General features: G+C 35.9%; 4 protein-coding genes and 1 pseudogene across 4 annotated transcripts in view; all 5 read right to left on the bottom strand.

Annotated features, from left to right (window-relative positions):
- The window catches only part of LOC142446468 (olfactory receptor 5W2-like), a 936-nt gene extending 737 nt beyond the window's left edge, over positions 1–199 (bottom strand). Inside the window, exon 1 of the mRNA XM_075548218.1 lies at positions 1–199. This exon is cut by the window's left edge and continues 737 nt beyond it. Within this exon, the coding sequence (XP_075404333.1) occupies positions 1–196 (196 nt within the window). The 5' untranslated portion in view covers positions 197–199.
- Positions 200–11,391: 11,192 nt separating this feature from the next.
- On the bottom strand, positions 11,392–12,336 carry OR5I1 (olfactory receptor family 5 subfamily I member 1). Its single transcript, XM_075548216.1, has one exon. The coding sequence runs from the start codon at positions 12,334–12,336 to the stop codon at positions 11,392–11,394; it is 945 nt and encodes a 314-aa protein (XP_075404331.1).
- An 8,821-nt stretch (positions 12,337–21,157) lies between these two features.
- Positions 21,158–22,123, bottom strand: LOC142446466 (olfactory receptor 10AG1-like). The gene has a single exon (XM_075548215.1). It carries the CDS (start codon positions 22,109–22,111, stop codon positions 21,158–21,160), a length of 954 nt encoding a protein of 317 aa, XP_075404330.1. The 5' UTR covers positions 22,112–22,123.
- A 22,232-nt stretch (positions 22,124–44,355) lies between these two features.
- LOC142446465 (olfactory receptor 10AG1-like) lies at positions 44,356–45,329 on the bottom strand. The gene has a single exon (XM_075548214.1). It carries the CDS (start codon positions 45,253–45,255, stop codon positions 44,356–44,358), a length of 900 nt encoding a protein of 299 aa, XP_075404329.1. The 5' UTR covers positions 45,256–45,329.
- A 14,491-nt stretch (positions 45,330–59,820) lies between these two features.
- LOC142446464 (olfactory receptor 10AG1-like) lies at positions 59,821–60,761 on the bottom strand (annotated as a pseudogene).
- Between the last annotated feature and the right edge of the window lie 11,328 nt (positions 60,762–72,089).

The following is a 72,089-nucleotide window of genomic DNA, read 5'->3' as shown; positions in this document are numbered from 1 at the left end:
GGTGGCTGAGGAAAAAGTACATGGGTGTCTGAAGCTGGGCATCCATTCTAATCAAAGTGATCATTCCAAGATTTGCCACAAGAATAATCAGATACACACCCAGAAACACGATGAATATGGCCACCTTGACCTTGGGGTTGTTAGTAATTCCCAAGAGCTGGAATTCAGTTAAGGAGGAGCAATTCTCTCCATCCATTCTTCTTTGATATGTCCTAAACTGTGAAAAAAATCAATTAAATATCAATATATAACATAATAGATGAAGATTTAACTCTGTTGTAAGTCTACAAAATATGATCTGTATGGTTGAGCACTTTCTGTCTGTGAATAGTGTTCTTTGTGCTCAGAAACAAGCCCAGATAAATGTCAGTTAGTGCAGCATGTTGCATTTTGGGGGAAAATAAAAGATGAGAAACATTGATTCCAAATTTATGTGCTATTTTTGATATATGTCAATTGCATTGATCTCCGTAGTCTTATCTCAGACAGCACAAGTTGATCAATTTAAAGTTTATTCTAGTTTAATTTTTTTTAATTACCAAGTTAGAGACAGAAGGTCAAGAAGATACAGACCAAAATTCGTGTTTAAAACTACCCTACTGGACAAGACAAGTAGCTAACTGGTTGGTCAGCTGTTCACTCTCACCAGCTTCTCTGAAAGGGAAAGAAAGGAATCACTGTCTGCTCTCATGATGATCTAGTCTTGGAAACCCTAGGAAGGATGTCTGCTTTGTTTTATGCGGTTATTCTGAGTCAGAATCATGTTGATGGAAGTGGGCACCTGGACCAAATTTTTTCACTCATTGTATTTTTCTAGTAAAAAAAAAAGTTTTTAAAGATTCAACAACCAGGATTCAATAACTGATTATAATTCAGTAAATGAAAAATATTCTGATATGCTATTGTTTAGGTTATTATGATATTAGGTTTAACTGGTATTAAACTTGCATGAATGTTTAATTCAATCCCTCAATCACATTTCAGTTTTCATTGTTAAAAATGTTAGGCCAATATTCAAAGTATAAGTCTATTGAGAAACTAAAACAAAGTGACACCCAGTAGGAAAAATCTAATTAGCACATCTGTTTACATCTCTCCACCACTGGCCTGTCAGTTTGACAAAGACTATTGAACATACCTGGAATCACCGAAAGAAGAACCCAATCTGTCTTGGATAAAGCACAGCCATAGTGTCCCATAGAGGCAAGGATGGTGAGACTTGTCTTACATACTTTGGACATGCTATCAGGAGAACCCAGTCGCTGGAAAGGGACATGATGGTTGGTAATTAGAGGGGCAGGGGGAAAGAGGAAGGCCCTCAATGAAATGGATTGACACATTGGCTGCTACAATGGGCTTCAGCACAAGAACTACTGGGAGGATGAAGCAGGACTGGGGAATGTTTCATTCTGTGGTGCGTCAGGTCCCTATGGTTTGGAACTGATTTGAAGCTACGTAACAACAACGTTTTCATCTCTGTGTAGTTCTAAACTTGATTTTCCTTTAAAAATTGAAAATTAGAAAAGTATAAGAAATCGTTCAGAATGTTCATTTTCTTGTGTGTATATACCTCTATATGCATGAAGCTCTGTTAGTAAATAAAAATTGAATTATAAGTTATAATCAGATTTTTCCCCTATATTTAGATAGCATAGATGTGGCCCTTATTAATTTAAATTTATTCATATTTGTACTTTCAATGTGATGTTTCTATGATAGTTGAAATAACACTAGTACAAATTTTAAATTTCCATATATAGTTCTAACACTTGAAAAATTCATTGTTTTATTTAGTTAAAAGATAAGTGAATGAAATATTTATTTGTACACATAAGATCCGTTAATATCAACCATAAAATATTATGTCTTGACTACTAAATTCCAGTTTATTGAACTCAACTAGTAGGTTAAAATGGTTCATTAAAAATTTCTTCAATATCTTATTCCTCTTTTTCCATAAATACCTATATATGTATTTTTTTTCTACTGATGTTCAGTTTGGCATTTGAGACTCTTACCTGAAATGAGCATGTCTTTCTGTTCTAAGTCTAGTAGGAGAACACTAGGTAAATCACATTATATTCTTACTTAGAGACATTTGGGATTAAATCTCTAAAGCCTCTGCCTTCAATTTTCTTTGTTACACAGACATGTGTGTAATTAGATGTCTGATTCTGTGTCTTCCCCCCTGTGAATGCTGAAACACCTTAGCAAAGCCTAATGTGTTCATTCAAAGTGATTCTCGTCCGTGAAGTTAGACAGCTGAGTTTAAAGCTATGCTTTCTGGCTAACTTAAATTCATAACCCTCTCCAGAAATTCAGATAAGCTCTCTACTTGAATATCATCTTCCCTTCATTGTTCATCCTGTTCCATCTCCTAAGCATATTTCCTAGCTTCCCTTTTTAGAAATAGGACCCCCAATTCCAATAATTTTTGTGACTGTATAAAATCTACCATATGTAACTCATTCTTTCTTTATTTCATTTCTTGCAAGTTTATTTATCTTGATATTTTATTCAGTATGTAGAGCAAGAATTTTAAACATTAATGCATCGTTAGGTATCTCTTGTTTTTTTCGAAGGATAATGAACAAGGAGTAGAAATAGATTTCATGGACTATTTCTACTAATACTATTTCTACTAATAGGTGCAACAGACTATTGCTAAGAAAGAATGTGTTAGGACAATGTCTTATTGTTTTTAGACTCAGCTCTATTTTTACAATTGAACAATAGTAAAATGAATGGTTTGATAATTAATTTCAGTTAGGATGTGTTAATAAAATATTTAATTATACGAAGATCAGTTAAAACCAACCATAATATTGCTCACATAGAAATGAGTTGTTCATGTGCATGTGTATATATATACATATGTACATTTATAGATCATCTAATACACATATATAATAATTTATTTCACAAGTATTGAAACCAGACTAGTCCCAAGGAGTTGGAGATTAAAGATGTCCCAAATATCCAATTCTCTCAACATGGTATTTTTCCCCATTTTCCCCAACTCTAACCTTGAGTATATTCCCTCACTGCCTTAGGTTCTGGGGTTCACTGCAACAGCCTATGGAACTCATGCAACTTTAAGGAAAGGTCTCATGTTGTGGGCGCTGTCCAGTCCCACATACAAAAGTCAGGCAGAGGTGAGCCAAGTGCAAGTTCCTGAGCCAGAAGCAAAATTTATGCAAAAGTTAAAACAGGGCTTGCCTCTATCAAAGCTCAGTCAAGAAACAGAAGTATGGTTTTGATGGAAGTATGGATTTTGACTTTTTGCAGAATAAGTTCCCAAGAGGGAAAAAGGCTGGTGTCTTGTATCACATCCTCTGGTATAGCAGCCTGAAAGATGCCCAAGGAACCTATAAATGTGCTTGGTTCACATCCCCTCTAAAGTCGGATCTTAATGCCACCCGAATCCTATCCATTAGTATAATAGAAGATGCTCCGTAAAATGGAATCATAGGCTCAGACTTGTTACACAATTATACCACATCACATAGGAATTTTCCCTCAGACTCAAAACCCAGAAGTCATCACATTGGTTCCAATTCATAGGGACCATTTTGACAGGGTAGAACCTCCCCTGTGGGTTTCTGAGGTTGTAACTCTTTATTGGAGTACAAATTCTCATTGTCAGACCCAAGAATTCCCGGTTATTGTTTATGCCCAATGAATAACCACTACTTTGGTTTTCCTGAATTATAGGTGGAAGAGCCATATTAATTGACTATAACTCATATAATAACTTGTTAATAATTTGTATATATACAATTCCATAAAATTTATTACAGTCTTCAAAATGTGCAACAATTATCACTAACCTTTCCCAAATAATTTTCCACTATTAACCTACACGCAGAGTCCTCTCACCAAACAGTTCTTTTTTTCCCTCTCCTCACACTCCTCATAAGTATTAATGATCTTTGGTTTCTATGTATTTCCTTATTTTATGTAAATAAAATCATAAAGTATTTGCTCTTTTGAGTCTGATTTATTTTTCTCAGTATATTTTTTCGCCTTTCATCCATGTTCTGACCTGCATCAGAACTTCCTTTCTCCAGCAGCTTCTATGGTTTTAAAGTCTTGTCTTTAACAATTGACTATCTCAGTGAGGTCACAAAGACAAAGCCCACAGGGGAAAAGCATACCAGCTCAGGTGATCCAAGGATTTTAAATGGGAATAGTCAAGATCAGAGGAACAAAAGGTATTAGAGTTTAAATTCTATTCCCCTGGTTTGTTAAATACCAAAAATCCATTTGCAGAGTCTCTATGTGAATTACAAGTCCATTAAATTACCTCAGACCATGTCACCACTCTTTTCCTAAGCAAGTATAAATTGAAAAATGGAGTACTGTAGGTTCAATTTGGTTTAAATTGAACATTTTACCACTTTCTACTTACATTTGGAATGAGATTTTTCTGTGTTCTATTTTGTTATTGCTGATGTGGTTTTCTGTAACTGTTGTTGTTTTTTTCTTTTATTTCCTTTCTTTGTGTATGATTTTCTTTGTATAAAATTCACGATGGGTAAAGTTATTGAGACAGCAACTAGATCAGCAATTCCTTGGGGTTATGACAGCAGAGGTACGAGATACAGGAGATGGTAATAAAAATGGATAAAAGAATGAACAAAATGTTCCAAAACTGATTGTTGTGATGGTTACACAGCTGTTTGGATGTATTTGAACCATTTATTTATATTATTTGTGAATTGCACGTCAATTAGTTTTACATCTGTTTAGGATTCCATTGGTTATGTAGAGCATATCTTGTTTAACATGACAATACTTCAGTTGTTTCCTTTTAACTCCTGTAGGAAATGCTGCAGGGAACATTGCACATTGAATGCTGTTTAGTTTTTCAAAATAACCTTGGGCAACAGTTAGGGGTGATTCGTGTACAACAGAAGTAAAGCAATAGGAGTCATTGAATTGTGTATGAAAAATTTAAGTGGAAAATGTTTTCATATATATATATATATATATATATATATATATATATATATATATATATATATATATATATAATTCAATCCATTGGGAGCTTTTACAGCTCTTATAAAAATCCACACATCCATGTGTCCAGCACATTGGGACATATGTTGCCATCATCTTTTGTAAAATATTTCCTTTCTAACTGAGCCTTTGGTATCAGCCCTCATCTTTTTCTCCCTCCCTCATGAACCCTTGATAATGTATATATTATTATCATTTTCTATCGTACAGTGACTGCTGTCTCCCTTCACCCGCATTATGTTGTTCATCCCCCTAGGAGGGGGGAGGGGTCGGTTATACCTTCACCATTGCCATTAGGTCCCCTTTCTTTTCTCTCCTTCCCCGTACCCTCCTGGTATGGCTACTCCCATTATTGTTGCTGAGGGGTTTATCTGTCCTGGATTCCCTGTGCCAAGAGCACTCATCTGCAGCAGTGTACATGCTCTAGTCTAGCCAGATTTGTATGGTAGAACTGGGGTCATGATTATGGGGGAAGGAGGACGCATTAAGGAGCTAGAGGAAAGGTAAGTGTTTTGTTGGTGCTACACTGCACCTGACTGGCTCAACGCTTCCTTGTGATCCCCCTGTGAAGGGATGTCCAATTGTCTACAGATGGGCTCTGGATCACCTCTCTACCTACCTGGCCTCCTTCATTCCCATCTTATTTATATTTTTTGCAAAGGCAATTGTTAAATAACCTATCAAAGTCACTTGTGTGCTATTATTTATGGTTGTTGTTGTTAGGTACCATCCAGCGTGTTCTAACTCACAGTGACACTATGTACAAAGAAAGAAATATTGCTCAGTGCCGCCCCATCAACCCAATAGTTGCTATGTTTCTGTGTGTTATGGTCTGTGGTTGCATACATGATGGCACTCTGAAAATTGTGAGATACTGGATACTTGATTTCTGTAGTCTTTTAATTCTCCAATTCACATAACCATGTCACTGCCCTTGAACTCTTCTCTGTCTGCTTGGCTTGCTGGGTTAGACTTCTTTATTAAGACCTGAAGCTAAATCATGTCTTCACTTTCTTCTCAATCATAAAAATCTATCTCCCTTCTTTCTTTTCTATGTTTGTCTTTTGAATACCTTTTTCATTCATCAATGGTCTCTTGGGGAAACAAATATAGATTATGAGAGTCTATTATTTCATTCTCAATCAATGGACAGGTGTTTTTAATAGATCAATTTGTTACCATATGTTATGCATTTGGCATGTTATCATTTTTACCCTGAACTTCCTCTAATAACCTCCATATATAGGTAAGTAAAGTGAGAACCAGAGTTGATAAATGCCCATTTGGGGTCTCATGGACATAAAGTTTATTTAACTAGAAAGTGCTTTCTCTCAATTGGTTCCTGACTGCAATAACAATCCCTGCCTTTAAAAATATTTTTCACTACTACTCTCAAGTTTGCCAAAATAGTAATATATGGATTCCTAGAGATCTGAGAGAACTTAGAGGTCATCTAACCCTCATGTTGAAATCAAGGCAGGATTCCAATCATGCTTTTAAAGGGAAGTGCATCAAGAGGGAAACAACATTGCTGCAGGAGTTTACAATCACCTGCGTTAGCTATCTTAGGTGAACACTGGGACATTATTAACTTCCGTGCACTATGGGCTGCTATATATCCCTATTTCAGTGAGATCATAGGAAATAAGGAAGAATGGCCGATAAAGAACGTGGCCAATAGAGTGTACAATCCACAGGACTTCCATTTTGCATATCTTTAGGGACAAGAGAGAAAATAAGGTAAAATGATATCAACTGAAGTCATATGAGAGGGCAGCTCTCTGGAAAGCTCAGGGCAGAGGCATACTCTGAATAATATTTTATTATTTTTAATTGTTACATGACATTGATAGGAACATGTTCCATGTTTATTAAATATCTACTATCAATTAATATTTTATGCCTAAGTATTATAATTATGCATAAACAAATCGTATTAATTCTGAATGTTGTTCATGAAATCCTTGCAAAGCTCACATGCACAGAGATGAAAATTTAAGAGGTTTAAACAAGTGTATCTATTCAAATAGTGAAGTAATTTTCTCTTCTGAAATCTCACTTGCAGTAGACAGAAGCAGTCTTTCTAACTGTATCTATAAACTATGTTCTAAAATTAGGTTAAACTCATTAAAATAAATTACTCATTAAAATAAACTATTCCTGATGTTTGGCAAAATGCTATTTAGTTGATATCCTTTAATGATTGTGAAGACTTCATTTTCATTTTTATGTGATGATTCCAATACTGAAATAGCAAATGTGTTCCCAGGGGAGACAATGTTCAGGGAACGCATTCACAAACTACCTGCTCTTAATTGCCCACCTGAGAGTCTCTAGACATTGATGTCTTTGTGTTCCTCAGGTGCTTCACTCCGACTATCTACTTCCCAGGAGTTCGTTTGAAGCAAGTGAAATTGTTTTTGGTCACCTTCTGATTTCATTCCTAACTAATTTCCACTCAAGTGCTCCCCTCTTTGGTGGGATATCAATTCATCTGGCAAGACCCAGGGTTTTCCTACCACAATATGACTCTCCTGCCAGAACATGGAGTCCAATGTCCTCTCCACCTTGTCCATGAAAACAGTAGCTTCTAGGAGTATGTTTTATTAGACATTAGACAGGCTAATTAACTTTCAAAGAGCTTATATTCAATTAAAGAAAGAATCCTTAAATCATTGGATAAAAATGACTCAAGTTGGAAAATAAGATCCCACGGGAGGATTACGTGGGGAAATGCGTCTAAAGAGCTGTCCGAATGTTACCGGTAGAGCTGACATAATGCTAGAAAGGAAGTCATCTACTTATATACCAGCTTCCTTCAGAAGATATCTCTCCTGTCTTTAGGTATAGGTTATTACGGAATAAATTCAGGTATCATTACACCTTAAGTCTCCTGGTCTGAATCGGTGTTGTTAACAAAAAATGATTATTTACTGAAATACTGATATCTGTTGCAGCTTTGATTTTGCAAGAGTATGTCTATAAAGCATGGTTAAAAACAAAATGTATTCTACTACCCTTATGAACTCCCTTATAAACATGTTGTGAATGGACTGGTTACACGAAAGTCTTTTGGTGTATAACGTACTTGAAGAGAATGTCCAATAATATATGGATAGCTCAGTGAATTTCACAAAATAAAAGCACCTTTGAAAGCTGTACCCAACAAAGAAACAGAATACTAGTAGAATCCCCAGACCCTCCGTCTCCACCGCAACCCCTGACTTTCACTTTAATTTTAAGCTTAATATACTGCCGAGTCATAAGTTTTTGCTTCTTAGGTGTCTTCCAGGATGTCCTTTTCTTCAGTGCAACCTCCTCTTCAGGTTTAGGAACAATTTGCTCTTTTTCATGAAGGATCATTGCAATGTTGCAGTGCGGCAGGGGAGCTCACTTGCGGGCTGACCATGGCTCTGTGACTGCCTTGTTCACCTGGATGTGCTCAATGACTAGAGACTCCACTTCTAAATCCTTCAGCTTACCAGGACTCTCTGCATTTTAAGCATGTGCAGCAAAAAATTCAGTACTCTTTGTAGGTCACTGATCCTGTGTCCAACCGCACTGTTCGGCCTGGGCACACTAAGCCACGTCACAATTGTAATGTCGGAAGGGCACACACTGCCTCTGCAAAGTGACATCTTTCAAGTACTTGGGGGCTTTCCTCGATATGTGACCCTGGACGATCTGGGCAGTGTCAGGGGTGTTGTTCAGATGGATCCAAGGACTCAAAGCTCTTTATTTGCATGGCTTTGTGGGTTTTCTGGGTCCAGTGAGTAGTGAGCCAATTAGACAGATCCCCACAGGGCACTGCAGGAGGAGCATTCCCCAGACCCTTTGTGAGCTCCCTCCTACCTCACAGGCCCATTACCACCAGGGCAAATATTTTCCTAACTTTCATTATGATTGCTTCTTTCTTTTTGTAAAAAATCCTCCAGCATAGATATTTAAAGTATGTAACGGTTTTCCTCAAGAACAATTTATTTTTTGTTTGATCACTGTTCCATGTACTTGGTTGATATTTATTTTCATTATTGCATGGTATTCCATGGAAAAAATATATGATGAATTATTTAGTGATTTTACTGTTGATAGCAGTTGCATTGTTTTACAAATTAACAAATGACTGTGAACATTTTTGAACTTGTCTTTTGGTGGATATATGCACTCCTTTCTGGTAGAAAACATTTCTTGGAATAGGATGTGTCACTCAGATTTAGGAAGGGCTGTCATAATGTTGCCAAAGTAGTAAAATCTCACTAATGTATGAGACATTTAACTGGTCCCCTCTCACCAATGCTTAATATTACCTGCCACTTTATTTTCAGCCATAAGATTGTTGTTCTTAGTTAACATCATGTTGGCTTCAGACTTTATTGACTCTATGCACAACTGAATGAAACTCTGTCTCGTTCGGCGTCATCTTCACAATTGTTCCTATATTTTCAACCCATTGTTGCAGCCACTGTGCCAAAATCAAGGTCCTTCCTTAATTTTGCTGCTCCCTACTTTACCAAGCATGCCGTCTTTCTACAGTGCATGATCTTTCCAGGTAACATACCCAAATTATGTGAGATGAAGTTTTTCTGTCCTTGTTTCTCAGGAGCCCTCTGGCAATCCTTCTTCCAAGACAGTTTTGTTGGCCCATTTGGCAGGCCATGGTTCTTTCAATATCATTCACCAGCACCACCAGTCAAGCTCATCTCACCTGTGCTACGGAGTCGCTATGAGTTGGAATCAATGTGACAGCAATGACTTGGAGCAAGAGAAATAGTTAAGGAAGTAGATAGGCGCATCTTTCTTCCATGGAGTGGCTGCTTGGTTTAAACCCCAACTTGCAGTGAGTTGTCCAAGACGTACTCAACAGTGCCACTTTACATCAATGTGGCACAGGGATCTTACACATTTGACAGATCAGCTTATATCATTTTAGCATTTCTTTATTGAACTTAAATGCTTTATTGAATGGACTTCAAATATGCACATTCGAATTAGAATTTTAATTGCATATTTTATAGTGGCCAATGGGATGATTGAATTTGACTCTGGACATAGAACATGTGCATGTACTGTCAATCTGGAAGTCAATGGAATCTCATGATCCTCCCCCCTGGCCTTTCCTAGTAATCTGAAATGCTTCGTATCAAGGGCATTTTGCAGTGAAAACAAGAAAGTCTTAGATATTGAATGTTTCCCCAAACCAAAGCTACTGATAGTGAGTCAGTTCTGACTCATCACAACCTTTATAGGACACAGTATAACAACACTTCCTTTGGACCTCCAAAACATTATGGGAGTATGGAAACTATTTCTCCTGCAAAACTGGTGGTGATTTCAAGTGGTTGACTTTGCAGTTAGCGGTCTAATGGGGTCACCCACCCCACCCTCAGATCTTCTCATGGAAGGAATTTATGTTTGTATATTTGTTGCAAACTTTAAGGGTGTCCTTGATTCTGATAAGATCTTCTTAGCACATATTCATGTCCCTTCTTATGAAACAAACCATATTGAAGGATTTTCCTACATAAAAATTCAGAGGAACCATATGAAGTTGTCATATAGCTTTCAAGTGCTCTTTCATTAAATTATTTTCAAAGTAATTATTTGTATGCCTTTGTACTGAAAGTCAGGATTAATCATAGTGTCATGTTTAAGCATTGGGCAGCTAAGCTAAAATCTGCTACTTCAATCCCATCAGTTACTCAGCAGGAGAAAAGTGAAGCAGTCTGCATCCATAAAGATTTTCAACCTTTTAAACATTCTCATTCACGTAATGATTTAGAAATGGTACTAGTTTTCAATGGCATTTTTTCTTTCTTTTATTTTATGTTGAGCTGCGTGATTCACACACTATGAAATTTAACTTTTTAAAGTGTATAACTCAGACCTTTAATGAAGGTCATATGGTGGAGTATTAACTCACTTCATCATTCAACAATCACTGATGTTGTATTTTCGCCATTTCACATATTAAGGAGAATCAACTTGCTTAAAGCGCTGTGACCTAGTCAGGGGAAGAGCTGGCATATGAACCAAAGCAACCTGGCTCCTCTTAAATATTGTGTATCCTCATATACACACAATGCTCCGAGGTATTTACCATATAGGTTTAGATAACCCGATGTAATGCATTTTAGTGACGCACCAAACTGAAAACATTTAAACACCATTCTATTATGGAGTGGCATTTCTGACCCTTTGGGATGTGGGCTTGCACATTGGTGAAATTTGACTGTAGATTAGAGAAAGTTCCCTGGCTGACCAGTAAAGCACCGGTGAGGAAAGTCATCTGAGTGCAGGAAAGCGATTGCAGACACCCCACTGCAGTTGGAAACTGGGGAGTGTGGTGAGTCCCTGAAGCTTACTCTCTTATGAGGCAGTTGTCTTTGATCTTAGAGCTTTCTTCGCTGCATCTTTCACATCTTTGTTTCTCAAACTGTAAATCAGAGGGTTCAGTACTGGGATGATAATGGTGTAGAACACTGAGATGATTTTGTCAGTGTTGGGAGAATACAGGGAGCTGGGACGTGAGTAAATAAACAGCAGCGTCCCCTGATAGATGGCCACTGAAGTCAAGTGAGAGGCACAGGTGGAGAAGGTTTTTTTCCGGCCACTGGAAGAGCGAATCCTTAAGACGGAGAGAAGAATGAAATAGTAGGAGATGATGATGATGATGAAACAGATGATTTCCACGGAGCTGCCGTATGTGGAGAGAAGCCACTCATTGACTGAGGTGTCTGTGCACGAGAGCTTAAGCAGTGGAGGGAGGTCACAGAAAAAGTGATTAATCACATTTTTGTCACAATATTTCAGAATGAAAGCAAAGGATGTGTGTACCAGGGAGCTCATGTTTCCACCAATGTAGGATAAGATAATCAACCATACACAGATGGCCCGTGACATCACCACTGTATAGAGCAAAGGGTTACAGATGGCCACATAGCGGTCATATGCCATGGCAGCCAAGATAAAGGATTCAGTGTCCGCAAAAGTACAGAAAAAATAGAACTGCAGGGCACAGCCATAGTAAGAAATCGATTTGTTCTCTGAGAGGAAATTGGTCAGCATTTTGGGAACAATGACCGAGGAATAGCAAAGGTCTACAAAGGACAGGTTGCTAAGAAAAAAATACATAGGGGTTTGGAGACGGGGATCTATTCTGATTAGCATCATCAAGCCAATGTTCCCCATGAGAATCATACCATACAATAGCAGAAACACAAGGAATAGGACAATCTGTAATTCAGGGCGAGTTGGAAAACCTAATAGTATAAACTCAGTCACCAACGTGTAGTTTCCTTCTATCAGTTCCATATTATAGGATTTTCCTCCTTTTCTGAGATTCCTAATTTCCTAAAATATTATAATAATGAAAATGAGATACAATTAGATATGATTACAAGGTTATTTTAATTGTTTCAATAAATAAACCGACAAACAATCCAATAAGAATATGAAAGTTCAAACTCCCCTTGAAATATAAAATTGAGAGATGCATTTCAGGACTCAGTCATTATTAAATTTCATGTTTGCTAGTTTTTTAAAATTTCTTTGAATAACAACATTTTCTCTCATTGGCTACTTGACTCCATGTATGTAAATATCTGAGTTTACTTATGTTGTTGCATCGTGAATGTAAATCCATAGCTGACTTAGAGGATTAAATGAAATCAGTGAAGATTGAAGATGGTATAAAGGAAAGTGGAAACATTAATATATATGTAACATAAACTGATCTGCATAATGCAACTGTCAATGAGAAGAATTGTGACTTAATTTATATTTTCCTGTCAAGAATTTCAAACACAAACACCAAACTTCCTGTTCCTGAGTCCATTCTGACTCTTAGCAACTCTGTAGGAGAGAGTAGAACTGCTCCCGGGGGTTTCCCCAAATTAACATTTTACCATTAAAACAAATGAAATAAATTCACTATCATTGAATCGATGCTGACTCACAGGAGCTTTAATGGCATCGTGGTTGTGAGTTCAGCTGCTAACCATAAAGTAAGCAGTTTGACACCACCAGATGGTCCTCAGGAGAGAGCTGAGGCTTTGTACTCTCTTACAATTTGTTGTTGGTAGCTGCCATCGAGTGGGTCTTACCCGTATCAACCCTATGCACAGCAGAACGGAACACTGCCTGGACCTATGCTGTCCTCACGATTGTTCTTATACCTGAGCCCATTGCTGCAGCCACTGTGCCAATCCATCCCATTGAGGGGCTTCCCCTTTTGTCTGCCCCTCTATTTTACCCAGCATGATGTTCTTCCCCAGTAACTGGTCTCTCCTGGTAATATGTCAAAAATACAGTGCATGAGTTGCAGTTTAGAAGCCCACACGAGTAGTCCTAACCTGTCAGGGCAACTTTCTAGGAGATGAAGCCTCATCTTTCTACCTCTGAACAGCTGATTGTTTCTGAGGGCAGACCTTGTGGTTACGCCAGCAGGGTTCCCTTGTCAAGAAGTTGGTGTTGTTGTCTTAAGTGCCATACAGTTGGTTCCTACTCACAGTGACACTATGTATCTGTGTCCAACAGAAGAATACACAACCCAGCCCTTTGCCTTCCCCATAATTGTTCCTATGCTTGAGCCCATTATTGGAGACACTATATCAATCCATCTCGTTGAAGGTCTTCACCTTTATCACATCTCCTTTATTTCCCCAAGCATCATGTCCTTTCCTAAGGACTTAGCTTTCCTGATAACATCTCCAAAGTAGGTGAGACAAGGATTGCCATTCTTGCCTCTAAGGTGCAGTCTGTCTGTACTTCTGCCAAGACAAATTTGCTTGTTCTTTTGGCAGTTCATGATACTGGACTAGATAATAACCAAAACAAACTCACTGCTATCAAATCCTTGCCAATTCATAGCAACCCCATAGGACAGGTTAGACATGCCCTTGTGAGTTTTACAAACTGTAACTCTTTATTGGACTAGAAAATCTCCACTTTCTCCCAAGGATCAGTTGGTGGTTTCTTACTCCGAAGGTTGAGATTAGCAGCCCAATACAGAACTACGGCATCACTAGGGCTCCCACTAACTAGACACAAGCATCAACTGTCTCATTATCAATTGAAGAGAGTAAGTAAATTAAACATAACCTAGTTTAGTTTTTTAATCTGAAATAAAAATTATGATACTGGAATAAAAGCTCATATTACTAAATGTTTTTGAGTATATTTCTGAAGAACTCACAATAAATCTATAAATCTTATTCGTATTTGTATATTTTGTATACAAATATAAATATTTGCATCACAATGCTTGTGTTTCAAGTGACCACTTAATGAATATTAGTTGATGAATTCAGAAAAGTTGATTTTTAAAAAAGTTGTGGGTTGACATCAAATGGAATAAAATCATTATGTATGAGCCCCTCACTGAACAATAGTTTGCTGATATTACTTTTTATGTTTATATGATTTATAGTGCTTTGATAACAGAATTATCTTTCTGTTTCTGATGTCTCAGAATATTTGGGTGAGTAGAAAGAAATTAAGGAATCTTGAAGTACAGGAATATTGAAAGTAACCTTCAAAGGTGGACATGCAAATTATGTATAAGGATAGAGCTAAGAAAAGACTTTGGTCTGGAACTTGGGCTTTCAATAATTCAATCAACATGCTATCATTCACTAATCTGTTTTCTCCCAAAGATATGAGAACATGATTTTAGAATAGAAACTAAAATGTAAATTAATTCAAACTATCAGGTAATCAGCCACAATACAGTTATCTTATCTGTCATAAAACTTTTAAAGCTTATTTAAAGAAATGATATTTTAGGTTAATGAAGCTACTAAAAGAAAGGATGATGTAGAGTGGATTACCTGGGGGTTTCTGACTAAGAAAGGTGCTTTCGCACTGACTTGGGTGTTAATCAATAATTGGTTTTCTTAGTAAATTTACTTCCTCTTATTTGCTACCTAAGAATGACAAATGAAAGAATCAATGTTTCTTTCCTTTGTGATACACAAAAGCCAACTTCTATACCATTAAAACATGTCTAATGTCCACAGAAGCTACTTACCAAGAACTGTTTCCCCAGTATCTAACTGTATAGATTCAAGGTTTTTATATAAATTCTCATGGAAATAAGGAACTCATAAATACAAGACTCCAAACAATCCCATTTGAAAGGGACAACTGGGGAATAATGAATAAGATAATTGGCATAATGTGCTGTTGTTTTAATGAGATGTGTAGCTAATTATAAGAGAGAAAATGTAAACATTGATAAAATGGTTACATTTATTTTTTTAAACTAATGTTAGGGGTTTTTGAATGATACTTAGAATTCTACAAATTCCTCCTTTAGGGAGTTATTTAAACATTGCTAAAATATTTAAAAAACATGATAGTTGTCTCAAGTATAACAAGTAAATATTTTAAGTAATTGTAATATTTTAATTAAATGATGAAATTTTGGATATAAACTATTAATTAAGTGGAATGAAAACTTTTGTATTGAATCTGAATTGGAAGTAATAGAAAGGAATCCTATTCAAATTCTAAAGTTTAAATATACAATATTTTAACACTGTAGTGAATTAATTATTTAAGAATAGATTAAATATTAAAGAACATGATAGTGAATAGAAAAGTGGTGTTAAAAGAGTCTATAATAAGCATTTAGGCTTGGTGTTTTCAACTTGGTGCTTTGTTGCTATTACTTAAATATTTAGAAAACCCATTTTGAACTTCAAAAATATCAAATTTCTCAGTCTCTACTGTTTTCATTTTGAAGCTGTTTAGTTTGGCATTTTTCATACACCATTTGGTCCCAGATTCAATTACCCAAACAACAAAATAGTAAGCAAGTCCCCAGAAATCTTGGGAAATGTTTTAATCTTTCAGCATTGTTGGAGCTAATCAGTATAACTCAGATCTCACTACAGTAGAAGATGTTCTGTTTCTCTTATAAATTTCTTCGTATGTATGTTTTTACTGAAATTCTATAAATGCATTTTATTTATTTATTTAAGTCATTTTATTGGGGGCTCTTACAACTCTTATCACAATCCACACATAGATCCATTGTGTCAAGCACTTTTGTATATTTGTTGCCATCATCATTCTCAAAACATTTGCTTTCTACTTGAGCCCTTGGTATCAGCTCCTGTTTTTTTCCCTCTCCCTCCTCACTCCTTCTGCCCTATTAACCCTTGAAAATTGACAAATTATTATTATCTTGCCATAGCTTACACTGTCTGTTTTGGTCTTTTACCCACTTCTTTGCTCTCCATCCTCCAGGGAGGAGGTAATATACAGATCCGTGTAATCTGTTCCCCCTATCTCCCTCACCTTCCCTCCACCCTCCTGGTATCGCGGCTCTCATCACTGGTCCCGAGGGATCCATCTACCCTGCCTTCCCTGTGTTTCCAGTTCCTATCTGTATCAGTGTACATGCTCTGGTCCAGTCAGATTTGTAAGTTAGAATTGGATTCATGATAGTATGGGAGGAAACAAGGAAGCATTCCAGAACTAGAGGAAAATTGCAGTTTAATCATTGCTACTCTGCACCCTGACTGGTTCCTCTCCTCCCGGCGGCCCTTCTGCAATGGGATATCCAATTGCCCACAGATGTTCTGGGTCCCCACTCCACACTCGCCCTCATTCACAATGCTATGTTTTTCTTTGGTCTCTGCTGCCTGATACCTGTTCCCTTAGACACCTTGTGATCTCACCAGCTGGGGTGTTTCTTCCATAAGCTTTCTTGTTTCTCATGAAGATGGTCACTTGTTTACCTTCCAGCCAATAGAACCCCAGATTCTATATCTCTTGATATCCAGACACCATAAACTTTCTTCACCACATTTGCTTATGCACCTCTTTTGTCATCAGTGATCAAGTCAGAACTGGCTTGTGTGCTTCTTCCATGTGGATTTTGTTGTTTCTCAGCTAGATGGCTGTTTGTTTATCTTCAGGATTTTAAGACCTCAGATGCTGTATCTTTTGATACCCAGGCACCATAAGCTTTCTTCACCACATTTTCTCGTGCACCCCTTCTTCAGTGACAGTGCCAGGAAGGTGAGAATCTCAGACTGCCGAATTATTAGAACAAATTGTTCTTGTGTTGAGGGAGTACTTGAGTAGGGGCCCATGGTCCATCTGTTTCCTTAATACTAAAACTATAAATATATGTATACAGATAGATTTCACACTCTTCATATATAAATATATTTGCATCCATATATGCCTGTATAACTGCCCTTTTTATTTTTATAGTTTTTTTAGTTTCTTTTTTATACTTCCTTATTTTCTTTTAAGCCACTGTTATTTTACTAGGTAAGCTAGCACTTCAGGTTTTTCCACACATATGATACTCTGATTTTCAGCTCAGAATATATCACTATTAAACAATAAGTCTTGATTTCTCCATTTTCCTAACTTGTATGTCACTATCCCAATGGGTCAAATTATTCGTTAAACTAAAAATGGGTTAAAATTATGCTTGTTTTCTGAACATAACCAAATTAGCAAGGCTAATGACAACTTACCACTAAATAGTTACCAAACTGTAAAATCATGAGAAAATTGTCTTTTATAGAAATTGGCAAAAACAATCCACAGGAGGGAGTGCTCTCCTGTGGGACATATAGCCATTCCACACATTTATGAGTGTGAGAGCAACCGCACCCTGACTAGTAACAAACAACATAATGTATTTCCTATTGCAAATGTGCTGAGAGGATGGAAAATTTGACAAGATACTTATTATTGCCAGGCCAAAGACAGAAGGCAATATTCTCACAAACTTTCAATATGTAAGTATTGAAATATTAGTAGTTCGCATGAATCTATTTAGAATTTCTTCATGCAGGAAAACAGTCAGAGGTAGATGGATGGCACCTTCAAGGAAAAATAGTTTCTACTTAACTCTCTGTTATTTATTGACCAGGAATGAAAGCATAAAGTGAAAAGGAAAATTATGAAGCAGAGTAGAGACAGGAAAATATGAAACATAGTCGAGAGAAAAACAATTATTATAATAAAACTACAGGTAGTTTAAATTTTATAATGATTGGACTGATATTCTGATAATCACTAAGTGCCATTTTGATGCAGATCATTGGGCATGTGATACCCAATATTGGAGAATGAGATTGTCAGCTGTTTTTTAGTCCCATATATACTCAGCCCAGTGGACTAGGACTCAATATCCTGCATTCTCATATAGGGATTTCACTTGAGGATAGAGTGAAGCAGTAGGGACTGTAAGTTAGCAGAACAATGAAAATCACAAGAAAGAATCAAATGAAAAAAATACCAATTCTTAGAAATAAAGCCCAATAATGTATTTAAATTAGGCAGGATATGTGGAAGAAAATATCTTTCTGCTATGTCTAAACTTATATTATATAGCATAAAAGTTATAAGAAAAATCAGAAGTTAACATACCGTATCCACTGTGAAGTAAAAAATAATGCATTCAGAAAATATTTCAGAGGCATGCTGTCAGGCAATCACTGGGTCAATGGCTGCTTGTTTGGAGACAAGACTTTAAGACAACAGATGCTATTTTATCTGATAACTTGACACCATCTAAATTCTTTCCCACATTTTGCTACAGGACCCATATATCTGTGTTCTGTTCTTAAGGCGAGTATCGAGCAGGGCCACAATGTAAGAACTAATTGTTCTTAAGTAGGAACTAGGATGTGGTGTGAGTCCAAAACCCCTTCCTGGATCTATGCCTTTTAAAAAAATAATTTACTTTGATGTACCTTGCAAGTAAAACATATGGCACATCATTCCATAGTTCATTCCCGTCCAAGAGAATTGTACAATTGCTTCCGTAATCAATTTCCAAATATGCCTTTCCTTCTTTGACTCCTGGACATCATCTCCCTCTTATAACCGCCACCACTCTATAATACTCCTTCCCCAGAAGCCCTTGTTATATTTGCTCTCCCTAGAGATGCAATGTCTCTTGGTTTCATTTACAGAAAAACAGAGAAACATCATAGTTTCAAGAGGGTGACCCCAATCTAGGGATGCACCTCTGAAACGCACCCTAATATGAACAATCATAAGTAAAATCTGAGGTTGGCCATCACAGGATTGCCGGATCATATGTATCTTCTATAGCCTGCAGAGTATTGATGTAGGAAGACCAACCAACAGTACACTGCCTTTGGTACAGCTGTCTTCTTCTTCTTCAGAAACGGTGTAGTTCTGATGTAAGTCCTCAGGCTACACGTGTGTTTGAAGTAGAGTCCAGTACACCCAGTGGAGTTCCTGCATGTCATCGCAGGGATGTAGCCTCTGGAACATGCAATACGTTCCAATGATCCAGTATTCAGTGTCCCGTGTTCCGTGGAACCAGGTCTCAGTTCCTGGGATACCCCCAGATGCCCTAGTGCCATTTTGCCAACTTGCTTCATGCCACTAAAAACACTCCCCATCTAATGTTCCCCAAAGCATGCTCAGTCTCTCCAGCCCCCACCTGGAGATAAGCCCTCACTCACCACCCCTCAACATATACGCACCTATGTTCCCACAAACTTGAGACCTTTCCCTCTCTCTTGTCTGTGTTGCCCCTCCCATCAGTAAGCCTCATCCCTCTGACAGGGCTGCTTCTTTCTCAAGGGGACCACATCCCAGATCCACCACTCAGTATTGCAACCTTTTTTTCCCTAGAACCATTCAAATTAGACTTGTTTCCCATATATATAAGTGTGTGTATGTACACACACACACACACACACACACACATATATCTTCCCAAGCACAGTAAAATTCAGGATAGGTTTGTCAGAATACATCCTAAAATAGAAGTGACTTATATGTCAAAATGTGAATGAACAGATTTGATATTTTTCTATAATAGCTATATTAGAACAGACACTCTGGCCTAAGACACCCATTCCTGACTATAATTTAATTTATACCAGTTGATAAACTTTCAGCTGAATTATGGAAAGGTCTATAAAGTGTAGCCATGACATTCTTGTTTTTTGGATCAATATTGGAATCAAAATGCAGAAGAAAAGAGAGAGAAGCTTCTCTGTTCCTGCAAAATGATTGAATTTGGGATTTAGACAGATGATGAAAGCAGATCCCAATTCCAGAAAGCTGGCTTCACTAGAGGTGCGATGGCCAAAAAGTGAACCCAGGTCACCTGCATAGAATGTAAATACTCTGACACTGAACCACACATGCTCTCTATCCTCATAGAGAATTATTCCACTGTTAGGGGAAGAATCACAGCAGGGATACATGCTCTTTGGGCACAATTAATCCTCAGAGTTAAAAAGAAAGAACAGCAAGGAAGGACTGAAGGAGATCGTAAACACTGGAGGGGGTGTGAAGGTGCTGTTATATTGTGGGGATTGCTATCCAAGGGTGAATGAATTGTTTAATGGGGGACGAATACACTCTATAAACTTTATCCAAATTTCAACATTTCAAAGAGATAGTGAAATAAACAGAGTAAAATATTCTCCAATTCAACAATTTCCACATGCATAGTGCAATGAAAATGAATACATTTTTAATGGTGTGAAGCCATTCCCATTAAAATGTTTTCTTATTCCTCATGCTTTTATTTTATGCAGTGGCTAGGGGGTTCTTAGGAAATCATTTTCAAGCCCCCTCGATCCCTTAACAGCAGTGCCAGGTGACTGGGGACAGACTGGTTACAGTCAGGTAAGTGTTCAGTGAAAGATGTCTGGCTGATTTTGTCCAAGAACACTAAGAGGAGGGAAGTAATAGCGGCACCTGATGGCCATGGCTGGACTCAGGAGCACCCACTCCCACAAGGTGGGGCCCATTTACTGGTTCAGTCTCATTATTTTCATGGTAGATTCCCTCTGCTGTGGTCCATGTGAAAAAACATGTAGTACCATGTTGCAATTTATTCCATTCACATTAATATAAATCCAATGTGTCCGGAGCAATAAGTATCATTTTCTCAACATCCTGCAAAATATTTTCTATATATGTGAATATTTAATAAAAGTGGGATCACATAGTGTTTGTTCTAGTGTGACACAACCATCTCAGTCAGCATTAAGTTCCAAGTTCCATCGAGGCTTTGGTGTGTAACAGGACTTTATGTCTTTTTGTCATTGGGTGGATTCCGTTGTATGTAAAAACAAGACTTTTTAATGGCTGGAGATTTTGGAGGTTTCTACCTTATATAACCTTTAAGAAATAGTTTTCTCAGTGCAGCAATAACATCCTTATTTCTTAGGCTGTATATCATGGGATTAAACATTGGAGTCACAATGGTGTAGAACAGAGAGAGAAGCCGCTCTGTTAATGCAGAGTGACTGGATTTGGGGTTTAGATAGGTGATGGAAGCAGAGCCAAAGAACAAAACCACCACCAGCAGGTGTGAGGAACATGTGGAGAAGGCTTTTGCTCTTCCTGAGGCTGTTGGCAACTTCAGGATGGTGGAGATGATTTTGCTGTAGGAGGCCAGGATCAGCATGAAAGGGATGGCAACAAACAACATCGCTACTATATACACAGACATCTCATGAACGGAAGTGTCTCCACAGGCCAGTTTGATAATGGGTGGGATATCACAGAAGAAGTGGTTAATTTCCTTAGAAGCACAAAAATCCAGAGAGAAAATCTGCGCTGTTTGTCCTATCTGGACTGGAATTCCAATGACCCAAGAGCCAACTGCTAGCTGGACACACGCCTTTTGGTTCATGACTAGAGGGTAGTGCAGAGGGTTACAGATGGCCACATAGCGGTCATAAGCCATCACAGCCAGGAGGAAGCACTCCGTGGCCCCCAGAATAAGAAAGAAACAGAGCTGGGTGGCGCATTCTATGAAAGAAGTGCTTCTATTTTGTGTCCAAAGATTCACAAGCATCCTGGGGAGAGTGACTGATACATAACAGATTTCCAATGAGGAAAAATTTGCCAGGAAAAAGTACATGGGCTTCTGTAAGGCAGGATCAAGTCTGGTTAATATGATGATGAGGCTATTCCCAACTATGATGATCATGTACATGGAGAAGAACGCTCCAAATAAAAAGCCTTGGAGATTTGAAAGGTCTGAGAATCCCAGCAGGACAAAGTGCATCCCTGTGGACACGTTACCCTCTGCTTTCTGTGCTTCTTGTTTCATCTATAGAAATGGTTTAGTCAGAGGTACCAGTTACTTCACATTTTTAGCTTTTGTAGCCTTACCTATAAATTGGTTATTGTATGCCTTATAGATTTCTTAATTCTCTATAAGAATAAATACTATAAACACAGTTTCTCCAGAATGATAGTCAAATACATTTTTAAATTATTACTGAAAAACTCCCAAGAAACACTTCTTTTGATTTTTGTTTGCAGGTACGTGTATCATTTTAGTTCTCTTTTTTCTGGTGATGTGATAGATGAATTAAATCTTGCTTTTCATATCAACTCTAAAAATCAGAAATTTTGAAAATTTGTTCAGTGATAGCAAGCATTCCATTCTTCAATTAGCATTCTTTCCCCTCCCTTCTCTCAATTCTGTTTGTCAATAACATAAATTAAAGCTTTAGTTAACTAAATAAATACTTATCCTAGAAGCCTTCGATCAAAGTTTCAAGCCATTGAGATCTAGTTAAAAGAAAAGACTGGATTTCCAATGAGATTTCAGAAGTCTCTTTGTGTTACTATTCCTGATACATTAAGGGCATTTAAAAAAATAAAACACAATAATTATCTGAGCACAGAATGTTATGGGCTGGCATTTAATCTTTAAATCTGTGTTTCTATATCAATATAAAGCATGTAATAAAGAAGTTCTGATTTTCATTCAGATTTTGAACTCAGGCATAATTTATAGAAAATCTCACCTAATATTTATGCTTAAGAAGATAATTTTAGACATGTTGTTCACCTCTTTTTGTCATAAAACCATTCTATAAGGAGAGTATGAACATCAACTATATAATATTTTAGGAAGCCTAGTGTTATAGTGGTTGTTTTTTGGATTGATATCCTTAACGTCAGGTGTACAACCACCATATACTACTCAGGAAATATCTTGGGTGTCTACTTCTACAAGGAGGTTCAAGCTTGGGAACGTTCAGAGGCAGTTCTACCCTGTCATATAGGGTTGCTATGAGTCAAAATTGAACTCAATGGCAGTCAACTTTGCTTTGTTTTGTTTTTATATGATATTTTCCCAACTCATTCATGTCCTTAATAAGTGCCCTTTCTGCCAATCTCATTAATGCTGGTACATTTGCTCTTTTCATCTGCAAATGTCTCACACCGAGCAAAGATGATTCTCAATTTATTATACACAATCTACTATGTGTCTTCTCTGCTACAAATACCAGATCTAAGGATGTAATCACCCTCGTTGTTTCTTCGTACTTGGTGTGTGTTACAGCATTATATTCATTTTATTTGCTATTATAGAAGAAGTACATTAACTCATTATGTTCAGTATTGCTAGATGGCATCTTATTTACATGTTAATTAATTCAAAAATCAATAAATCAAAGTAAAGTGATAAAAATTCTACTATCCAGGTTATATTCATCAAAGGAAAGGCAATAAATCAATAACTAAAACAAATCCACCGGAGCAAAAATACAATCTTGAGTATATACCGGTATAATTTAGTTACCATCTCAACCACTAAGCATCAACACACTAAGGATAGACATACTGAAACTGTCAAGTGTTCCATACATAAGCAAGATCATGCAAGCCGAAATCAAATCAATATTGCATTGGGCAAATTAATAATATGCTATACAAATGCTAGAAAGCAAGGATTCCATTACCATGTACCTGATACCAGCCCTGGCATTTCCCCTCACTTCTTATGGCAAACATGAACCATGAATGCAGAAAACAGTAGTATTGATGTATTTCTATTACGATGTCTGTCATGAATACTAAATATACCACTAGAAAGGACAGAAAAACCGGTGTTGGAAGAAGTACATCTAGAATATTCCTTAGTAGTAAGGGTGGTGATACTTTGTCTCTCTTTTTCTGGACATGTTATCATGTGGGACCATACCTTGGAGAACTGATGATGCTTGGTAAATGGAGGATCAGCAAAAGAGAGGAAGTCCCTCAACACAGAGGGGTAACCACAATGACTGCCACATAAGCTCAAGCATAGGAACCATTGTAGGATGGAACAAGGCCAAATAGAATTTTGTTTTATTACACATAGAGTTGCTATGTGTCAGAAATGAATCACTGACACCTGACAAAAACAGGATGAGTTAAATTTATTAGATACTGTAGCAAATGGTTTACAATTAAATGGCTGAAAACAACACTAATCCATTTTCCTGGAGATCCATAGTATACAACCCAACATTGCCGGCAAGTGAATTTCAGGTTTATTGGTGCAGCTTTTCTTTCCTAGGGAATGAAGTTTCAATGTCCTTTCTAGTTTAGATTGTTGAAAGGAATCAGTTACCTAAAACTGTATAATCGAGGCCCTCTTTCCCCTGCTGGCTATCTGCTGAAGATCACTCTCAGTTTCTGCTCTTTTTGGTGACATCATTGATTCAGGTTCCACTCAAAGCAGTCCTATGCACAACTGCACTGAACAAAACCCTCCCTAGTTCCATGCCATCCTCACAATTTTCATTTCATGATGGATGTTTTCTCCAGAGATAGATCCTTTTTTATAACATTTGAAAAATATTTAAGATGAAATTTTTCCATGCTTGTTTGCTAAGGGCCATTCTGACTTCTTACATTAGCTCAAATGTAAATGCATGGTATTTCCAATCACCTTGCCAACACCACAGTTAAATGCATCAGTTCTCTTATTCTCCCATACCCTTTTTCACTCATCTGCATATGAGGTTACTGAAAGTTTATGGCTTGAATCTGATGCACTGTGATCCTTAAAAGTACACCACTGACTTTTTTTTTTTCACCACTGACTTTAAAAAACATTTTAAAGACATCTTTTGTGGTGTAATTGCCCAATGCAAAATATAATTTAATTTTGTCATTACTGCGCCATGATATTTATTGAGGTTCCTAATAAAATGCAATTCTTGGATACTTCAAACTTTAACCCTTTATCGTGTTGTCTGTTGATCTACCTCTCAGGATTTTTGTTTTATGTTCAATTGCACTGAAAGCTGCAGGATTTGATCTTCATCAGCAAGTGTTTCAAGGTGTCTTTGATTGAGGCTAGCAAGATTGTGTCACCTGCCTATTGAAGATTGTGAACGATCCATTCTTCAGTCTTGATGTCATACCTTCATCATATAGGTAAATTCTCAGGTTTTTCTCTTAAAATATAGACAATGAATATAGGGGGAAAATGGAACCCCATGTAGCACCTTTCCTAAATTTCAACTATTTTGTGTCCTCTTGTTCTGTTTACATGATGATCTCTTGCTCTATGTACAGGTTCCTCCTAGACCTAATACAAGTGTATAATTTTCTTTATCCAAATAATGGGCACAACAACTAAATAGAAACTCAGTAAACATATAAAAGATTTAAGTAACACAATCAAAAAACTTTATCTCCTCTATACACAGAACAAATCACCAAACAAAAATAAAATATATCGTATATACTCGAGTATAAGCTGACCTGAATATCAGTGGGGCACCTAATTTTACCACAAAAACATCAGAAAAAATGTGCTGAAAAACTCAGCTTATACATTAGTATATATGGTACTATGGAGCAGTCTCCAGAATAGACCATATGTTAGACCATAATGTAAGTCTCTATCACAATGTTGAAAAATTATAACATCAATACCATGCAGATCCAGAGGAAAAGGTAAAATAATTGGAAACTTAATAGCAACATTCTAAAAACTTCTGGGCAGAAGAATAAATAAAATATTATTGAATCAAAATGAATAAAGCCACAATGTACAAAAATTTAGGGGCACAGCAAGAGACTGATCTTTATACAAAGTATTACAACAAATTTTCAGGAAAACAAAGAAGAAAAAACCCAAATGCAAACCTCAGCCCATCAGCTTAAAAAACACAAAACAAGAGGGAAAAAAAGGTTACTGTCACTCGAAGAAGTTACATAATAAATAATTAATCAGAAGTAAATGCAACACAAAACAGGAGCCAAGTAGAATACTGAAAAAATTAAAAGTTCAATTTATTTTTTAATTGAAAATTTAGTAAAAGAAGAGAATGAGATAATGTAAATAATGCGAATAAGTTAAGAAATACATGATGATGGAATAGAATTTACCAATAAAAAGTACAATAACTGAATACTGTGTAAAAATTTTACTCTGGTCTAATTTCTAGAAACACATAACCTGTCCAAAGTACAGCATTTAAATAGATTCAAGACAAATGAAGAAATTGATCAGGTCAAAAAACAAAAGAAAAATATTCAACAAATAAAGTCCTGGAAAAAAGATTTTTAATGGTCAATTTCACTAAACTTTGAGAGAAAAGTTGAAAACAACTCTACTCAAGGAATTCCAGAACATAGACACTATAAAATACTCCCAAACTCATAAGGTAAAGGAAGCATTCTCATATAAAACCCAGTCAAACACATCAATAAGTAGTGATATTACAGAACATTGTCCGTTGTGAAAATAAGTGCAAAAGTTCCCTAGTAAAAGCTTAGCTCACAGAGTGTATCAAAATGCAGATAAAAAGCAAACAAATATCCATCATTACCAAGTGGGATTTATACAAAGTATGCAAACATGGCATGGAAAATCAATCAACATAATCCACCAGAAATGTAAAACTAAAAGAAAAATTTACAAATTGAAAACATGATTCTACTAATAGATAACGAAATGGCATTTTCAAATTCCACCACTTATTCTTCATCAAAAGCACTCAGCAAAAGAGAAACAGAAAGGAAATTTCTCAACATAATTAAGGATATAGACACGAAAACAATTGCCAACATTATTCTCCATTAAGGAGAATGAAAACATTCTTCTTGTAAAGAGTAAACAGACAAGAATGTCAGTCATCAACATAAACATATTATGGGAAGTCATAGACAAAGCAAAAAATCAACAAAGGGAAATAAAGGACATCAAACTGGCAATTAAGTCACTCTATCTGCATATGATTTGATTATGCATATAAAACATGGAGATTAAACACAAAAACTACTGCATATAATAAAATGGTTCAGTGAATAGAAAAACACAAGTTCAACACAAATAAATCAGGGACACTTTCTTAGACTAACAAAGAAAATGCTGAAAGTGAAATTATGAGAAAATATCATTTACAATAATCATACAACAATGAAATTCTTAGGGATAAATTTAAGTGGTGATACAAAAATCTATACAAATAAAACTATAGAACATTGTAATAAACTTAAATGAACCTATATAAAAGCAAGAATATGCCAGGCTCATAGATAGGAAGGTTAGACATTTTGAAAATGTGTATACTACGCAAATCCATTTTCAAATATATGGCAAACCCACTCCAGATTCCATCACCATTCTGTAGAAAAATTGGAAAACTCAACATCAGTTTTATATGGAAAGCACCTGGACCCTAAATAAGCAAAGAGGCACTATAAAAGAATGTAGTAGAAGGTCTTATGAACCCAAAGGTCATTCACGGTAGGTAAAATAATCAAGTATTGGACTCATGACAATGGAATAATATTGAGAATTCAGAAGTAAATCTACCCATCTCTGGCTAGCTTTCTATCACCATTTATGAATGTCACAGTTGAACAAAGAATAAAGAAAAAAAGACAAATTGGATGTTATGAATTACAGTGCTGGTAAGACAGAGATGGCCATTGTTTCGTCTTTATTTTGGATGAGAAATCTGAAGTTGCATTAATATTATGAGGTTATATAGTTGTTAGCTGCAGTTGAAATTCATGTGTCTGTAAAGTTAGTATTTATGAGAGTAACCTTGAGGGTGATTAGAATATGAAGGCTGTCACTCTCAGGGAGGGGCAGAGTTACATACCAGATATACTTGAAAATAAGCCAACCCGAGAATAAGCCAAGGTACCTAAATATTACCTGGGAAACCAGAAAAACTGATTGACTCGAGTATAAGCCTAGAGTGGAAAATGCAGAAGCTATTGGTGAGTTTCAATAACCAAAACAAATGAAAATACAATGTCTAAAAATATCAGTGGTGTAATGTATTTAAATATTTATTTTAAATAAAAAACATAAATAAAAGGACAGCAAGTCATTTAACATTAGTAAACCAGCACAGTAAGTGGAAAATAGGTTCAACAAAAACAATAAGGTATCAACACTCATACCTTAAGAGTACTATTCCCTGAGCTCAATCAGCAACCAAGCTAAAATGTAGAGTTAAAATCCTTCAAAACGGAATTCCTCATCATCATCTGTATCCCAATGCAGAGTTTCAGCTGGTGTGAGGTCCTCATAGATGCTGTCCTCGCTGAGATCACCGTCATCACCATCACTGCTGTCATTTTCATACAAAGCGCAGTCTTCACTGCCATCCATAGCATTACTAATACTACATTTCTGGAAGGCACATCGCACCATGTCTTCTGGAATGTCTTCCCATGAATCTCGAACCCACTTTGCTATTAACTCTATGTCAGGCTTCATGAGATTCCCTCTTTTTGTTAGTTGGGCTTGACCAGATGACATCCATTTATGCCACTGACCCGAGTATAAGCCAAACCGCATTTTCTCAGCATCTTTTTTTGTGCTGAAAAACTAGGCTTATACACGAGTATATGCGGTATTTACTGAAGAGAGGAGGTACATTTGGAAACTTGACCTTTAACACTCCTAACAGTCCACAAATGTCATTTACACAAATCTGAATGAGAAGAAAAAGCTATAAAGGTTACAGGTAGGGGAAGATTGCAGTCCTGAGATTCTGGTCAGTGAAATTTTTATGATTTACTATTTTTTCCCAAAGATTTGAGAACATGCTCATGAGATAGAACATAACATGCAAATTAATTTAAGCTATCAGGTAACCAGTCACAATTCTAGTCTCCTATCTGCAATACATTTTTAAAAGTTTACTCAAAACATAAATGATGTTTAAATGAACAGAGAAGCTGCCTCAGAAAGGATCATTTAAATGGATTACCTTGTGGGTGCAGGTCTGACTGTCAAAGAAGGCTTGCCAATGGTTCAGAGGCTAATCAATAATTCTTTTCCTTAGATACACAAAATCCAGTTGTTTATGATTAAAGCTCATCTAGTATCCAAAGATGCTATTTACATAGAACAAGGGTTGTTTTCCAAGTTTCTCAATGTATACATTCATAAATAGATCCAAGGGCTTTTATATAGTTTCTAATGGCATTGGGGACCTAATAATACAGGATTCCAAACATTATCATTTTGAAGGGACATCTAGGGACTAATTAACAAGATAATTGGTATTATATGCTATTGCTTTAATGAGTTGTATATTTATAAGAGACACTGCTAGCATTGGTATAGTTAACTTTATTGCATGTTACATTATTGATTATTGTTTATATTTAGAATTCTACAAAAATCAGTACAGAGTTCTTTCAAAAGAGCTCAAATATTTTAAAACTCAGTAGTTGCTTCTTAAATTTAACAAGCAAACCTTTTAAAATAACTAATATTTTCTTACAAAGTGATACAGGTTGTATTTAAATTTATTAAATAGGTATAAATTAATTAAACACCATGGAAATGTTTAATTCAATTTAGGTCAGATTTAATAGATAAAATTAAAAACCCATTCCAAAGTTGAAAATATGACATTTTAGCAAAGTATTGCATGGATTGTAATAGTAGATTAAATATTAAAAATCATGGTATTGGATAGAAAAAGAGTATCAGGAGAGTCTATAATAAGAATTTTGGCTTGGTTTTTGGAACTTACCTAACAGATAGAAGATTTTCTAAAAATGTATACTGCTACCACATAAATATCTGGAACATTCATTTTGAATTTGAAAAAATCGAGGTATCTCAAATTTGAGAAATCCCTTTGAAGCTGTTTGGGTGAATTGTTTCCAACTGTTTCCTGTTGCCACAGTATACATAGAATTTTGCATCTTTGTTTTAATATATTTAAACAGATATATTTACAGTATTTCATATATTCAAGAAAATAAGAGAAAGATTGGGTATATTCAATAGATATCAAAATTATACAAAAGCTCCAAATAAAAAAATCAGAGATCTACACAATAATGTACAAGATGACAGATACACATGATAAGGGTAACAATCTTTCATACACTACATGGTTCAAAGACACAATAACCTAATCACCAAATTAAAAAGCAAGTCCCTGGAAATCTTGGAAAATGTCTAATCTTTCAGTGTCGTTGGAAATCATTGAAGTTACTCAGATCTCATTACAGAAGTTTATGTTGTGTTTCTGCCCCTGTACATTTCTTTTTTAAAGTTCCTTATTCTAAGAGCTCCAGTAGAAAGAAAATTCTTTGAAAATGATGCTGGCAACAAATGTACAATTGTACTTGACACCGTGATGCATGTATATGTTATGATAAGAGCTGTACGAATCTCCAAAATGTGATTTTAAAAATGTTCCTTATTTTCTCTTAACCATTCCTGTTTTACTTTGGTAGTTTTGAATCTCACTTCTCTCTGTGTATGACAGTCTAATCTTCAACTCAGAGCAAACCGTCCTCATACAACAAGTCCTGACTTCTCTATTCCCTGTAATTGATGTCACTACCCAAATCCCAAATAGATGGAAATGTTTTTCTGAGCCATTGCTTAAAATGAAAAAGGGTTAATACTAAACTATTGTTCTTTCAGTATCATCAAGCTAGCAAGTGCTAATGACAATTTACAAATAGAGCTTGTAATGGAAATTTATATAAAAAACAAACTGTAAATTCAAGGGGACCCTATAGTTTCTGGAAATTAGTAAAACTATGTAGCCATAAGAGATGCTTTATTTTTGATTACATAGTCATTCCATACATTTAAATCAACTCCCTGAGGAGTAACAAACAAAATAATGTACAATTCTATATTGAATCTTCTTAGAATATCAAAGACCTCATAAGATATTTAGTTATTGCCAAAGCAAGGAAAAAAGAAAATACACTTATAGATTTCCAATATGGAAGTAATGAAATATTAGCAATTAACATTAATCTAATGAACGTTGCTGCAAAGCCCAGACCAAGCTCAACTCAGTCTCTCAATTAAAGGGAGTTGCCTGACACTTTTTGGGACAAATGGTTACCACATAAATGTCTGCAAGTTTTTTTCTTAGAAATGATAGCATAAAATTAGATTATAAGCCATATTTAGAAGTAGGAAAATATGATCTTTAAATCAACAGAAAAAATTAATATAATAAAATACAGGCAATGCGGTAACAAAATTTTCAATTTTGTCCTGATAATCTCAAGTACCATTTTGGTACAAGATAGCTGAGTACATGATACCCAGTACTGGAGAAATGTTGGTGTGAACTCTTTGTTAGTCAAATATATAGCCAACCCAGGGTGACAGGATTCAGAATACCCTGTTGAGACACAGGAGGATTTCACATGGGAATACAGTGAAGCAGTGGGGCTGTGGGAAGCAGGCCTGGTAGAGTGTGGGGCAGCACTGCTTCCATGGAAGGATACAAATGATTTCTTTGAATAGTTGGGTTGAACTTTAGAGAGGTGAAATCCTTAAGCTGCAGATGAATGGGGTCAGCTTCTTCAACTCGCCAAGCAGATAACGTTCCTTCTATGAGTGGGTGTAACTGGCAAAAGTATAGGGGCCATTAAGGTCCTGTCAGGGTGAAGTCTGTCACAGCAGCACTGGAATGCCTTCTGCTACAGCAAGAGAATAAACATAGAATCCTAAAGTGTCAGAAGAATTAAGAATAAGGTAGCTAACATTTATACATGGAGGAGTTTAGTAGAGCAATGAAAACCACAAGAGAGGATTAAATGAAATATATACATGTTTTTACAAATAAAGCCCAAGAATAGAGTTAACATTAGGTAGAGTACAGCACAAGAAAACATCAGTTCACATGGATTATCCAAACTGAAGCAGACAAAAACATGAATTTTGTAAACATTTCAGAGTCAACTCTCAGGCAATATCTGTCTCAAAATTTAAAGGTGCAACATATATATATATATATATATATATATATATATATATATATATAATGTGAATCCTGGAGGATAAAAAATGGATAAACAAATATGTGAATACATAATATCTCAAAGCAAATGTTTTTGTTCATTTTCCAATGTTTTTTGACATATAATTCACATAACATACAATTCAATATTTCAACCTGAAAATGTACATTAACATACAGATATAAGAATCTCAGTGAATGAAAACATTGCATTCAACAAAGTGACTCACATCTAGACATATCATAGTTAACCAAAAGAATTCAAAAATTAAACATGGGTGTATACAAATTAAACAGAAACCAGTGGGAAAGTAAAAAATTCTAAAGGTGAAATTAATTTCTCATCACTAAGTAAGAGGGGAAAAACAAATGACACAGCGAGTAGTGACCCTTTCGGGCAGAGTAAATTATTGAATTACTGAAGGATTGTAAAAAATTGAACTTAGGAAAACTCAAAAGATAATAGAAGAATATTCTGAAACACTGTACAAAAGTTACTTGATGTCAAAGCATATCAGGAGATAGTACGCAATCATGAGTAAAGATACAAAATGAAAAAGTCCAAGCTGCCCGACGACATTGTCTCAAAACAAGCCTGGAGGAAAGATAGGATACGGACTGAGATAGGTGAATGGCAGTCACATTCTTGACTGTACTCAGCTGTATTGCCAAAAAAATGGAAAGACATCTACCTGATAAGCCAACTGGAAGAAATCCCTTCCAATGACAGGTGGCCTAACAGAGTGTGCAGATTATTGAGAAATATCATAAAAGTCAGGCTCAAGTTCAATTCTTCTGACGCAAATTATAAAGTGCTTCCTTTATTAAATCAACAATATTTACCAGAAAAGCAAGCCAGATTAAGAAGAGGCCATGGAAGCAAAGACATCATTACTGATGTTACCTCTACCGGAGCTAAAAGCAGAGAGTACCAAAGATACGTTCAGCTATGTTTTTTTAGTTTCGATAAATAAATTCACGGAAAATTTTGGTTGGTTGGTTGTTTCTGACTACTACCCAGCTTTATTAAAGGGTTCCTGGTGATGCTGAAGTGCTAAAAAGTTGGTTTTTCAAGTCCACTAGCTCCTCTGGGAGAGAAAAGTGATGTTATCTGTTCCCATAAAGATGCATAAAGCCCTGAGAAACCTGTGCGGTGTCTTTCTGAGTCAGAATTGACTTCGTGACAGTGGACGTGTTTTATGGACCACACAAAAGTACTTGACACTGGGGATCATAAACATTTATGCACAATACAGTGAAGAATGGATATTCCAGAACACTTAAAGAGTGCTCATTTAATACCTGTACACTGACCAGGAACCAATCATTTGAAGAGATGGAATGGACATTTGGTTTCTACACAGCGTGTATAAAACCATTTTTATTTTAATGTTTTACAAATGCTACACTGAACCATTTTGAACCGTTCCAATTCTCGCTCCACCCCCATCCCTGAAGCACACTGTCCTTAGCGGAGGCACCTCCTCCAGTTATATTCTGAGTGCTGTCAGAGCCAAGAGGCTCCTTTCCTTCATGATATAGGCAATGTGAGTCTGCTACCAATAAGGTTTTCCTGTCTGATTAGAAAATAATTAGGATATTATGGAGTGAATGAAAGATGTATCTAGATACTGAAATGTAGTCACAGAAAATACTAGTGGTAAATAACTAATATTTTATAATTAATTATTAAAATATTCTATCTAATAGCAAGTTTAGACTAGATACAGAAGGAAGACAAAGTTATATTCAAGAAACATTTTTTTAGTTTATAGATCTTTTCCAAATTCTTTGTCTGCTTAGGAATATCAATCTGTAAACTTTTTAGGAACTTTGAAAAAAGTGATTATAGCTAAATCTTCCCCGTTACTGATGAAACTATGTTTTCTAGCTCTGTGTTTCAATTCATGAAAGGAAGAAAACTTGTTGCACACGGTCATTTGGTTTTTATCTTTCCATCTTTATTGTGATAAAAGAAACCCTGCAATGCCAGTAAAGAAACAAAACTTCCAGATGGAATTCAAATATGATTCAAGTTCATGATATCATCATTTACCTCATTTTAACTGATTATCATATATTAGAAATACATTCATTCAAAATATAATTTTTGGCCTGTGAATGTGTTCTGAGATTACCTCAATGGTAGAAGAACATTACAACACAGAGGAGGGAGAGCAATGACAACGTAATGACATGTGAGAAATGTATGTAACTTCAATGCATATCCTCAACTCATATATGAAAACATTTCCCTTAATCATTCAGATCCTTACTAAATGGTCTTCCTTCCAACCACCTCTGTGCTGATCCATCTGGTCTTCTATCTTGCAAGCACATATTGCATAAAATGGTGTGTGATATATTGCGATGGTCAATATTTGTTATAGATATTTTTATTTCTATATGAGCCCTGGTGGTGTCATGGTTACTCAATGGACTGCTGTCTGCATGGTCAACAGTTGAAAACCACTACCGGCTGTATGGGAAATAGTCCTTTTCATTCCTGATAAGAGTCTCAGAAACGCACAGGGACAGTTCTAACCTGTCCCATATGGTTGCTTTGAATCTGCATTGAATCCACGGTAGTGAGTGAGTGAGAGTTTCTAATTTCCACCACCAAGGTTAAACTAATTACCATTAAGTTCTTTCTTATTTATACAAAACAAACAAAAAACCACTGCCAATGAGCCAGTTTTGACTCACTGGGTCCCACAGGGTCTCCAAGGCTGTAAATCTTTGAGTGAACAGAGGAACAACTGATAAAACCAACCCATTAATGTTTCTAAAGCTGTAAATCTTTGAGAAAGTTGTGAACCAGATATTTCTTCCTAGCGTGACTGGTAAATTTGAACAGAGGATCTTTGGAGCATAGTACTTTCACTATTGAACCATCTTCTTATAATATCCTCATATATACCTAAGCTAAATATAGTATTTTATTCAACAAATCACAATTGATTAACATCCATATAATTTACTTTAACAAGCCTTGGCAGATTACAAAGAGTCTTGGTAGCATTGTGGGTTAAGCATTGCACCGCTAGTTGAAAAAGCAGGGTTTCAGGTTCACCATCTGGTCCTCAGGAAAAAGATGAGCTCCCTTCTATACAGGTCCACAGCTTCAGAAATGCTGGTGAGTAATTCCACTCTGTCCTATAGGATCTTTACTAATTGGATCTGACTGTACTGTAGTAGGTTATGTTTTGTGGTGTCTTTCTGTTAGATTATATAAGTATGTCAAACTGAGTCCTATAAATAATCATGAAGTGATGAGAATGGACTCTGAGCCATCATGGATCATGTCTCCTACCAATAATAGATTGAAGGATATAATGACACTTTTTAAAGTCTTCTGTGTTACAGTATTATATATAGAAGAATGTACTGTATTATATTAGAGAAGAAGCACATTAGCTCATTTTTCCACTATTGCTATATAGCTTCTATATTGTGTTCTAATTAATTCAACATTACTGACTCTTGGTTTATGTTACCGCTGTTCACTTCATTCAAATCCATGGTAACCCCATACACTCAGAAGAGATCTTCTGCAGAGGGTTAGTCAGTCCTATCTTCTGATACACTTCATCATAAATTCAGTTACCAGCCCTCTGGCCAGTATTCCAGTGCTTCATTATTTGAATCTCTAGAAACCCATCTGTAGAGATGAACTCTTTTTAAAGACGAGACTAATAGTGCTATGCTTAGATTATGTCCTTGCCAAGACACAATGTTGACAGTAACACACACAGCTATGTACAAATTATGATATTACTAGATTAACTTGTGACCATGGGAAATAGAAGTAACCAAATAAGATGGGTGGCATTTATCACATTCTAGCCTAAAGATTAACATTTAAAAGCATTTCTAAAATTCTTATCAGACACAGTTGTCTCAAATAAAAATGTTATTTGCGAGATTGTAAAAGATGCTTTAACTGTGTCTCCAGCTAAACCAGAAACTATGTTCAAATACATGCTATCACTGAAATAATTTTCTTTCTAAAGGACAGAAAACTTAAACATTTATATCACTGAACCATCACAAAACTATAAACATGTGTTACTGAATTCTATCATTCACCATAATTTGCATCCACTAAGTGCATTCAGTCTAATGCATGTGAGATGATGAGTTATTCATTGTATTCTTCAGGTGTCATGTAACTATAGTTGATATGACCATTGTCCTGGAATCTGTATCCCAGTTATTGTGTTTGGATATTCCTAAACTGTTTTCTCAATTTTAGCCTCCAATTTTGTATTATTCCTCATTGATCAAGCATGATGGTACCATCTAAAAGATATCTCCAACTAGCTGTGAAGACATAATTGGTCAGAAGAAGTGATTATTGAACTTGTTCTAAATATAAAGAAATATTTATGAGCTCAATATGTTTTTATGTATAATGGAGAAGAAATGCATTGAACATTAAGAATAATGCTGAAAGTAAAAGAAGAAAATTATAATTATTCTGACTTAGGATATCTTTAGAAGGAATATTATTTTCAAATTCAATATAAATATAATCTATATACCCATTCTGGTTTTTTTTCTTCATATATTTTATGTTGATGTCCCTAGTCTCTGCACTGTACTGGTAGGAGAAAGACAAGGCTTTCTGCTCCCGTAAATTGTTACAGTCTCAGAAACTCAGAAGGCCAGTTGTACCCGGTCCTATAGAGTTGCTAGTAGTTGGCGTCGATTGGAATGTGGTGAGTAGTGAATACACTGGGGTCGGGATGTTATCACTTAGGGATAAATAACAACACAATATTACATGACTTATAGCAAGTTTAAAATTAATAGAAGATAAGATATTGATATGAGAAATTGGTTGGCATTCTTCAGAGCACTTTCTCTTCTAATAGAATACATTAATAATTTTTTTAAGATGGCAACATTTCGCCAGTTTTTCAGATTTATTTATTTATTCATAGTTATTTATCTGAACTTAAATCTTAACAAATATCTACTTAGCTACCACTAGGATACAAAGGATAAAAATTCATTTCAACTATTTCCTTTAACTACCTTGCTCTTCAGATGAATCTGTGTGTGAGCAGAGGGGTTGGGGAAGGGTAAGGAGGCATATGAGATATATTACATAGATTTACTATACTTACACTTGTAAACCCCTTTTTAGAAACAATGTTAAATCCATAAAGGCTACCACTTAGGCTGATGATGATTATAAACTATGCTATACCAGACTACTTTATTATCCACTTCTTTGCAGTATCTTTTCTTGTTCATTTGTAATCCTAAAGATAGAAATAGTACAAAGAGAATATGAATGTTTGTCATTAAAAATAACTTATTTCATGTCGTCTAAAATCAAATACTCTCTGCTAATACTTCAAACATGAAGATCTACATGAAAATAAATTTTCTATTGGGTAGAAAGGGTTCATGCTTACCTGCAAGATTAAGATATACTTCATGCTTGCCTTTATTCATTACATTTAAAATAATAAAAAATGAAGCGTTAGCTTGTTTGATGGTTAAATAGTTTCCTCTTAATGAAACAAAGTTTAATTACTTTAAAATATATTTTTTTCCCACAAAACAAATGTTCTTCTTTAAATAGAACATGGTTTCTGCCCTGGGGAGTAACTCTTTTCCAGGTTATTTTCCAACTAAACTAAGGCATCATCTCTGCTAATCAAAGAATTTGCTACAGTCACGAAAAACAAATCTATTGGAATTTTGGCAGAATTGAATTGAATCTATACATTCTGTAGATCGTATTCACATTTTTTATGGTTTCCATTCAACAGGTGTTTTACTCCCTTGAATACATTTATTCTGAATATTCTATTATTATAAATGTCATTGAAAATTGAATTGATTCCTTAGTTGTATGTTAAATTATTCATTGCTTATTTATAAAATCACAAGTGATTTTATTTAAATCTTTGATCAACACAATGAAGAGAGATTATGAGAAAATTATTGATAGCCATTATCTGAGGAGAGTTTAATATTTGGAAAATATGAAACACTTAAAACTTAGTTAAAATATAAGCAACCCAATTTACAAAACTGAGAAAAGTTTTGGAGTAGATATTTAACTCAAAACGGAAATACAAATACAAACATAAATATGAAAGGATGCTCAACATCTTTAGTTACTAGTCAAGTAAAAATGAAAACCACAGTGAGATATTATTTCAGTTCCATAAAGATCCTTATGGTTAAAAAATTAAAACTAACAGATGTTAACTAGGATATGGCACAATAAGAACATTAATTCATTACTGATGGAACCGTAGAACGGCACAGCTCTTGAGGAAATATTTGATAGATTTAAACCTGTTACACATAGAATTACCATATTATCCAGCAACTCCAACCCTAAGTACAAACCCAAAGAACTGAAAGCAAGAGCATTATGAGATATTGTATACCACTGTTGATGGAATTACTGTTCCTGATCAGCAATAGATGTAAACGACATCAATGACCATAAGCAGATGAATGGATATAAAGAATGTGGTTCATTGCTAACATGGACTATTATGCAGATATAATGTTAATTAGTCTTTAAAAGGAATGAACAGAAGGGAAGCAGATAAAGTGAGCTGTTACGTAGAGTATAATGGGAAGGGGTTTGGAAATGTTTAGAAATTGATGGAGGTGGTTGTTGAATGTAATAAACTTAATCCGTATTACTAAATTGTGCAAAGAAAGTAAGCAAAAATTTTGTATTCAGTTTATTAATCTTCTACTTAAACTATGCTAAATTCTTACACTGAACCCTTGAGATATGTCATAGACACAAAGGCTTATATGTAATATGCAAGTCTGTGAAGCAGTTGAATAACACAGGAAATCATCTTTTCAACATTCAAAGTTTTCAGCCTTGCCATGCTTATTAAAGTGTAAACACCTGGATTGCCCAGAAGACACATCCTTTCACAAAAGGACACCTCCCCAATTGGAAAACTTCCTTAAGAAAACTCTGCAACAAATCTTGTGTAACATTAATTATATTGATATTTAGTATTATAAAAAAGAATATAAAAGATAAAATATTTAGAGCATTCCCACGGAAAAATGTAGAGGCATGAATTTGTTGGTCTAGAGTTTTGAAATTAACTCCATTTTCCTTAGATATTAATAGGTTTTCTTCATTCTCTGATTGCATTCACCTTATTGAAATACAATGAAGTGATAGCAAATGGCAGGGCTCTTGCTGTCATTAACATTCACCTGAGGACAAAGAACAGCTTCATCTTCCACATTTATCTAGTAGAAGGCTGGGAAGTTGTATATTTAGAAACTCATGACTCTGATGTGAAAACCATCAGGGAATATATTGGTCTATAATAGCTCACAATTGGTTTTTAGTGAGTTTATAAATTAGTGTTGAAAAAATAGATTGTCAATGGATAAATCCTTGGTATTGAAAACTTCTATTATGCAATCTCTGAAGTTGTTTCTATCACCACAGCCATATTTCCCAACTCACAATCCTTCTTTGTTTCCAAATTTTATATCCCAAACATCAGTAATTATTAATTTATATAGTTCAATTTAATAATGCAAAAGGTGTTAGAAATATTCAATTTCATCTTCCTTGGCCCTTTTAGATTAATAATGGTTGTAACAAAAACTATTCTTTGTAGGAGTATCTGTATTCTTTTATAATAGTGTTGTACTTCAGGTTAAATCATAAAATGTTCTTTGTAAACAATGAATATAAGGCCAAACTTCCTTAACTTATCATTTCTAACATATAGAACATAGGAGCTCTGGATTCAGCATTGCAGCTCCAAGTCAATTTCCGTTCACTATTGCTTAGAGTATTGATCTTCATGCAGTCCATTTCATTCTGTTAATTTCTCATTTTCCTGGATGGATACTTTGTACATCCATGTTTGGGTTATTAACGGATGTTTACAGCTACTTCTGGACATTTTTAGTGTTACCTTGTCAACTCATGAAAGTCCTGAAAGTTTTCCTCCATTCCTATCATTGGGGCCATTTCACCTTGAAGGACACTGTGCTTTTCCAGTTGTATCCTCAGTACTTCCAGTCTGATGGTCTCTTTTTCAATACTATAAAACATACAATGCTCCACACTATTCATAAGATTTTCCTTGGCCATTATTTTTGGTGTCTGAAATACCTCACCACGTTCTTATTTATACTCACCCTTAGTCTGATACGTGTGCAGCTTGGTGGCTCTTTTGTTATTTGAAATGCTGTTGGCATAGCTTCCAGCATAATACCAAACCAGAAGTCATTACAGTATGACAAAGAACAGACAAGGGTGACTACACATATATACACTGATTAACAGAATACACAGAAATCAAATTAACTATGGTTGTGGATAAGACCATGGGGAGCGTATATTCTAATAGTCAAAGCAAGGCCAAGAGCCAGCTGTGGGAGAGATGATCAATAGTTCATGTGCAAAGTCAAATTTAAGCTGATGAAAATTTACTGGACCATATTATCTTGATTGAAGGGAACAACAATTAATCAAAGAATCAATAAATAAATACATCCATAAGAGTTTAAATATATCCCATAAGATATAGCACTGATATTTAACGTCCTACGAATTGAGAGCATGCATTGAGCACTGATGACCATACTCATACTCATTTGCAATGACATCATACATGAAGAAAACAAAAGATCCTGAAGAACACAAGGGAAAAAATGAAAGAAACGATGAAGCAAACAACTTGAATAGAATGATTAAAAGACTCAATCTCTAAAATGATGTGGGCAAAGAATGTGAATTAGAGTACTCATGGATGACTGAACATATGCCGAAGGCTAAACCTTGCTTGGTGAATGCAACAGGATAAGCACTCACTAATGAAGATCAAAAGAGACAAACTTCACTATGTGTTACATCTCAACATCAGACAACAAAAATCCTCACCACTCAACCCATAAGCAACCTCATGATAAATACAGAACTTATTGAAACTGTCAAGGTTTCCATACACAGTTGAAGTTCATGTTATCAGAAATCAAATTACCTGTATGTATTGGATATGGGAAATTTGCCACAAAAAGGGACTCTGTTGAAGAAGCAAAGATGCCACTAAGATGTACCTGAGCCAAGTCATGTTATTTTCTGTCACTTCCTATATGCATGAAAAAGATAAACATTGAAGAAGAAAGACAAAAACATTAATACATTAGAATTATGTGTTGGTGAAGAATATTAAATATATAACCGATTGCCAGGAAACACACAATTCTGTGTTGGAAGAACTACATGCAGAGACATCTTTAGAAGAAAGTGTGGTGATACTTTGCCTCTCATATGTTGAACATGATATTAAGTGAGACTATTCCCTAGAGAAAGACATCATTCTTGGTAAAGTAGATAATCAGCCACAAAGGGGAAGACCCTCACCAGACAGAGAAACATCATGGCTGCAATGATGAATTCCAACATAGGAGCTGGTGGAAGAATGGCCATATAAGGAGAGTCGCTATGAGGCAGAAACAAATGAGGGGCACCTAACCAAGCAGCATGTATTAGATTTATTTAGATTCTGTATCAAGTTTATTTGGATGCTGTAGCAACTGACTAAACCTTGAGTGTCTTAACCAACTCAAATTGATTATCCTGAAGATCCATATTCCAAATCCAACATCATAGTATTGAAGCAGCTTCACTTTATTGAAAATCTAGGGGAGGAAACATCAGAGTCCTTTCTCATTTAGATTGTTGAAAGAATTCAATTATTTAAAATGGTAATTTTGTAGTCCCGGTTTCCCTTAGATGATATCATGATAAATAGAAAAAAGATGGGAGTTGTCAGGGATTTCTTCTTGCTTGGATCCACAATCAATGCTCATGTAAGCAACAATCAAGATATTAGCGGACACCTAGTATTTGGGTAAATCTGCTGCACAATATTTTTTAAAGTATTGAAGAAAAGATGATCATTTTGACGAGTAAGGTGTGGCTGATCCAAGCTTAGTATTTTCAAATGCAATGCATAGCCACGTGAAAGTTGGACATTGAATAAGGAAGATTAAAGAAGAATAGATGAATTGGATCATGATGCTGGAGAAGGATATTCCAAGTAACATGGATTTCTGAAAGAGAAAACAAGTCTGTCTTGAGAGAAGTGCAGCCAGAATGCTCCTTAACGCAAGAATGGGAGACTTCATCTCAAGTGCTTTTTACCTGTTGTCCGAAGGGACCAGTGCCTGGAGAGGACATCATGATTGGTCAACTAGCAGGGCCGTGAAAAAAGACAATCAACAAAAAGACCTTCCGCAGAGGATGGACACCGTGACTGCATCAATGGGCTCAAACATGAGAACAGTTGAGAGGATGGCGCAGGTCTGGACAGTAGCTCTGTAATACGTGGGTCACCATGAGGCGGAACCAACTTGACCGCACCCGACAACAACTATAGGCTCTAACCTCTTTGATAACACTTGATTTCAAAGAATTTTTCTCTTTCTTTCCTTCTTTCTTTTCTTTCTTTCTTTCTTTCTTTCTTTCTTTCTTTCTTTCTTTCTTTCTTTCTTTCTTCTCCTTTTGCCACCCACACCTCTATAGCTATTGTACTTGTTATCAATCGGTTCCGTTGTGGCATTACTTATCTCATTTTATGTCTTATTTGCACCCTCTTATCTTCCTGTCTACCTATATATCCATTCACATGGTCTTGTATATTAATACTATTGCTGTTTAATTGTCTATGTTGTGTTTTTTTATCATAGTCGCCCTTTAATTTTGAGTTTATTTGTCTTTGTTTGCCTTGCTCTTGTTGTACTAACTTTTCTCCCCGTATTATATTTCCCTTTCATCACTATTAATAAGTGCAGTCCATCTAGCTAGTAATCTTGCTTCTTTACCCCTAACATCCCTGGTAATCATCAAAATGGTATTTTGTTTTGTCTCTGTGTATATAAACTTTGTTTTACTTTGTTTCATTTTCTTGTCCCATACAACATTTGTATATGACACAGCTGATCATTGACAAAGAACAAAATCCATTATATGTGGAAGAGATAGTGTTTCTAAATCAGAATCAGCATAGCAGTTGCTACTTAAAGTGGAGTCATAAAAGAGATGAAATAGCCGTAAGCAAATAATTATAAATCATAGTACTAACTGGAATGTAAAAATATATATCATTGGTTAATAGTAGGTGAATATTGTATTCTAATAAAATATGGAAACTTTAAAAATAGATACAAAGTACAATGATTGGGGCAAATAAGACTGTTCTGTTGTGTCAAGGGCTCTGGCTGGGTCTTCCTGAAGAGGGAGATAAGCTAATCCATGGTTTCTTTTCAGAATAAAGCAGCAGAAATCCCAAACAGGGTAGTGTATTAGATTAGAAAACAGTGTTTTCAATGTTCAATCATGCTCTTAAATTTCTGATATTTTCAAAAGTTTGAAGAAAATAACAGTGTTCATTTATCCATTTATTGCTTTAATTACCCACTCAACAATTGCTCATTTTTAATCTCTCCTATTAGCCTTTGACTGTAGAATTAGAAGGGATGTTAGCACATCTAAGTATCAGTACTGACAAAGAATTATTAATAGAAATAATCTTATGTATTTCTAAAAATAAACGAAAATGCTATTAACTTCCATTTTGTTCCATTTCCATAAAGTCATATCATGTTGTTATCTGTGCTACAATGTTGCTGTTGAAACAGGAATAGTACAGGTAGATCAGTTTTTCTAGGTTCATGTCCAAAGACATTAAACTTCAAGCTAGTGCTCTGAAAGGACATCATAAGGTAGATGTGGAAAATTGTCAACAAGAAAATATAGTAGCTCTTGAAATGTTTCCCTCATAACTGTACAATATTTAAGATAATAATTACTAAGCTTCTCACGTTACTTTTTAAAAAATGTAGTGTCATAAAACAAAAAAATGTTCACAAATAGAATGATTTCTAATTACATAATCCCATTACACTGAATGTTGTGTAAACATCAGCATTACTCTTAGATAAGTTACTCCATCACTGAACATAAACTCAAAGCTTCTGAGGCAAAAAACCAACAAACCTGACCTTCCATATGCACTAGAAAACTTGATTTTTGGAAATTTGCTTATTTCTTATAACTGAAATTATATATATATGAAATGCATCAGTGAAGGTTATTTTAAAAACAAAGATTTTGTGTTTATGTGAATCACTTATTTCTGTCTGGATAAAGCTTTCAAACTTTGTCTATGTTAGCGTACATGAGGAATTTATTTCTTTTTATGACTGAGCAATATACCACTGTGTGAAAATAGCATAAATGGCCATTTAGGTACTTTCCAGGATAATACTACTTTTTAAACAATAATTTTCTCAGTGCAGCAATAACATCCTTGTTCCTGAGACTGTATATCATGGGGTTGAATATTGGAGTCACAATGGTGTAGAAAAGGGAAATTACTTTGTCTGGTCCGGGGGAATGTAAGGATTTGGGTCTGAAATAAGAGATAGAGGCAGATCCAAAGAATAAAACCACAACCAGCAGGTGGGAGGAACAGGTGGAGAAGGCTTTAGTTCTTCCTGAGGCAGTTGGCAACTTCAGGATGGTGGACATGATTTTGCTGTAGGAGGCCAGGATCAGCATGAAAGGAACGGCAGCAATAAATATAACTATGATGTAAACAAATGTCTCATGAATGGAAGTGTCCCCACAGGCCAACTGAATAATAGGTGGGATATCACAGAAGAAGTGGTTAATTTGGTTTGAAGCACAAAAATCCAGAGAGAAAATCTGAGCTGTTTGTCCGATCTGGACTGGAATTCCAATGACCCAGGAGCCAACTGCTAGCTGGACACACGCCTTTTGGTTCATGACTAGAGGGTAGTGCAGAGGGTTACAGATGGCCACATAGCGGTCATCAGCCATCACAGCCAGGAGGAAGCACTCTGTGGTCCCCAGCACAAGAAAGAAGCAGAGCTGGGTGGCACATTCCAGGAAAGAAATGCTTCTATTTTGAGTCCAAAGATTCACAAGCATCCTGGGGATGATGACTGATACATAACAGATTTCCAATGAGGAAAAATTTGCCAGGAAAAAATACATGGGCTTCTGTAAGGCAGGATCAAGTCTGGTTAATATGATGATGAGGCTATTCCCAACTATGATGATCATGTACATGATCAAGAACGTTCCAAATAGAAAGCCTTGGAGATTTGAAAGGTCTGAGAATCCCAGCAGGACAAAGTGCATCCCTGTGGACACGTTACCCTCTGCTTTTTTGACTTCCGGCTTTACCTGTAGGAACGGTGCAGCCAGAAGTTCAAGTTACTCTGCTTTGGGCTTTTGTTATCTCACTTAGAATCTGGAGATGACATACGTTAGACTATTTTAAATTCCCTATAAAAACAGATGCTACACATGACAATTTATTCAAGATTATGTTCAAATATTTCCAGTGACTCCATAAGACACATTTTATATAATGTTTTACCAAAGTGCTTTCTATTTCTTTTTCTTGGTGATGAAATACATGATTTTAAATTTTGCTGTTCAGGTTTACACTTAATAAAATAGAAAACCCTAAATTAGCATTTATGGTTCGAATTACTCCATTCTTTTCATTGGCATTATCTCCTGATGTAATATCAATTATATTCCAATATAATCAATTGTAGGTTAATTTTTATCCAAATAGACATTCTGTGTATCATCTATTACAGTTTTACACCATTTAAAAATAATTATGTAAACTAGTGGTTTTCCTTTGACATCCTAGAGTCTTGTTTAGCTTTAACATACTGTATATCAAGGCTTTTAAAATATAAACATTATATGATGTGCTAAATATTAAATGTTGTGGACAGGTATTTTATCATTACATCTCTATTGATATTTCAATATAAGTTCTCTGAAGTGAGATATCATCATTTTTATTTGAATTTTGTAGTCAGGCAGATGTTAAAAACAAGTACAGGAAGAATTTATGATAAAGCAATAAATTTTAATTATACACCTTCATCCTTTCCTTTATGAGCTCTTGTTCAGTATTATGGAAATTACCTTCCATTATTCTTATATTTTCTTGAAACATTTGCATTCTCACTAAATGCTGTCCTTCACCCAAACTCATTTAGGCCATTTGATTTCCTTTCTTGCATATATAGATAGCATGTTGTACACACATGTGTACTGCTGTGATTGTCAAACTTTATTAAGCAATTTTCTTCTTGATGCATCTACTAATCAGTGTCTTAGAAACCCGAAGTGTCATAGAAAATCAAATATGTTCTTCTATGCAATGCATAGTATTTTGTTCAATGAAATATAATTGATTAGTATCCTACATTTTGATGTAACAGCCCCTTCAATTATTTCTATAAATGAATATACTTCTGAGTGGTAAGGATGGGCCTGCATACTCTACTAATAAATAATGTGATGATGCTTTTTCTGTGTGAATGTGTGTGTTTCTTTTGCATGTTAAAGCATCATGCTCAGCTTTTCCCCCTTAAATAAGTGAAGTTTACCTCATTGATTCCTGTGTTGATGAATAGATTGTCCATTATATGTTAATTAATTGAAACTCAATACAGATAGCTAATTATACCTTTTGTTGTTGTTAGTAGCCCTTTCTTTTTTTTTTTTTTTTTTTCAAGTAGCCCTTTCATCTAATGGCAACCCCGTGTGTTTGGAGAAGAATTTCTTGGTAGGGATCTTAATGCTCTGACCTTTGTGAATACATTGCCAGACATAACTTCTAAAACACCTCAAAATATTTTCATGCTGTCAGTTTTTGGCTAGTTTTCTCATGCTTAACTGTTTGCATGAATCAGAGACCAGTCAATAGAGATTAACTACTTGCAAAGAGGAGACTTCTCTAGAAGAGGGGCACCCCTCAAAGATCAGATATTTTTAAGACTCTGTAGTTAAGTTGTTTGTTGTTGCTGTTGTTGTTTTTACAAATCAACCTTCAAGGTACTCTCCATTACAAGTAACACATTGGTCAAATCAAGTTTCAATTCTTGGAAATATTCAAATATCTGTTTGGATGACTGACGGCACCTCCTTTGTTTTTCTTTTAACCTCTTCTATGTCATCAAAGTGTTGTCATTTTCTGTTTCTCTTCATTGGCAGAAACAAAAAGAAGTCTCACGGAACATGACCAGGTGAGTCAGGTGCATGGTGCAAAAGAGACATGCTGGGTTTTGCCCAAAACTGGGGCACTGAGATGGCTGTGTGTGTGGGTGTGTTGTCAAGGTGGCAAAACCGGTCCCTCATCCACACAAATCAGGCCATTTTTGTGGCCCATTGTTAAGCAATCATTTCAGAACCTCTAATAGCTTGATTTAGCAGTCTGACTTGGAGGAGCAAACTCCAAACGCACTATCCCTCTCACATTGTGATAAGAGTTGTAAGAGACCCCAGTAAAATGATTTTTAAAAGGAAAAAAAGAACATGACAATCAACACCCTAATTTCAGATGCCTACTCTCTAGAACTATACATAATAAAATTTTGTTTTTATAAAAAATAAAACAAAACACAAAGGATTATCGGCTTTTGTGGGAGAACCCCTTGTAAGTATACCTTCAAGGTATTCAGCCTAGCTCAGGTCCTAGAGGAGACATAATGGGGACAGCAGACTGCCAAAACGGGGCACTCAGAGGGTTTACTGCTATTAGTGAAGGAAGTCAAGTAACCTATTTCTCTGCATCTGCAGTATTCGAGACAGAATAGTAAAGTAAGGACTTCCAAAACACTATCTGATAAATCTCTCCCAGCAGAAACACTACTGTAGGGAGTGTTAAAATGCTCTAACTCGGTGTCAGGAATCTTCAGAAACTGGTGGCCAGCAGGCAGTATTGCCAATATGACTTTAATTGTGTTAAACTACATAGCCTATACTTATTTTCCCTGCACCATTCTATAAAACTGTACCAAACACTGACCTCTGTAAGTCAATGGAGAGCCTAGTGCATGCAAATGATGAGAGTTGTTTGTTGGATTTTTCAACACTATGTATCTTTTGGCTAGTTTTGATCTCATTTCATCGTAAAACCATGAAAACAATGAGTTTACAATGGGTAGCTAAACATTCTTTGAAACAAACAAACAAAAAGTAAAGTACTTCTTTTTGTTTTCAAAAATTGCATGCTCTCTGCTGATGCTTAAAATGTAGAGATGCACATAAAAAAGAATTTTATGTTGAACAGAGCTAGTTCATGCCTACCTGTAAGATTAGCGTAAAACCCATCCTGCTCTTTGGTGATTGTGCTAAGAATCAAACAGAAAATGACAAACAATCTTTATGTAAAGATTAAATAAATCACTTTTGTTACCACAGAGGCTGGACCCCTTCTGAAATCCATCCCGCTCTCAGAGCAAATAGTACTATTTAAATAGTAAATAGTCGCTGCCCTGGGGAACAACTCCCAGATTGCTTTCTAATTAAACCAAATCATTTGACCTGTTACTCAAGGCCTTGGGCCCAAACCAATACAAGCCTAAATGTTGAAATTTTGTTGGATTCTAATGAAAACATTTGTTGTTTTTGGTAAGATAGACACAACATTAAGTCTCCTATCCATGAACTTGGAATATTTTCCAATTTTTTAGATATTCTTTAATATCTACCATTATAGGTTATAGTTTTCAGTGTACAAGTCATTCACTCCTTTAGTTAATTTTATCCCTGGATATTTTATTATTTTTAATGCTATTGCAAATACAATGGTTTTGTTAAAATTGTTTAGCGGTTCACTGTTGATGTATGAAAAAAAAACCTGTTTATATAAGAACCTTGTCAAAAAGTGAAGGGAAACATGCAGATTAGTATAAAATTGTTAGGGAACCACATATCTAACAATTACTTACCTTCCAGAATATATCAAGCACACGTATTGTTGTTAGGTGTCATGCAATCCATCCCATCCCATAGCAACCTCATACACAACAGAATGAAACACTGCCTGGCCCTGCACCATGCTCAATTGTTCTTATGTTGCAGTCACTGTATCAATTCATTTCCTTGGTGGTCATCCTCTTTCTTGCTGCCCTTGAATTTTGCTAAAAACCAAGTCCTTGTCCAGGGACTTGTCTCGCCTGACAATGTGTATCAAGTATGTGAGGCAAAATTCTCATAATTCTTATCTCTCAGGAGCACTCTGACCACACATATCCATGTCTGATCAGTTTGTCCTTTTAGCTGTCCATGGCATTTCCAATGCTCTTCTTCAGCATCACAAGTCAGATGAATCGATTTTACTTTGATCTTTTTTATTCAATGTCCAACTCTCACAAGTATATTAGGCAACTGAAAATATATTTTGGGTCAGGTGAACTTTGATTTTCAAAGTAAATTCCCATACCCTATCCAAAGAAAAATGGGCAAAGAACTTTAACAGATTTGTCACCAAAAACCCGTTATATAAATATCAACTGAAACAAAAATGTACAGCATTATTTTATTTGTCATATTTAAATAAAAATCAAATGAATTATTATTTCAGCACCCATTAAAACTGTTATGATTTTAACAAGGGGAAATCAATTTGTTAGTGAAAAGTGGAGAAATTCATTGCTGGTGGGACTACAAAATAATAAGCAAGTTAAAATATAATACTTTTATGGTAAAAAAATACCACGTTCTCAAAATTTTCTAGTCCTAAATCTATAGTAAAATCTACTGAAAAAAAAAGAGTGTTGATAGACATTATATATGATCTGTAACTTCAATGTTCTTCATGATAACCAAAAGATGGTGACAACCAAAATGACCATAAGCCAATGGATAGATACAAAGAATGTGATATTCCATCAAATGGAACATTACTTAGCTGTAAAAGTTAGCTTAGGTATATGCTTCATATATATGTGAAGTTCTTATATATGCTTCAACATAGATGAACCTTGAAAATATTATGATCACTTTAACAAGTCATTTGCACATGGACAAAGAGTGTGTCAGTTTCTCCTGGGAGTTGGAAAAAATATTATGTCATCCCCTTGACATAAAACATTTAGAATATTGTTTGCAGTAGTGGTTGCAGAGAAGGGGAAGAAGGTCAAGAACAAAAAGGGTCATTCAGAGGGAATATGTCGTTTCTGTGAGGTCTGGGCCAAAGTTGAATGGCCCCAAGGAGAGACATTCTCAATTAAATAAGACAGAAAAGGAGGTGTAGGTGACTCTGCTCCATTTTCAGAAGAACCTAGAAGAGGGAGCAGAGCCCAGAGTGTATTCACCTATGATCTTTGTAGGTCTTGAGGCATGCAAGCTTCTCATTAATCATGTACATCAAACAACATGACACTGTATTGATCTTGGTATGTCAAGCATTCAGAAGGAGTAATCAAGGGCATGCAAGAGGAGCAAACATTCTTTAAGATAAGCGTAATTTATCTGTGTATGTGAGAAGTCAAGTGTCTGTTGAAAACAATTTTGTCTAAGCATTTCTGGGGGCAGATGTGCTGGGAAGAAATGTCCTTCGTGGAGTTTTGTGTATTCAGGCTTTTTCCATATTCGTACTGCCTTGTATTAGGGATGCCAGGCTGACCTCTTTGGTAATGAGTGCTGGGAGTGAGTGCTGGGGGTAGACCACATACACGTTCTTCCAGGCTCTCAGTTTCCCACACATTTATTTCCAAGTTGATAGAATAGTTAGTAACTTGATTATGGTTATGGTTGAATTCTGTGATAAATAATGATTGATGTCACTGAATTGTGTCTCTAAAGCATGTTGAAATGAACCATTCTTACACATATCTTGTGACTAGCCCATTGGTCCTTTAAGTGTAATAAATTCTAGCAAAGACAAATAGGGTATATCTGAACTGACTATATTCAGCAAACGTCATACATTCTATGAGGGTAGGTGAAATACTTACATAACTCTCGTACACTGGATTATCTACAGCAACAAAACCAGTAAACATCTTATATGTATAAGAAAGAATTTTATATCAAGAAGTAATTTTATATCAAGAAGGCATCCCAGCCCAGTTCGATCAAGTCCATAGGTTCCGTGCTAGTTGGCCCCCTCGTCAGGCTCATGTGACTTCCGGCCAATGGTGCAGAAAGGTGACGTGGGAAGCAGGGAGGTCATCAGCTGGAGAGTGCACAGTTATGTTGATCTAAGATCCATGGAAACATGGCAGGATGCTGCCAACTGACACATTGACGCTCAGGGATGTCTGCCTACTAGGACAGAATCCTGAAGCCAGACAGAATCCCAGCAAGCAGGGAGGGGGAAGGGCAACAGAGACAGAAAGTTTCTCTTACTTTTTGCCTTCAAAAAAAATACACCCCAAAGGAAGCATCACTAGATGGCCACCTGATTGACAGGTTAGAGCCACCCCCTATCTCCACACAAGTACAATCAAGTTGGCATAAAATCAAAGCACAGTGTCTTCCAAAATAGTCCTTTAACCCCATCAGACAACAGTTGTTAAAATGCCAAAAATACGTTGCTAAGCACACACTTCCTATGACAACAGGACACTGACACCACTGAGAAAAGTTAGGAACCAGAAATTATCTACATCACCAAACATGTGGAACATGAGTATCATTGATATCATCCCCTTTATACATCTGGAGTTGCATTTGGATATATAAAGCAGAACGTGGTTATGTTCTTCACACAATGATCTGGGTTGGTTGTATTCGTTAATCCAGGACATTGGAGGTAAAGTCTTACACCTTCCCTTTTTTCTTAGATGTGGATGGTTCAACTCGCCATGCCATCGTTATCTTGCGGTTTGTGGGACACAGTCCAGCACGACACTCCCAGGATTACATTTAAGACGGTTGTGTGGACTGCAATATTGTACCATTTCTAACAATTGGTTTCCAAACATTCTTTTCATTTTTAGCAGTGTGAGTTGCTCTCAAACTATTTCAATTCAAAATAATAAAAAAGAAAATAATAAACATATTTAAAACTTATTGTTTTGGTTTTTTGTTTGCACGGAAATCACACATCCATTAATTTGTTATTCCGGTTTTACTAGAGAAACAAATTCATAGACACGCCTATGTGTATAAGAAAATGCTTTCTATATGGAGGAATTGTACATTAAGAAAACATCCTAGCCCAGTCAAGATCAAGTCCATAAGTCCGATATTAGCACATACATCCAATATCAATCTATAAAGTCCTTTTCAGACTCACAAAACACATGCAATGAGGCTGAATGCAGGAAGATCACAGGCCAGAGGGTGGGAAATCAGGTGGATCCAGTAGTATCGAAGCATCATAGTACTGGCAGGGGTCTCCACATGGCTCCTCCAGCTCAGAGCACTCGCATAGCTCCATTTGTCTTGTTAGCTGAAAATCTCCCTGGAAGTGAGCTAGTCTCCTGCCTCCAGAGAGCTTTTTATCTCCTTAGCATCTCCAAATAAGGTCATCAAGGTGGGACCTGATGGACAGGTAAAACTCCACGTCTTCACTCTTCATCCTCTCAAATTGACAATTAATTATATAACTACCACAGACCTTCCCTTGTCAATTTGATACTTTCATACTACTCTTTAGCCATATGCAATGTGAAAATAAACGATAATAAAATCATATCTTTACCTAACAGGATAGAACTAAAATGCTTATAATTCAATATGTGCCACCCAATTTAAACGTAACATTCTATAAGGGAACAAAGCAAAAATATCCTATGCCAGACATTTGTAGATGAGTAGCACCTACATCTTCATCCTATAGTCTTATGAATATATTCCAGCACCTATGAAATTTTGCAAGCCAGTCACTTCATGCCTCTATCCTCCCCATTTTTGGTATCCAATTTCTATGTTGTCACCTACATTAACCAGTGCTCTGAGGAGACAATCATATTCTTTGATGTGAAGAATCCTCATTCCTGTTGATAACTTGTAAAATCCTCATCCATAAACAAAATCAAATCAGGACAGGACATCCATAAAATCTACAGCTATAAGCTCCAGAACACAGGCTGAAAAATCTTCTCTTCTTCTGTCGGGTTCTTGTAAACTCCATGTGGGCTCCCTCACTTAGCCTCACCAGGGTGCCCATTGGTCACCTTGCCTTCAGACAAAGGTGCCACCACAAATTCTCAACAACTGAACCACCCTCGTGCTGGGTCATGAACTTCAGTCCAGTCAACCTGCTCTCATCTTCTCCTCTAGTTCCTGTTAACCTAGTTCATGACTGTAGTTGTCCAGACACAACCCATCTCTTTATTGCTGCATTTCTCCACTTCCACTCTATAAGTGGATCCAGTTGGTCATCTAGCAAGCATTTTAGCCTGCCCACAGGTTTCCTGTAATGTGCAGTCCTAGAGAGAAGTTTTCTTCATGGTTCAGATTTTTTCCAGCTTCTGGCACAAAAACCATTAATTATAGATTCAAAAAACCAAAGATTCCTCTTTATTCAATCTGTCAACAACCCCTAGACAAGTCTCTTGGAATGCAAATGTGCTGTGAATTCAAAGCAATGGCTGCAGTTTATCTTTTCAGAGTCTTCTTTGCGGGTGTGTCTTAAATGCATTTAAAGATCAAATTTTAATGGATCAAGGCAAGTGGGTTTACAAGTTGTCTATTTTCATATTTCTCAATAAGTATTTCTATACATTGGAGCCTTGTGAAGTCTGCATCGACAAGGAAAGTCAAATTCGTGTAGGCTATCCATAAAGTCAGCAAAATATGCACCAGTTCACAGGTTCAACCATCTTAATCTGTACAAGTTCTGGTCAACTCAATGTGGGCTGCCTCACTCAGCCTCCACAGGATGCCCACTGTTTGTCTTGCCTTTAGACCATGGGATCTCGCTAATATTCAAAAAGACTAGCCTCCTAATGCTAGGTAATGAACTTTAGAGCAGTCTAACTTCTCTCATCTTCTCTTTTTCCTGTAAACCAAGTCCACAGGTGTCAGTGGCCAAACTCAACCTGTCTCTTTATTGATGGATTTCTTCCACTTCCACTCAACAAGAAGATTCAGGTGGTCACCAACAGCATTGTCTCAAAAAAAGCCTGGAGGAAAGGATAGGATACGGACTGAAATAGGTGAATGGCAGTCGCATTCTTGACTGTACTCAGCTGTATTGCCAAAAAAATGGAAAGACATCTACCTGATAAGCCAACTGGAAGAATTCTCTTCCAATGACAGGTGGCCTAACAGAGTGTGCAGATTACTGAAAACTATCATAAAAGACAGGCTCAAGTTCAATTCTTCTGAAGAAAATTGTAAAGTGCTTCCTTTATGAAATCAACAATATTTACTGGAAATCCAAGCTAGATTAAGAAGAGGCCATGGAAGCAAAGACATCATTACTGATGTTAGTCTTTCTGAGCTAAAAGCAGAGAGTACCAAAGATACGTTCAACTATTTTATTTTTGGTTTCGATAAATAAATTCATGGAAATTTTTGGTTGGTTGGTTGTTTCTGCCTACGGCCCTGCTTTATTAAAGGTGTTCCTGGTGATGCTGAAATGCTAACCACAAAGTTGGTTTTTCAATTCCAGTAGCTCTTCTGGGAGAGAAAAGTGAAGTTATCTGTTCCCATAAAGATGCATAAAGCCCTGAGAAACCTGTGCGGTGTCTTTCTGAGTCAGAATTGACTTTGTGTCAGTGGACGTGTTTTATGGACCATACAAAAGTACTTGACTCTGGGTATCATAAACATTTATGCACAATACAGTGAAGAATGGATATTCCAGAACACTTAAAGAGTGCTCATTTAATACCTGTACACTGACCAGGAACCAATCATTTGAAGAGATGGAATGGACATTTGGTTTCTATACAGCGTGTATGAAACCATTTTTATTTTAATGGTTTACAAATGCTACACTGAACCATTTTGAACCGTTCCAATTCTCGCCCCACCCCCATCCCTTGAAGCACACTGTCCTTAGCGGAGGCGACTCCTCCAGTTATATTCTGAGTGCCGTCAGAGCCAAGAGACTCCTTTTCCTTCATGATATCGGACAATGTGAGGCTGCTACCAATAAGGTTCTTCTGTCTGATTAGAAAATAATTGGGATATTATTAAGTGAATGAAAGATGGATCCAGATACTAAAAGGTAGTCGCAGAAAATACTAGTGCTACATAGCAAATAAATTATAATTAATTAGTAAAATATTCTATCTAATATCAAGTTTACACTAGATACAGAAGGAAGACAAAGTTATATTCAAGAAACATTTTTTTTAGTTTATAGGTCTTTTCCAAATTCTTTGACTGCTTAGAAATATCAATCTGTAAACTTTTTAGGAAATTTGAAAAAAAGTTATTCTAGCTACATTTTCCCCGTTACTGATGAAACCATGTTTCTGTAAGACTATCTGCGTTACCATTCACGAAAGAAAGAAAACTTGCTGCACACAGTCATTTGGTTTTTACCTTTCCATCTTTTTGAGATAAAAGAAACCCTGCAATGCCAGCAAAGAAATAAAACTTCCAGATGGAATTCAAATATGACTCAAATTCATGATATCATCATTTATGTAATTTTAACTATCATATACTAGAAATCCATTCATTCAAAATATAATTTTTGGCCTGTGAATCTGTTCTGAGCTTACCTCAATGGTAGAAGAGCATTACAACATAGAGGGAGGAGAGCAATGACACTTTAATGACCAGTGAGAAATGTATGTAACTTCCATGTATAAAGCTAAAACCAAACCCACTGTCATCAAGCTGATTCTGAGGGCTAGTGATTCTGCACATCAGAATAGACCTACCACTGAGACTCACAGGCTGCTCAAGCAGACTGCCTCATCTTTCTTCTGGGAGCAGCTGTTGGGTTAGAACCACTGGCCTTGTTGTTAACAGCTCACCAGGACTCTTTTATGATAGCCTATAAATAAGTTGGCTCAAGCAAAGAGTTCTAGAGACTACATACTGAAAATTAAAAGATTGGGAAGTCAAGAAGTTAGAAAGTTTAGGAAAAAACATCAAAATTATGAATGTTAAAAATTATGACGGAAGCAATAATCCTATTCTTGCTAATTGATCTTGAGATCACATAACATAAAATAAAATATGAAGTTAAATTAATATTTTCATTGGTTATTGACAGTGGTTTAAAACTGTGATATCAGTTGTTTAATGGAAATAATATCAACAACATATTTTAGAGAAAAAACCTAGTAAAGTTATTATGAGCAGAAAGATGAGATTTTCCATTCCTATAAAAAATTTACTGTGTAGGAAACCCAGAAGACCAGTTGTAGTCTGTCCTAGAGGGTAAGAATGAACTTAATGTCAGGAAGGAAGTCAAGTAAAGTATATTTTATTTTTTAAATGAAAAGAATTCGAATGTCCAATTAAGTTGGGTTTCTTCTTTAGGTAATTGGCATTGTAGGATTCTTTTTGCTGCAAATAAATAAACAAGCAATGGAATAATTGTCTCAACAACAATGCTTCACATGATATCTGGAAATACCTTGACAAGTTTGATTTTGATTTTGTGCTGCTTTATACTTTTCCAAATGCTCTTACATCCTAATTTGATATTTGGACTATACATTAATGCAGTAAGTTACTAGTAATAAACTCTTCCAGAGTGGATTCAAATATGACTCAAAATAATGATATTATAATTTACTTAAGTTTTACTGTTCTCACATATTAGAAATCCATTCACTCTGAAACATAAATTTTATCCTTTGAATCTTGTATGTGCTGACCACATACAAAGTTATAGCTTTTGCTATTATATTAATTATTAATATCATAAAAATTAGCTACATGATATGATCAAGATATTAGTATAAAAAGCAGTCATGGATTTCTGGGAGAGCAATGTCCCATCACACTGTAATTATGTTTCATTAAGTTAAAACAAATAAACACCACCACCACCACCGTTGTCATCATAGTCACGATCATGGTCATCATCAAAGGAGGCCTGGTGACACAAAGGGTTAAAGGTTGGGCAGCTAATCAAAAGGGTTGGCAATTTGGACCCACAGTTCCTCTGCAGAAGAGACATGAGGGTGCCTGATACAATAGGCTTTTAGTCTTGTAAACACCAAGTAGTGTCCCACTGGTCAGAACTGACTAGAAGATGATGGGTTGGGTTGAGTTAAACACCCTCCTCTTTCTCCTTCTCTTTCTCCTCCCCCTCCTCATGGAATGTGTATCCAAGTCTACTACATATAAAATATCAAATAAGAAGGGTTTATGCATTTCTACTTCCTTAAAGATTGTAAAAGAAGTTCTTCAGGAAAATGGCACTTAATAATCTCTTATTGTGAGTTATTGATCTGAAACTACACAGAGTTATAAAGATGGGTGTTAAAGGATGGATCCACAGATGCTTGCTTTTCCTGATAATGTGAAAAGACTGCTGTGATAATTTCACTCAAAAAAGAAGAAACTCTATCAAAGTTAAGGCAAACATTGTCAAAATCGTATGGGCTTTGGGAATCGAGATGTGAATTTCAACAGTGTGTTCCCCTTTAAATGCACAGTTTATTATTTTTTATCTTAGTTGGTATAGGAGTTGCTGTTTGGTGTGCAATCAAGAAATATAAAATAAGCACAGCAAATTGCACGAGTTAATCATCACTCAATGGAGCCCTGATGACATAGTGGGTGTGCGTGGGACTGTTAATCTCAAGGCCAGCGGTTTGAAACCACCAGCCATCCATGCAGAGAAAGGCGAGCTTCCTACTCCATAACCAGTTACACATGCAAACCCTCAGCGGCAGCTCTACCCTGTCTTAGAGGTTTGCTGTGAGTTAGAATTGACTCAACAGCAATGAGTTTGCGTTTTTTTCTGGCTAAAAGATTATACTGACTAAAATGTTAATATAAATATCTGCAGCAAAATGTCAGAGGAAGATAGGGTAGGAATTTCCTGTTGGATTATGTGTGCCAGCAGGAACTACTTTGGAAAGGAATAGAGTGAGTGAGTGTACATTTCCTTTGAATTGAATCATTCTTCATAGTGCTGGAGAGAACTGGTGGTCCAGGGCTAGAATTCTTATATTCCATTCAACAGAGCCGGGGTCACTTTTTGGCCAAGTCCCCTCAAGTGTAGCCATCACACATCAATCAATGTGAGTTTGAATCTCTCTGTGATCTTGTAAGGTGTTCAGCAGGGTTTACAGGTAAAGATGGATTAGGACTACAGGCCCGGCACACTACTTTTGAAAACAAGCTACCCGCGCCCACGCTGCCCCATCTGCTCTGTTTGAATGAGCACAAACACAGGACCAGGCTGTCTTCCATCTCGTGTGCATGGTGTTGCCATGAATTGGCGTCCACTGAACAGCAGTTAACCACAGCAGTCTTAAAAGGGTAGATCCTAGTTTAATAAATATGCTCTCAATATGTATTCATTAACTAAATTTTCCAGATATTTATATCAGATTGATTTAATGATAATAATATGTTGTAATACATTCTCTCATGTAGTTAATCATTTTGGAAATCTTCATTTCCTATTTATTGTTGACCAAGATGGATATTATAGATTCAAAGAAGAATTCAAGAAAATATAAGTCTGAAGATTTAGACAGTTAATTAAGACAACAAAATTTGAACAATTGTAAGATTATGTAAACTAAAATATTTGATGAATTCGGTTCATAATTTTAATAAAAATTATGGGATACTGAATATACTTATTAATGCAACAGCATTCTTCTTTTAATTGAATTACTCAAATTAGACCCATTTCTAACTATGTATCCTAGCTCAATAACCTCAGGATAGATATGCCAAAATAGATCTTCAAATACAAGTGATTAACATGCCAATGGTTGAATGTAGAGGTTTGATATGCTTCGTTCATAGGGTTATTAGGGTCTACGACCCTTTAGGCCTAGAAGTGAACTCACTCGAGTTGCTTAACTTTCAGCTGGATTATAAAGTGATCTGAGAGGTGAATGTTCCCACCAAGAATATATACACTTTGGGCGACGTTCAACCTGATGAGTTCAATAGAAAAGACTGGGAAGGGAAATTGCAAACACTCAAAAGAAGTTAAGAAGCACTGTTGTATTATGGGGATTGCAATAAAAATGTACACGAATCATTGAGTGGAAAACCAATGTGTTCTGTAAATATTAATCTGAATTACAGTTTTAAAAAGAGGTGCTCAAAGAATGCAGCAAAACATTCCCCAGTTGAATGATTTCTTCAACAATTCAGTGACATTGAATACACTTTTGTCATGCTGTGCAATCATTATCATGTAAATTTTTCTCCTTTTCTTTATGCTTAATTTTATGCAATAATTAGTGGGTGCCTCAGGAATCAGTTAGAAAACAATTTCAAACACCATCACCTCCTGAACAAATGTAGCAAATGACTGTGTAAAAAATAGAAAAGGACTGGGAATAGTCAGAGAGGTGCCCAGTACCAGGTGTCTGACGGACTTTGACCTGACATTAGTCAAGTTATAGCAGCATCATGGGATCGTCAAGACTGACTTTCAGGAGCATGCATTCCCCCAATATTTTCCCACATTCTGGTTCAGTTTCAGTTTTCCTGGTAGTTTCCTCTAGGCTATGGCCCATGTGAACAAACATAGAGTCTATTTTTGCAATTTATTCTGCCAAAATCCATATAAATCGGAGTCCACCTAAACAATAATTATCTGTTTTCCCTTTATCCAAATGTGGTTTATATGCATTCTATTATTTAATAAAGGTGGGGTAATTTAATATTTGTCCCTGGGTGACTCAACCATGACACAGCACTAAATTTTCAAGTTTCATCCTCCTTTAGGGATGCAATGGGACTTAATTTCTCTTTCTGATTCCATGTATTCCATTGTGTGTAAATACCACAATTTTATTACTAGAGATATTGGTGGTTTCTACCTTATATTACTTTAAAAAATAGTTTTCTCAGTGCAGCAATAACATCCATGTTTCTGAGGCTGTATATCATGGGATTAAACATTGGAATTACAATGGTGTATAAAAGAGAGGGAAGTTTGTCCATTCCTGCAGAATGACTGGATTTGGGGTTTAGATAGGCGACGGTAACAGATCCGAAGAACAAAACCACCACCAGCAGGTGTGAGGAACATGTGGAGAAGGCTTTTGCTCTTCCTGAGGCTGTTGGCAACTTCAGGATGGTGGAGATGATTTTGCTGTAGGAGGCCAGGATCAGCATGAAAGGGATGGCAACAATAAACACGGCTAATATATACACAGCCATCTCGTTAACAGAAGTGTCCCCACAGGCCAGTTTGATAATGGGTGGGATATCACAGAAGAAGTGGTTAATTTCCTTAGAAGCACAAAAATCCAGAGAGAAAATCTGCGCTGTTTGTCCTATCTGGACTGGAATTCCAATGACCCAAGAGCCACCTGCTAGCTGGACACACGCCTTTTGGTTCATGACTAGAGGATGGTGTAGAGATGGACACATAGCGGTCATAAGCCATCACAACCAGGAGGAAGCACTCCGGGCCCCCAGCACAAGAAAGAAGCAGAGCTGGGTGGCGCATTCCAGGAAAGAAATGCTGCTATTTTGAGTCCAAAGATTCACAAGCATTCTCGGGAGACTGACTGATACATAACAGATTTCCAATACGGAAAAAAATTTGCCCAGAAAAAGTACATGGGCATCTGTAAGGCAGGATCAAGTCTGGTTAATATGATGATGAGGCTATACCCAACTATGATGGTCATGTACATGAAAAAGAACGCTTCAAATAGACTGCCTTGGAGATTTGAAAGGTCTGAGAATCAGAGCTGGACAAAGTGCATCCCTGTGGACACGTTACCCTCTGCTTTCTGTGCTTCTTGTCTCATCTGTAGAAATGGTTTAGTCAGAGGTACAGTTACTTCACATTTTTTGGCGATTCTAGTCTTACCTATAAATTGTTATGTCTATAGATTTATTAATTCACTATAATAATAAAACCTATAATGGCATTTTCTCCAAAATGATGAAGAGGTATATTTTTAAATCATTACTCAGAAATTCCTCAGAAACATTTCTTTTTGTTTTGTTTGTGCCTAAGGTTATTTTTGTTTTTCTTTTTTTCTGTTGATGAAATACATGCATTTAAATATTGCTCTTAATAGCAACCCTCAAAAAAATCACAATATATGAAATTTTGTTCAGTGATAGTAAGCATTCCATTCTTTAATTAGTATTCTTTCCCCTTCCATCTCTCAATTCTGTTTTCCAGTAATATTGATGGAAACTCATCTTTCATTGTTTTATTAATTTTTTTCTTACAGCTTGCTCTATAAAGAGGGACATTATCCTCAACTCATATATGACAACATTTGCCTTAATCATTCAGATCCTTATGAAATGGTCATCCTTCCAACCGCCTCTGTGCTGATCCATCTGGTCTTCTATCTTGCAAATGCATATTGCATAAAGTGGTGTGTGTGAGATTGCGATGGTCAATATTTGTTATACATATTTTTATCTCTATAGGAGCCCTGGTGGTGTCGTGGTTACTCAATGAACTGCTGTCTGCAAGGTCAACAGTTGAAAACCACTACTGGCTGTATGGGAAATAGACCTTTTCATTCTTGTTAAGAGTCTCAGAAACGCACAGGGCTAGTTCTAACCTATCCTATAGGGTTGCTTTGAATCTGCATTGAATCCAGGATAGTCAGTGAGTGAGAGTTTCTTATCTCCACCACCAAGGTTAAACTAATTACCATTGAGTTCTTTCTTCTTTATACAAAACAAACAAAAAACCACTGCCAATGAGCCAGTTCTGACTCACTGGGTCCTACAGGGTCTCCAAGTCTGTAAATCTTTAAGTGAATAGAGGAACAACTGATAAAACCAACCCATTAATATTTCTAAAGCTGTAAATCTTTGAGAAAGTTGTCAACCAGCTCTTTCTTCCTAGCATGACTGGTAAATTTGAACAGAGGATCTTTGGAGCATAGTACTTTCACTATTGAACCATCTTCTTTTTTTTTTTTTTTTTTTGAAAATTAAGCTCGTTTTTATTTTTTAAGCGAATCTATCTTTTGCTAAGTACCGTATTGCTGGGGTTAGACTCCAGCGAAGTAGTGCAATAACAGACAGATGAAACATGGTCCTAATGTTCTGATTGGAGAGGCGGAGAAGAGTTGACGGGCTTCTCCCAGTCCAGAAAGTCAATGGGAGACTGGGAAGTGGCAAGGGTCCTTCCCAATGCTCATGAATGAGTTCTGTTCGCTGGGTTTTTATCACCTTTTGGTGAGAGCCTTTAACGGACGTTTTCCTATTTTGTCTACATGCTGCCCACATGCAGATGGCTTTCTGAAGTTAATGCCGCTAAGATGCATACGGCATCTTTCTTGGTTTGGATCTGTTACCTGCCAAATCTTAGCAGAGAGGCACAGGGACATCTAGAGATTAAAACGGCAATCAATGGGCTGTCGGGGGAAACACAATTAGGAACGAAGTACAAGGCTTGACTTCACGAAGCAGGAGCGATGAGCTTCACGGCCACCCCCTGGTGAACTCATTCCAGGCGCCTTCCTCCCTGGGCCACCTCATCTCCTCTACCAAGCCGCACACAGGACTGACTCCCCTTCCACGACAGACGTGGGGAGCGAGCCTCCAAAGGAAGGGCATGTAATTCCGATCTCTGGTGTGGGGACACGCAGCTGTTTGGGGAGGCTGGGGTTCAACAGTGGGTAGAGTTATGGACATGAGGAGGCCCCAGGAACTCCTGTCCTTCCAGCCAATGGGGAGAAGACCTGGCTCTCAGTTGGAAGTCACTGGCTCCAGAACTCACAACAGAAATGACAAGACTTGACATCCTTTCAAGCCTGAAAAATTGTATTTCTGAGATCAGTCTGCTCGAAACACATCTTCTTATAATATCCTCATATATACCTAAGCTAAGTATAGTATTTTACTCAACAAATCATAATTGATTAACATCCATATAATTTACTTTAACAAGCCTTGGCAGATTACAAAGAGTCTTGGTAGCATTGTGGGTTAAGCATTGCACCGCTAGTTGAAAAAGCAGGGTTTCAGGTTCACCATCTGGTCCTCAGGAAAAAGATGAGCTCCCTTCTATACAGGTGCACAGCTTCAGAAATGCTGGTGAGTAATTCCACTCTGTCCTATAGGATCTTTACTAGTTGGATCTGACTGGACTGTAGTAGGTTATGTTTTGTGGTGTCTTTCTGTTAGATTATATAAATATGTCAAACTGAGTCCTCAAAATAATCACGCAGTGATGAGAATGGACTCCAAGCCATCATGGATCCCGTATCCTACCAATAATAGATTGAAGGATATAATGATACTTTTTTAAGTCTTCTGTGTTACAGTATTATATTCAGAAGAATGTACCATATTATATTAGAGAAGGAGCACATTAGCTCATTGTTCCCAGTATTGCTACATAGCTTCTACATTGTGTTCTAATTAATTCCACATTATAGACTCTTTGTTTTTGTTACTGCTGTTTAGTTCATTCAAATCCATGGTGACCCCATATGCTCAGAAGAGATCTGCTGCAAAGGGTTAGTCAGTCCTATCTTCTGATACACTTCATCATGAATTCAGTTACCAGCCCTCTGGCCAGCACTCCAGTGCTGCATTATTTGAAGCTCTAGAAGCCTGTCTGTAGAGATGAGCTCTTTCAAAAGATGAGACTAAAGGTGCTACACATGGGTCATGTCCTTGCCAAGACACAATGTGGACAGTAACACACACAGCTAAGTACAAATTATGATATTACTAGATTAACTTGTGACCATGGGAAATAGAAGTAACCATATAAGGTGGGTGGCACTTATCACATTCTAGCCTAAAGATTAACATTTAAAAGCATTTCTAAAATCCTTATCAGACACAGTTGTCTCAAATAAAAATGTTATTTGGGAGATTGTCAAAGATGCTTTAGCTGTGTCTCCAGCTAAACCGGAAACTAAGTTCAAATGCATGCTATCACTGAAATAATTTTCTTTCTAAAGGACAGAAAACTTAAACATTTCTATCACTGCACCATCACAAAACAATAACCATGTGTTACTGAATTCTATCATTCACCATAATTTGCATTCACTAAGCGCATTCAGTCTAATGCATGAGAGATGATGAATTATTCATTGTATTTTCTTCATCACCAGGTGTCATGTAACTATAGTTGATGTGACCATTGTCTTGGAATCTGTATCCCAGTTATTGTGTTTTGGATATTCCTAAACTGTTTTCTCAATTTTAGCCTCCAATTTTGTATTATTCCTCATTGATCAAGCATGATGGTACCATCTAAAAGATATCTCCAACTAGTTGTGAAGACATAATTGTTCAGAAAAAGTGATTATTGAACTTGTAAACCAGAATTTAGTGTTCTAAATATAAAGAAATATTTATGAGCTCAATTTGTTTTTATGTATAATGGAGAAGAAATGTATTGAACATTAAGAATAATGCTGAAAGTAAAAAGAAAAAAATTATAGTTATTCTGATTTAGGACATCTTTAGAAGGAATATTATTCTCATATTCAGTATAAAATAATCTATATATCCATCCTGGTATTTTTTCTTCATATATTTTATGTTGATTTCCCTGGTCTCTGCACTGTACTGGTGGGAGAAAGACAAGGCTTTCTGCTCCCATAAAGAGTTACAGTCTCAGAAACTCAGAAGGCCAGTTGTACCCGGTCCTATAGGGTTGCTAGTAGTTGGCTTGGTGTCGATTGGAATGTGGTGAGTAGTGAATACACTGGGGTCGGGATGTTATCACTTAGGGATAAATAACAACACAATATTACATGACTTATAGCAAGTTTAAAATTAATAGAAGATAAGAAATGGATATGAGAAATTGGTTGGCGTTCTTCAGAGCACTTTCTCTTCTAATAGAATACATTAATAATTTTTTTAAGATGGTAACATTTCGCCAGTTTTTCAGATTTATTTATTTATTCATAGTTATTTATCTGAATTTAAATCTTAACAAATATCTACTTAGCTACCACTAGGATACAAAGGATAAAAATTCATTTCAACTATTTCCTTTAACTACCTTGCTCTTCAGATGAATCTGCGTGTGGGCAGAGGGGTAAGGGGAGGGTAAGTAGACATATGAGATATATTACATAGATTTACTATGCTTACACTTGTAAACCCCTTTTTAGAAACAATGTTCAATCTATAAAGGCTACCACTTAGGCTGATGATGATTATAAACTATGCTATACCAGACTACTTTATTATCCACTTCTTTGCAGTTTATTTTCTTGTTCAATTGCAATCCTAAAGATAGAAATAGTACAATGAGAATATGAATATATTTGTCATTAAAATCATTTATTTTATGTCTTCTAAAATCAAATACTCCCTGTTAATGCTTAAAACATGAAGATCCACATGACAATAATTTTTCTATTGGGTAGAAAGGGTTCATGCTTACCTGCAAGATTAAGATATACTTCATACTTGCCTTTATTCATTACATTTAAAATAATAAAAAATGAAACGTTAGCTTGTTTGATGGTTAAATAGTTTCCTCTTAATGAAACAAAGTTTAACTACTTTAAAATATATTTTTTTCCCACATAACAAATGTTCTTCTTTAAATAGAACATGTTTTCTGCCCAGGGGAGTAACTCTTTTCCAAGTTATTTTCCAACTAAAGTAAGGCATCATCTCTGCCACTCAAAGAATTTGCTACAGTCACGAAAAAAAAATCTATTGGAATTTTGGCAGAATTGAATTGAATCTATACATTCTGTAGATTGTATTCACATTTTTATGGGCTCCATTCAACAGGTGTTTTACTCCCTTGAATACATTTATTCTGAAGTATTCTATTATTATAAATGTCATTGAAAATTGAATTGATTCCTTAGTTGCATTTTAAATTATTCATTTCTTATTTACAAAATCACAAGTGATTTTATTTAAATCTTTGATCAACACAATGAAGAGATTATGAGAAAATTATTGGTAGCCATTATCTGAAAAGAGTTAAACATCTGGAAAACATGAAACACTTACAACTTAGCCAAAATATAAGCAACCCAATTTACAAACCTGAGAAAAGTTTTGGAGTAGATATTTAACTCAAAAAGGAAATACAAATACAAACATAAATATGAACGGATGCTCAACATCTTTAGTTACTAGGCAAGTGAAAATGAAAACCACAGTGAGATATTATTTCAGTTCCATAAAGATCCTTATGGTTAAAAAATTAAAACCAACAGATGTTAACTAGGATATGGTACAATAAGAACATTTATTCATTACTGATGGAACCGTAGAACGGCACAGCTCTTGAGGAAATATTTGATAGATTTAAACCTGTTACACGTAGAATTACCATATTATCCAGCAACTCCAACCCTAAGTACAAACCCAAAGAACTGAAAGCAAGAGCATTATGAGATATTGTATACCACTGTTGATGGAATTACTGTTCCTGATCAGCAATAGATGTAAACGACATCAATGACCATAAGCAGATGAATAGATATAAAGAATGTGGTTCATTGCTAACATGGACTATTATGCAGATATGTTTATTAGTCTTTAAAATGGATGAACAGAAAGGAAGCAGATAGAGTGAGCTGTTGCTTAGAGTATAACTTGAAGGGGTATTGGAAATGTTTAGAAATTGATGGAGGAGTTTGTTGAATGTAATAAACGTAATTCGTATTACTGAATTGTGCAAAGCGAGTATTTAAAAAACTTGGGATTCAGTTTATTCATCTTCTACTTAAAACATGCTAAATTCTTACACTGAACTCACGAGATATGTCATAGACACAAAAGCTTATATGTAATATGCAGGCCTGTGAAGCAGTTGCATAACATAGGAAATCATCTTGTCAATATTCAAAGTATTCAGCCTTGCCATGCTTATTAAAGAGTAAACACCTGGATTGCCCAGAAGACACATCCTTTCACAAAAGGACACCTCCCCAATTGGAAAACTTCCTTAAGAAAACTCTGCAACATATCATGTGTAACATTAATTATATTGATATTTAGAATTACATTGAAGAATATAAAAGATAAAATATTTAGAGCATTCCCATGGAAAAATATGCAGAGGCATGAATTCGTTGGTTTAGAGTTTTGAAATTAACTACATTTTCCTTAGATATTAATAGGTTTTCTTCATTCTCTGGATGCATTCATCTTCTTGAAATACAATGAAGTGATAGCAAATGGCAGGGCACTTGCTGTCATTAACATTCACCTGAGGTCAAAGAACATCTTCATCTTCCACATTTATCTAGTAGAAGGCTGGGAAGTTGTATATTTAGAAACTCATGACTCTGATGTGAAAACCATCAGGGAATATATTGGTCTATAATAGCTCACAATTGGTTTTTAGTGAGTTTATAAATTAGTGTTGAAAAAATAGATTGTCAATGGATAAATCCTTGGTATTGAAAACTTCTATTATGCAATCTCTGAAGTTGTTTCTATCACCACAGCCATATTTCTCAACTCACAATCCTTCTTTGTTTCCAAATTTTATATCCCAAACATCAGTAATTATTAATTTATATAGTTCAATTTAATAATGCAAAAGGTGTTAGAAATATTCAATTTCATCTTCCTTTGCCCTTTTAGATTAATAATGGTTGTAACAAAAACTATTCTTTGTAGGAGTATCTGTATTATTTTATAATAGTGTTGTACTTCAGGTTAAATCATAAAATGTTCTTTGTAAACAATGAATATAAGGCCAAACTTCCTTAACTTATCATTTCTAACATGTAGAACATAGGAGCTCTGGATTCAGCATTGCAGCTCCAAGTCAATTTCCATTCACTATTGCTTAGAATATTGATCTTCATGCAGTCCATTTCATTCTGTTAATTTCTCATTTTCCTGGATTGATACTCTGTACACCCATGTTTGGGTTATTAATGAATGTTTACAACTATTTCTGGACATTTTTAGTGTTACCATATCAACTAATGAATGTCCTGAAAGTTTTCCTCCATTCCTATCATTGGGGCCATTTCACCATGAAGGACACAGTGCTTTTCCAGTTGTATCCTCAGTAGGTCCAGTCTGATGGTCTCTTTTTCAACACTATAAAACATACAATGCTCCATTCTATTCATAAGATTTTCCTTGGACATTTTTTTGGTGTCTGTAATGGCTCCCCATGTTCTTATTTATACTCACTCTTAATCTGATATGTGTGCAGCTTGGTGGCTCTTTTGTTATTTGAAATGCTGTTGGCATAGCTTCCAGCATAATACCAAACCAGAAGTCATTACAGTATGACAAAGAACAGACAGGGGTGGCTACACATATATACATTGATTAACAGAATAGACAGGAATCAAATTAACTATGGTTGTGGATAAGACCATGGGGAGCGTAAATTCTCAAAGCAAAGCTAGGAGCCAACTGTGGAAGAGATGATCAATAGTTCATCTGCAAATTCAAATTTAAGCTGATGAAAATTTAACGGACCATATTACCTTGATTGAAGGGAACGACAATAAATCAAAGAATCAATCAATAAACACATCCATTAGAGTTAAAATATAACCCATAAGTTATAGTACTTATGTTTATTAAACATCCTAAGAATTTAGAGCATGCATTGAGCACTGATGATCATACGCATACTCATTTGCAATGACATCATACATGAAGAAAACAAAAGATCATGAAGAACACAAGGGAAAATATGAAAGAAATGATGAAGCAAACAACTTGAATAGAATGATTAAAAGACTCAATCTCTAAAACGATGTGGGCAAAGAATTTGAATTAGAGTACTCATGGATGACTGAACATATGCTGAAGGCTAAACCTTGCTTGGTGAATGCAACAGGATAAGCACTCACTAATGAAGATCAAAAGAGACAAACTTCAGTATGTGTTACATCTCAACATCAGACAACAAAAATCCTCACCATCAACCCATAAGCAACCTCACAATAAATACAGAACTTGTTGAATCTATCAAGGTTTCCATACACAGCTGAAGTTCATGTTATCAGAAATCAAATTACCTGTATGTATTGGATATGGGAAATTTGCCACAAAAAGGGACTCTGTTGAAGAAGCAAAGATGCCACTAAGATGTACCTGAGCCAAGTCATGTTATTTTCTGTCACTTCCTATATGCATGAAAAAGATAAGCATTGAAGAAGAAAGACAATAACATTAATACATTAGAATTATGTGTTGGTGAAGAATATTAAATATATAACCGATTGCCAGGAAACACACAATTCTGTGTTGGAAGAACTACATGCAGAGACATCTTTAGAAGAAAGTGTGGTGATACTTTGCCTCTCATATGTTGAACATGATATTAAGTGAGACTATTCCCTAGAGAAAGACATCATTCTTGGTAGAGAGTCAGCCACAAAGGGGAAGACCCTCACCAGACAGAGAAACACCATGGCTGCAATGATGAATTCCAACATAGGAGCTAGTGGAAGAATGGCCATATAAGGAGAGTCGCTATGAGGCAGAAACAAATGATGGGCACCTAACCAAGCAGCATGTATTAGATTTATTTAGATTCTGTATCAAGTTTATTTGGATGCTGTAGCAACTGACTAAACCTTGAGTGTCTTAATCAACTCAAATTGATTATCCTGAAGATCCATATTCCAAATCCAACATCAGAGTATTGAAGGATCTTCGCTTTATGGAAAATCTTGGGGAGGAAACATCAGAGTCCTTTCTCATTTAGATTGTTGAAAGAATTCAATTATTTTAAATGGTAATTTTGTAGTCTCTGTTTCCCTTAGATGATATCATGATATACAGAAAAATGATGGAAGTTGTCAGGGATTTCTTCTTGCTTAGATCCACAATCAATGCTCATGTAAGCAGCAATCAAGATATTAGCGGACACCTAGTATTTGGGTAAATCTGCTGCACATTATTTTTTAAAATATTGAAGAAAAGATGATCATTTTGATGAGTAAGGTGTGACTGATCCAAGCTTAGTATTTTCAAATGCATAGCCATGTGAAAGTTGGACATTGGATAAGGAAGAAGAAAGAAGTATAGATGAATTTGGATCATGGTCCTGGAGAAGGATATTCCAAGTAACGTGGATTTCCCAAAGAGAAAACAAGTCTGTCTTGGAAGTAGTACAACCAGCATGCTCCTTAAAGGCAAGAATGGGGAGACTTCATCTCAAGTGCTTTTTACCTGCTGTCCGAAGGGACCAGTGCCTGGAGAGGACATCATGATTGGTCAACTAGCAGGGCCGTGAAAAAAGACAATCAACAAAAAAGACCTTCCGCAGAGGATGGACTCCGGGACTGCATCAATGGGCTCAAACATGAGAACAGTTGTGAGGATGGCGCAGGTCTGGACAGTAGCTCTGTAATACGTGGGCCACCATGAGGCAGAACCAACTTGACCGCACCCAACAACAACAACTATAGGCTCTAACCTCTTTGATAACACTTGATTTCAAAGAATTTCTTTCTTTCTTTCTTTCTTTCTTTCTTTCTTTCTTTCTTTCTTTCTTTCTTTCTTTCTTTCTTTCTTCTCCCTTTGCCATCCACACCTCTTTAGCTAATGTTTTTGTTATTAATCAGCTCAATTATGCATTACCGATCTCATTTTTTATATCTTACTTGCACCCTCTTATCTTCCTGTCTACCTATGTATCCATTGACATGGTCTTGTATATTAATACTATTGCTGTTTAATTGTCTATGGTGTGGTGTTTATCATAGCTGCCCTTTATTTTTGTTTCTTTGTCTTCATTTGCCTTGCTCACCTTGTACTGGCTTTCTCCGATATTTTGTAATATTTGTCCTTTCATCACTATTAATAAGTGCTATTCTTCTAACTAATAATCTCAGTTCTCTACCCCTCACATCTCTGGCAATCATCAAAAATGGTATTTTGTTTTGTCTCCGTGTAGGTCAATCTTGTTTTACTTTGTTTCATTTTCTTGTCCCATACAACATTTATATATGAGACAGCTGATCATTGACAAAGATCAAACCCATTATACGTGGAAGAGATAGCTTTTCAAAATCAGAATTGGCTTAGCAGTTGCAAATTAAAGTGCATTCATTAAGGAAATGAAATAGGCCAAAGCAAATAACTATAAATCATAGTGTTAAATAGAATGTTGAGATGTGTATTTGTGGTTAACAGTAGATGAATATGGTATTTTAATAAAATATAGAAACTTAATATAAAAGAATGTAGTACAAGCTGCAGAGGACAATAATGGGGCAAGTAACACTGTTTTGTCATATCATGGGCTCTGGCTGAGTCTTCCTGAAGAGGGTGAAAAGCTAACCCAAGTTTTCTTTTTGAATATGGCTGCAGAAATCCCAAATGCACTAGTGTATTACATTAGAAAACAGTGTTTTTAATTTTCATCAATGCTCTAAAATTTCTGAGATTTTCAATAGTTTGAAGAAAAGGACAGTTCTCATTCATCCATTTATTACTTTAATTACCCAATTAACAATTGCTCAGTTTTAATCTGTAGTATTATTCTGGGTCTGTAGAATTAGAAGGAATGTTAGCAAATCTAAGTATGAGTATTGAAACATAATGATTAATTAATAGAACTAATTTTATATATTTCTAAAAAATAATAAAACAAAAATGCTATTAGCTTCCATTGTGTTCCATTTTCATAAGGTGTATATCATATTCTCATTTGTGCAAGAAGGTTATTGTTTAAACAGGAATAGTAGAGGTAGATAAATTTTTCTAGGTTCAGGTCCAGGCACATTAAACTTCAAGCTAGTTCTCTGAAAGGACATAATAAGATGGAAGTGAATAAATTATAAACAAGAAAATATAGTAGCTTTTGAAATATTTCCTTCATAACTATATCATGTTAAAGATGATAATAATTAAGCTTATAATATTACCTTATAGAATGATTTCTAAATACATAATCCCATTACACTGAATGTTGAGTAAACATTAGCATTCATCTTAGATAAGTTACTCCATCACTAAACATAAACTCAAAGCTTCTGAGACAAAAAGACAACAAGCCTGATCTTCCATATGCACTAGAAAACTTGATTTCTGGATATTTGCTTATTTCAATAAGTGAATTACATATGAAATTCGTAAGAGAAGGTTATCTTAAAAACTTTTAAAAATTGTGTTTATGTAAAGCATTACTTCAGTCAGCATACAACTTTCAAACTTTGTCCATGTTAGCA

The sequence above is a fragment of the Tenrec ecaudatus genome, chromosome 4 (genome assembly GCF_050624435.1).
Source record: "Tenrec ecaudatus isolate mTenEca1 chromosome 4, mTenEca1.hap1, whole genome shotgun sequence".
NCBI classification, from domain to species: Eukaryota; Metazoa; Chordata; class Mammalia; order Afrosoricida; family Tenrecidae; genus Tenrec; species Tenrec ecaudatus.
Note: the sequence above shows the minus strand (reverse complement) of the source record. Positions and strands in the feature narration are given on the sequence as shown.

What these genes read in the sequence shown, in the direction of transcription:
- LOC142446465 (XM_075548214.1), bottom strand. Translation starts at nt 45,255, where the DNA reads ATGCACTTTGTCCTGCTGGGATTCTCAGACCTTTCAAATCTCCAAGGC.
- OR5I1 (XM_075548216.1), bottom strand. Translation starts at nt 12,336, where the DNA reads ATGGAACTGATAGAAGGAAACTACACGTTGGTGACTGAGTTTATACTA.
- LOC142446466 (XM_075548215.1), bottom strand. Translation starts at nt 22,111, where the DNA reads ATGAAACAAGAAGCACAGAAAGCAGAGGGTAACGTGTCCACAGGGATG.